The sequence below is a fragment of the Physcomitrium patens genome, chromosome 11, assembly GCF_059467195.1.
Source record: "Physcomitrium patens ecotype Gransden chromosome 11, ASM5946719v1, whole genome shotgun sequence".
NCBI lineage: Eukaryota > Viridiplantae > Streptophyta > Bryopsida > Funariales > Funariaceae > Physcomitrium > Physcomitrium patens.
Window position 1 is genome coordinate 4,045,459 of NC_143420.1, and position 70,595 is coordinate 4,116,053.

At 36.2% G+C, this 70,595-nt stretch overlaps 7 protein-coding genes and 1 long non-coding RNA gene across 16 annotated transcripts; 4 read left to right on the top strand and 4 right to left on the bottom strand.

The window, feature by feature from the left end:
- The first annotated feature begins 5,815 nt into the window (after positions 1–5,815).
- LOC112288438 (uncharacterized) lies at positions 5,816–8,089 on the top strand. Its single transcript, XM_024532599.3, has 2 exons — positions 5,816–6,439; positions 6,893–8,089. The coding sequence occupies exons 1-2, from the start codon at positions 5,816–5,818 to the stop codon at positions 7,457–7,459; spliced, it is 1,191 nt and encodes a 396-aa protein (XP_024388367.1). The 3' UTR covers positions 7,460–8,089.
- LOC141045913 (uncharacterized) lies at positions 7,668–9,245 on the bottom strand. Its single transcript, XR_012218490.2, has 3 exons — positions 9,107–9,245; positions 8,897–8,982; positions 7,668–8,592 (listed from the first exon to the last, which is right to left on the bottom strand). It is a non-coding gene; the product is annotated as an uncharacterized LOC141045913 (long non-coding RNA).
- A 150-nt stretch (positions 9,246–9,395) lies between these two features.
- LOC141045914 (uncharacterized) lies at positions 9,396–15,543 on the top strand. Of its 2 annotated transcripts, XM_090254143.1 has the most exons (3): positions 9,396–11,082; positions 11,343–13,020; positions 13,230–15,543. In XM_090254143.1, the coding sequence occupies exon 1, from the start codon at positions 9,963–9,965 to the stop codon at positions 10,638–10,640; it is 678 nt and encodes a 225-aa protein (XP_090110269.1). In that variant the 5' UTR covers positions 9,396–9,962; the 3' UTR covers positions 10,641–11,082; positions 11,343–13,020; positions 13,230–15,543. The 2 variants fall into 2 exon arrangements, with proteins under 2 accessions (XP_090110269.1, XP_090110268.1); XM_090254142.1 differs by having other exon boundaries at positions 11,343–15,543.
- LOC112288437 (chitin elicitor receptor kinase 1) lies at positions 11,374–18,058 on the bottom strand. 3 transcript variants are annotated; one of them, XM_024532596.3, is made up of 14 exons: positions 17,750–18,058; positions 16,129–16,720; positions 15,616–15,940; positions 15,199–15,229; positions 14,935–14,957; positions 14,619–14,756; positions 14,192–14,379; positions 13,744–13,833; positions 13,331–13,433; positions 12,841–12,992; positions 12,644–12,726; positions 12,198–12,363; positions 11,917–12,015; positions 11,374–11,702 (listed from the first exon to the last, which is right to left on the bottom strand). In XM_024532596.3, exons 2-14 carry the CDS (start codon positions 16,474–16,476, stop codon positions 11,529–11,531), a joined length of 1,920 nt encoding a protein of 639 aa, XP_024388364.1. In that variant the 5' UTR covers positions 16,477–16,720; positions 17,750–18,058; the 3' UTR covers positions 11,374–11,528. The 3 variants fall into 3 exon arrangements, with proteins under 3 accessions (XP_024388364.1, XP_090110266.1, XP_090110267.1); XM_090254140.1 differs by lacking the exon at positions 17,750–18,058 and adding an exon at positions 17,370–17,729; XM_090254141.1 differs by lacking the exon at positions 17,750–18,058 and adding an exon at positions 17,157–17,344.
- A 1,409-nt stretch (positions 18,059–19,467) lies between these two features.
- On the top strand, positions 19,468–24,003 carry LOC112288726 (ferrochelatase-2, chloroplastic). Of its 3 annotated transcripts, none has more exons than XM_090254144.1 (10): positions 19,468–19,986; positions 20,207–20,586; positions 20,889–21,078; positions 21,255–21,356; positions 21,515–21,618; positions 21,746–21,872; positions 21,981–22,133; positions 22,414–22,514; positions 22,594–22,855; positions 23,077–24,003. In XM_090254144.1, the coding sequence occupies exons 3-10, from the start codon at positions 20,983–20,985 to the stop codon at positions 23,299–23,301; spliced, it is 1,170 nt and encodes a 389-aa protein (XP_090110270.1). In that variant the 5' UTR covers positions 19,468–19,986; positions 20,207–20,586; positions 20,889–20,982; the 3' UTR covers positions 23,302–24,003. The 3 variants fall into 3 exon arrangements, with proteins under 3 accessions (XP_090110270.1, XP_090110272.1, XP_090110271.1); XM_090254146.1 differs by having other exon boundaries at positions 22,654–22,855; XM_090254145.1 differs by having other exon boundaries at positions 22,414–22,483; positions 22,617–22,855.
- Positions 24,004–25,879: 1,876 nt separating this feature from the next.
- LOC112288528 (F-box protein SKP2A) lies at positions 25,880–29,891 on the top strand. Of its 4 annotated transcripts, XM_090254147.1 has the most exons (7): positions 25,886–26,252; positions 26,876–27,154; positions 27,347–27,472; positions 27,847–28,249; positions 28,358–28,703; positions 28,860–29,001; positions 29,218–29,891. In XM_090254147.1, the coding sequence occupies exons 3-7, from the start codon at positions 27,436–27,438 to the stop codon at positions 29,754–29,756; spliced, it is 1,467 nt and encodes a 488-aa protein (XP_090110273.1). In that variant the 5' UTR covers positions 25,886–26,252; positions 26,876–27,154; positions 27,347–27,435; the 3' UTR covers positions 29,757–29,891. The 4 variants fall into 4 exon arrangements, with proteins under 4 accessions (XP_024388546.1, XP_090110273.1, XP_024388547.1 ...); XM_024532778.3 differs by lacking the exon at positions 26,876–27,154 and having other exon boundaries at positions 25,880–26,252; XM_024532776.3 differs by lacking the exon at positions 25,886–26,252 and having other exon boundaries at positions 26,253–27,154.
- A 304-nt stretch (positions 29,892–30,195) lies between these two features.
- Positions 30,196–32,333, bottom strand: LOC112288529 (zinc finger protein CONSTANS-LIKE 3). Its single transcript, XM_024532780.3, has 3 exons — positions 31,598–32,333; positions 31,028–31,317; positions 30,196–30,912 (listed from the first exon to the last, which is right to left on the bottom strand). The coding sequence occupies exons 1-3, from the start codon at positions 32,049–32,051 to the stop codon at positions 30,550–30,552; spliced, it is 1,107 nt and encodes a 368-aa protein (XP_024388548.1). The 5' UTR covers positions 32,052–32,333; the 3' UTR covers positions 30,196–30,549.
- Positions 32,334–56,268: 23,935 nt separating this feature from the next.
- On the bottom strand, positions 56,269–58,764 carry LOC112288928 (large ribosomal subunit protein uL18y). The gene is made up of 8 exons (XM_024533682.3): positions 58,704–58,764; positions 58,511–58,580; positions 58,250–58,341; positions 57,873–57,999; positions 57,670–57,749; positions 57,251–57,367; positions 56,881–57,015; positions 56,269–56,653 (listed from the first exon to the last, which is right to left on the bottom strand). Exons 1-8 carry the CDS (start codon positions 58,704–58,706, stop codon positions 56,396–56,398), a joined length of 882 nt encoding a protein of 293 aa, XP_024389450.1. The 5' UTR covers positions 58,707–58,764; the 3' UTR covers positions 56,269–56,395.
- Positions 58,765–70,595: the final 11,831 nt, after the last annotated feature.

The window sequence follows — 70,595 nt, forward strand, 5'->3', positions numbered from 1 at the left end:
GCTGATTGTCACATTTCATAGCAAAGTCAATTGCTTGACTCAATGTCTAAGGATCAGATAAATTAAGCATCAATTTCTTTACTTCATATTGTAATCCATAGAAAAATTGGCTGATGAGTGTTGCATCATCTCACTTGATATCTATCGCTAATTGTAAAAATTATGAAGCATATAATATCATTGATTAATTGTCTTATCGCAAGATACAAATTTTGTTGGTTGCAACATAGATTGCATCATGTTTTCCATACATAGATTGAAACTCTACTAAGAATGCTTCCAAATTATCTAATATTGGATCACGTCATTCAAGAAATGATGAAAACTATGATAAAGTAGAATCTGAAAGTAGTGTTTCAATAAATCTGACTTGTAATCCTTGAATTGGATAACTTTGAGGTTGTAGATCAATCACTAGTTGTACATGATTGATGAATCCTCAAAACTTAGAACTTGTGCCATCAAACTTCTCAAGCAATCCAATTTTTGGTTCCTTGAAACTTGAACAATGTTCCATTGTAGGAGCAATAGTATGGCTTGGTATAGTCCAATCATCTCTATATCTTCATTGCTTGATAATCTTATTGCTATTTATGGTGGTAGACTGAGTTGATACATTCCAAGCATTAACTCTCTCATTTACTCTTGCATTTGAGCCATTCCACTCTTCATTTCAGTAAGCTCTACCATACTAGCAGAATAAAAAGAAAGGTGTCTATTCTCACAGAATAAAATATTCAAGAATCAAGAAAAAAAAATCTAGAAATAATATCAGTTAAGAAGAAGGTAATCCACAGCTTCTAGTATTCTTATGCATTATCAAGAAAAAGGGGTAATCCACTTTTAATCAAGAAAGGACAAAGCTATAATATTGTATGTGCACTCTTGTCAATCTGTCAATGACACAAACAAGAAGATGATACATAAACTCGTGGAATCTATGTCAAAAAAAAAGTGACAAAATAGAAGAAAGTATGTATATTCAAGAAAGAATTGGAATGGCTATTGCCAAAGACTAAAAAACATAAGACTCTTGAAACTAGACTAAAAGCAAAAAAAAGAGTTGACAAGAGTGAATAAGGCCTTATTCTTGCCTCTATATATACTACTTAACTAAGAAATATGTGGCAATATGCTATAAGACGTCTAATATGCATCCAACTTGTAAGACACATGTGTAATTTGCAAGGCAAGTTTCCTAGGTGTGTAGCATATGTCCAACTTGTACTACAAGTGGTCAACATGTCGACACACGACGTCCTTGTTGGTTAATTTTTCAACCTACCAATCACCTATAGACATGTATAAAGGCAAAGTAGCATCTATGAAGCTTCTAAAAAGCTTTCCACAAGATAATATCATATTTATCTATTTTCACTTCTATCTATTCTTATTATCTAAATAGTTATCAGGATAAATATGTACATCCATGACTTGTTTTGCTTTTTAAATCTATTATAAAACAAGAAAAAACTTGATGCAAATAAGAATGATTTTGCATCTATTATAAAGAACCAAATTATATTGTTCAATATTATCTTAAAAAGAAGAAAAATCACTATATTAGGAGTATAATTTTAAAAGAAGACTATGTATCAAAAAAAGATTTGCTTAGTAATATTAGAAATAGTGCAATTGGAGTTTTGCATCATATCATCTTATGAAATTTCTATACTATCTTTAAATCCTTTGCACATATTTTAGTATATCTTTGTTCAAGACCTAAAAATTATAATGTACTTGTCTTTTGGTTTCTAAAATTTTCTATCTTTTTTTGTTATTATTAATTTTTTTTAATATTTCATAAGATATCATTAGTAAAAAAAAGTCAAATATATACATGTACAAGTTAAAAATCAAAAGATTTTTATATTTAGAAGATGTCACCTACAAAATTGTATAAGTAGAAGTAATTGTAAAATGTCATAAAAGTCTAGTAATATTTAATATTATAAAATCTTCAATAATTTTTTATTTTAGATTTATTGTGATTAGAAAGATATAAAATTTATATAGATTTTATATCTTCTAGTCTTAATTTCTTCTTTTCTTATTTAAGAACTTCAATATATATATATATATATATATATATATATATATATATATATATATATTATTCAAAAAGAATCATATTTCTAATTTTTAGAATTTAGAACATTTATATAAGTTGCGAAAGAAAAAGATTTGTTTTTTATTTATATATCACCAAGTATTCATTTAAATTAAGGTTTTAATAGAATTCTAAAGAAATACAAAAAATAAGAAGATGTATTTGAGAAAAAAAATATTAATATACTACTAATTTTTTTTGTAAAGAAAATAAATACATACATGCAAATGTGTATAAATTATTGTCCATTCAAAAAAAATTATTAATAATTTTTATCCTTTGCTTTATATTTTGGTATGTATTAAGAAAAAAAAAGATAGTAAAAAATTACATTTTAAAATAGTTATGGCCATTTTGAATATAATGTCATGCCTTTTGGATTTACAAATACTCCAATTGGTTTAAATTATTGATAAACAATGCAATTTATAAATTTCAAAAAATTTACTATTAAATAATGTAATAAATATTAAGAGTATGAATCTAGTCAAAACTCAAAAGTCAATACATTTTCATATTATTATAGAAAGAAGAAAGTAAAGGCTTCATTTGATAATATTACAAATGACTATTTTTAAAATAGATGTGCTAATTGTTAATTCTCTATTTTACAAAAAAGTTCTATAAGTTGTTTATTAATTTTTTCTTCTTTATTTATAACATCTATTTGTCAATAGCTAATTATTGGATTTCATAGAAATTTTTAATATAACATTAAAAAAAAATGAAAATAAAATCAATAAATTTTCAAGATTCTTATATAGCTCCTACATTTCTTCACTAATATCATATGTGCACCAATGTACAAGATAATCCAATTTATTTTGGTACCTCATTGAATCCAAGACTTCTACCACTTTTAATTCTCAGTTTTAATCTAATTTAGTAAGAATTGATAGTAATTTTTTTTAGTATGTTAATTTGCATAGAAAGCTTGAGAAGAGACATATAGAATATAGGATGAGTCTTCATTGATTGCAATAATTGTAATTATTATATAATTAGATTAATATATTTTTTAGATAATAAATGGAGTGAGCCTTTAATAATCCAACTTTTTACATAATCAACTAGTCTTCATATTACAATAGGATACACATTTTTTTATCACTAATTCTAAATGGAAATTTTTTTAAAAGAAAAGAAAAAATCATTTGTATTAGTTTTTTGTTATTTTTAAGCATCTTTAAACTATATCTTTCATTGTCATGGATCTTATAATTAATCTTAACTGTTAATTTTTTAAAAAATAAAGTATAATACAATGAAGTCTATCATCTACATTTATTTCTAATAAAATTGTACCTAATTCTATACTTGATATCTTTGTTTCAATAAAAAAAAAAAAAAAAAAAAAAAAAAAAAAAAAACTTTAAAATTATATATATATATATATATATAAAATAAGGATTAAAGTAGAAACCATTTTAGAACCTAAAAATGCCACTATTGCATCTTAGCTCCTCTTAAATTTGTCTTTACATGTTTATTGTCTAAGTAGATGAGCAACTTCAAAGAACTCCTTGATTAATATTAAATAAAAAAATATAAATTCTAAAAAACACAAAATATCATATATCATTTATGAAGTTGTTCAATTCATAATAGTTTGTACTTGTTAAAAAAAACCTTGCCCTATCACAATACAATTTCATTATATACAAAATAAATCTACATATATTAGTTTAGATTTGTTAATATTATTATAAATTTTATATAATCATATTTAGAATATTGAACTTTTTATCTTAATAATGCATTTCATCAACACTTTAGGATATCTTTTTATAGATCTATTAATAAACAAACTTCACATTCTATATATATATATATATATATATATATATATAAATATATATATTATCATGTATTTCATAAATCAAAATCATAATTACCTATCTATCTTACAATAAACAATCAAAAATAAAAAATCAAGCTTCCAAATACTTAAACAAGCCACATTACTAAAACACGCCTCAAATACTACCATTACTTGAATAAAGTATGAAACATATTAACATAAAATTACTCTTCCTACACAATACAAAATCCAATACACACACACATTCATATCCAAAGCTGACCGTTGACGTAGTGCATTCAAAATCAACGACGGGTTGACCAACGTCTCCGTCAAGTTACCGATCGTCGTTGTTGTCGTCAAAGAGTCCCCGATCTCGTGTAATAGAAAGCCCTCAGTTATATCACGTTCGACGTCGCTCATCATGCCACAGACAGAAATTAAACAACAATATAAGGAAAAATAAGTAGTAAATAATAGACAGAAGTTCCGAAAGCTTCATGCATGCGATGCCAGTAAAAACGACACACCCTGCTCGGGCGGCATCGAAGCCGAAGCGATGAAGGGCTTGGATTCAGGACAGTGTGGTCTGTGCCATTTTGTTGAGGTCGTGAGGGACTTCTTGAATGGCTGCGGTGAATGACAATCTGGCCAACAAGCCACACTACGCGCAACGAACTTGTTGATCAAGCAGTCTGGCCCGCAGCGATTGTTCCGACGAGCGCGCAAGTTGGGAATGGCAATCCGTCGCGAAGACCAAAAGGGAAAGGTCCCAGGCTAAAGTGGGACTTTGGAGGAAACCATCGCGGTGCGGGAGGGGGGACTCGTCAGCTGCGGCGCTGGGTTCGCGCCCGAGGCTCTTGCGAAGATGGCCAGATATTATTCCCATCCCCCATTGGTTCAAAGGTGTGGCCCGAACCGAATTCTCGGCCCCGTGGAACGCGGTACGCTCTGCCAAAGCTGTGGATATTTGCCGAACTAGTCTCGTGGCTAGAATTCGTCCTCGCTCGCGCATGTGGTGATCCGCGGCCACCGCCTTCGTCAGCCGTCGTCCCCCCCCCCCCCCCCCGAGTCCGTCCTCCGTTGGACCAGTCCTCGTTCGTCGCTGTCGATCCCCCATGGCCTCCAGTTCCCCTTGCACAACAACTGCAGCCTCCGCAAGTTGTTGGTGACCTGCGCCCCATCACCATCCCCCAAATTGCCACGACAATCACCTTCGTCTTTGTCATCAGCGACTCCTGCACCCTTGTTGCCACCTCCTCAAAGCGGTCCATGGTTGAATCTTAGAGTCCATTCAAACTGTAAAATTGCGCGGAGGTATACGTGGTGGGATGCTGGCTCACTCGCGGTTCGGTGCAGTCGTTTGTGACGAGAACAGTTCTTCAAAATAGAGTTTGGGTCGCATCCGTGTGTTGGTTAATCGTTTTATGAGCGGGACGCCAAGTGTTTGAGTGAGATCGGAGGCGGTTTTTGGTCTTGAAGTCGAGTCTAGGAATCAGTATAGTGGACTACAGGTATATTTCTAGAGCCACATTGGAGTCTGCAAAACTTCTTTCGTTACAGAGTGACCTAAGATCACCGGTGATTGGAGAGTTCCGTGCCGCTAGTTCATGCGGCGGTGCATGCTGATGGTATTGGATTGTATAGGCAGAGACGTTCTTGTGAGCACATTATACAGCCTTGAGCGTCTTGGGCGGGGCATTCAATTATTGAGACTGCGAATCGAGCAGGAGAGGTTTAAGTGTGGTTAAGAAAGTTGTATAAAAGGGCGTGGGATTCTTGGTCGAAGATCAAGGGAATATTTTTTAAGGTGATTTTTGAAGATAAAAGGTTTAGTAGGGAGACAGAAGAAGGGCGGAGCTATTTGAGCATGTGAGCGAAGAATCTTCGAACAGAAGTGACCGATGGCGAAGATGCATAGAGGATGCGAGTTGTGCGACAGTGTAGCATGTTTATATTGCTCAGCTGATGAAGCCTACATTTGTTGGACTTGCGATGCTAAGGTTCACGGCGCCAACTTCTTAGTGGCTAGACACACACGGTCGGTTCTCTGCGGAACATGTGGAATCTCAACCCCATGGCGGATATCTGGGGCGAACCCCACGCCTCTTACAGGATTTTGTACAGACTGCTCACAAGGAGAGTCCCAGGGCGAGTGCACCACGTACAAGGACGGAACCGTTTTGGATAGTCGAAGAGTAGCTTTGAGACTAATTCCCGGAGTAGTAGAGCGGTCAGACTCGGTCTGTGAAAGTGGCTGCTCCTCAAGTATCCGTAAGATCTGCGAGGGTGTAGAAGGTGTAGAGGGTACGCTTCCACCTTCACTTTGTGCGAGTAGCCTATCTCAGCTGAGCAGTGGAGATATGGGAAGTAACAGAAGTGATCAAGCGAGTCCGTCCTCAGGTATCTGCCAATCGCTGAAGAGGAAGCGGTCCTTCGAGTGCTGCTCAGGAGAGTCTTCTCCACAGAGCAAACAGATTGCTACTAGAACGACGGAGGATGTCAAGAGAACTGCTACTCATAGCCAGGTAATGAGTGAAACTTTCAAGTGTAAGATGGCGACCTCACTTGACTAGTTTGCGTTCCTCAGGAGTGATACAGTTGGAAAGTGTCAACCCCTCCTCTGTCTCTCTGTCTCTCTGTCTCTCCCCTAAGAGCTATAAATTAAGCGGACTGCTTTCTGTAAGTAGCAGAAGACTTAGCTCTGGCTATATTGCACTGTGGCTTACTGAAGTTTCGTCCGATCTGAAATGAACTAGTTTAGCAGTAAGACTGCAGAAGTCGACAGCGAGTGGTGAACCAATGGAGAGACTAGATCATCCTGATCAAAAGTCCTTGAAAATTTGGGCCTTTGTAAAGTGTTGTATCCGGTGTTTTGCAAAGGTTTTGCAGGTAAGGCATGCCGTTCCCAGTAGATGAAAATGTCACATACGACCACTGCCAACGCTCTGCTTCTCAATTTTTTGTGGTTGTTGTTGCAGTGCGAGTGCGACAGTGTTTCTTCCTCTTCTCTTGGTTGTCGAACTAGTCCTACTCACGCACATCAGGATCCCTTCTTTGAAACAAGAGACTGTATCAGATCTCAACCCCAAGCGTTCCGATCCAGCAGCAGAGCTCTCACCACTCTGTTAACATCTTCCACTAAGCGCCATCGAATGGAGGACCGCACACAGATGAGGCCTTCGTTTCCACGAAACCAGCAACAGGCGGTATTATCCACTTCCAGGTTAATGAGAATGCTTGCAAAATGGCATTGGGACCTGCACCTGAGCAGCCCTGGTACAGTTCCCCTTGCGTTGCGCATATTTCGCAAGGCAACCAGAACCATGGCTCTAGATGTTCTCTCAAGTTCAGGCGTGCGTGTCACTCTGGCCGCTTGCCTGCGGTTGGCTGCAGCATTCGACGAAGCCCAAATTACTGTTCCGAAAGCAAGTGAAGTTGCAGCTTGTGCTCGTGTATCCACAAGAAAGCTGGTGATGACAGAGATCCAGCTGCTGGCGATTCTGAGGTGGAGAAGATGTCCAATTTGGGCTGGTGTTCGCAGATAAAATACATCATACTTTCTGTATGTGTTGCCCGCATTCCCACGTTACACATGAAGCCACAAGTCTTTCAGTATCATCTTCACGAGTTTCCGCAAATTTATGAAAAGATAATTTATCTTTAGGACATAGGAGACCATGTCATCTCCTGTAGAAGCTTGAGCCTAATCTCTATTTCCCGTGATAGCTATCGTTCGTATAGCGAAAGTAGGAGTTCTGAAAAAGCTCCAGCTCTTGTGGCCAACCAAAAGATCAGGAACAAGATTAACAAGACTAAGTGCACTTACGGGGGTCTTGATGTTGTAGGCAATTTGGCAAACTGATCGTCAGTAGACGGCACTAATGAATTAGGGAGGTTTGCTAACGTAAGCTCCTCTAAAGGTTACGAATTTTTTATGTATGTAGGCGTAGAACAGCTTGATCTGGGCCCTATTCCTTGCGGACGTGCCCTTAGTGAGAGAAATTAGTTTTTAAATTTTTTTCAGGTTGCTAGGACTTAACTGGTCAGAGAACATACGGTATGCTCAGTTCAGGCCAGAGTACATAGGTAGCTTATAACGTTCGATGGGACCCCCTTTTATGATACATTGTAACCGCTATTCACATAGTTAATACATCCATCGAACATTTTCTTCAGCCGATATTTGTCGGAACTGGAAGTCGTTCCTTAAAACTTTGTGTTGATAACCTTCGATCGATGAATCTCTGAATCGGTTCTTGCTTGTAGAGTACTTGTATGTAAATCATTTACTCTCGTCTGCTGAATTGTAACCATTTATGGTCAGACCTCAATTGCAGTTACCTCTTCCAGCTTGGGTCTCTTAGATTGAGTGATCTTCAGAGTTGTAGAGAACAACGTCGGTGAAACTCGTTACTTCTAATATTGTGCAGTATGCTAAGAAATATGCTTTTACTTTAAATGCCTATCAAGCAACTAAATATGGATATTCCCACACATCATTCTGGTTTGACTTCAGAAGTGCACCCGAGGCTGAGAAATCTTTTGACTCAGTGTGAAACCATATTTACGATGCATGATGATGAGAGATGTGTGAAGGAAGCTTTTGTATGGTGGTGCAAATTCCACAATCCTTTGACATCTGCTTAGTAGCATGGGGCTATAACACAAAGAGAGTTGTCTGCACCTAAGAAAAACGGAATTGTGTTATTCCCCAATTTCTTAGTCATTGGATCTGCTTGTCTTGACATTTTGAAACTCCTTGCCTCACTGTAGTAGGAAGAAATAAGTAAAAGACCAAACCAAATTCTTGAATTAAACCAGAGGAAATAAAAGAAGCCGTGAGAAATTCAATTTATTCGTGTTTCGGTGCGTGTCCACGCTGCAGAATGTGGTTTTTAAGATAATGGGTCCTGACTTGCTTAACTGAACCCAACCTTTAAGTGGTACATTACTAAACTAGAGAGTTTGGGTGAAGAGTTCACCTCCTCCAATGCAATCGAAACTTATCACATCTGACTCTGCTTTCCCCGTAGTTTAGTCAGCTGGTGCAACTCTGCAGTTTCAAGTTCTGGCTCAGATTGGGTTAGAACTTCCTTCTCGCAAAATATATCGGTGAAATGTTACATAAACCTTGGCAAATGCACATCATCGATCATTTACAGCAGGTGGTTTAGGGTCAGGCTTTCACTTACCAAGTAACTTATCGTTAGGTCTGCAAAAACAGTTTCGCATCACTCTATTGTCTCTCCGAGGTCACTCTCTTGCCCTAACATCAGAACAACCCAAAGAAACGGTCCAGTAACATTGTGAGAACAAATATGCCATCAGAATGGCGTGATGCTGTTCAATTCTATACAAGGTGTATTTCTGTTTAATGGTACTCACATGTACCTTTCATAAAAGGGTGTGAAGGCGGAGAGGCATCAAATGACATGAAGAGACAATCATCCATTGGTAAATAGCCCTTGAGTCCCTCCTGCCAAACACGCTCATCCGGGACTCGGCGATGGAGTCTTTTGACTATGGATAAGAAGTAAGGTCATAATTGAGAATCGTCTTCGACTGTCACGTTCATCAGACCTTCCCATTGTTATTTGATACTTCAATGAACATGCGTGTTCTGCAAACCCTGATGGCTGGTAATCCTACGGTTTGAAGGCATCCCCTGCCGATCTTACAGATGTGTGCACATAGCTCAAGTATTGGAATTCGAGCTTCAAGCAAGTCACGATTACCACGTTGAATACTGGACGATCTGTTTGCGGAGATGGGAAACAATCTCTGCTGAATCAAAATTACGAGACTCCGCCACAGTCTTGTTTTCGTGGGATACAGCATGATATGCCAGGTCGATAATATGAACTCATCAAGAGGAATGCGACACAATTGTAAGGTCCGGGATTGTGTGTAATATCTCCATATGAGCTAGCCATAAATTGGTGAATGACCGCAGAAAGTGTCGATGCGACGCAGCAAATGATCCTGATGACGATGAGCTTCGCAACGGTTTAACGATGATTTAGACCAGCACTTCGACGAGTTTGATTGATGGCTCGTAATTCGTCCACGAAGTGCAGGGACCAAGGATCTCCAAATCCAAACTCCTACAAGGACAACAAGCACCTCCTGCGGAATAAATCAACCAATGAATCACCGAAGAAAGCAGCTTACGATTCAGGCCGCCCCCTACCTTTAGGCGTCTTTCCCGAAGCACAACAGGTGGGAGCAAAAGACAAGTTCGCGGGCTTCAATAAAAAAGTGAAAGAATCTCTCAGACATTCAATCGATTCGTATCCAATAGACCATCCATCTTCCCCGAGGTTTATGGATTATCCCTCAACACGCGCCGCTCCAGCCCCATCGCCGGCAGTCTCCGATGCACCCGACGGCAGCGCCGAGAAGGTGTTGACTGATGGATCACACAGCGACTCGGAGTTGCAGGAATCGATCTACTCGCAACAGAGGGTGCAGATCAAGAGGCTGATGATTGGGGTGTTCCTGGGATTCCTGATTTTTTCTCTGTTGTGGTGGTGGTGGTTCCCGAAATCCATTTGGAGAACACTCAGGTACCAAGATGAAGACGACGAGGTGAACGTGGAGAAAAGCCGGCGCAGGTTGAAACGCCAAATGTGTTGGTTCAACATGCCATGTCAATACGATTGCAAAGAAGATGAGTGGACATCTGGTGATCCGAGTCGCAAATATGCTAAGCTGCATTGGCCATAATCTCTCATTCGAAAGTTCGTTTAGTATACTAATTATCCACTTCTTGTGGAAGTAAACGACCGAACCCATTGAGCTCAGTGTAGGCATTTTGTTCAGGAAGAGTGCTAGAGTGCTCTCATCTTGCGAAATCTGCTAAGACAGGCTTCGGACGGAAGCTCTTTGGAGTCTTGGCTGTTCTGCAGCTTTCAATTCTGTGACCATAGGGAACTTAATATGCCATTACGAGATATCAGATATAGACATCCGTCTCGTGTGGAGAATTCAAAATGCTGGATCTGTGTTAAATGATCACTATCACATCAGCTCACATCATAATTACGTTTTCCCAAAAAAAAAGTAAAACATTACATGTATGAACACTTACATTCGGTGATAGTCTACAGTCAAATGAGGGGATTACAGGCGTGCTATCTATCAATTGATGTTCGACCCATGTAGAGAGGTAAGTCTGTAAACATTGTCTGGAAGATCAGGCAAATTATAATCTATTAATTACCAAAACAAATATTACTACCTGCTTAACTGGAAGCTTTGTATGGTTATAAAGCAGAGAAATTGTCAATGTTAGTTGATAGGGTTGGTAGTGGTAGGTACATTGAGAATCAGATCATTAAGTTGCTCTAATGCATAAATTTTTGAATGTTGAAGCACAAATAACTCAGAAATTAATGATTTGGAAAGAATGGTTGTCTGTATGAACAGCGGAAATAGCTCAAAGCAGAATGCAATGAAGTGTTCCAAATCTCGAAAAGATGTTTGATATTAAGATTACAGACAGACTGAAAGGTATGATTGACGACGATGATAGCGAAACAGTCTGTATTTGCTAAAGATACTTTCACCTCAAGTATACATACCCCGCTTCCAAAGAAACTTCAAAACATTAAATTATAATTGGTCATTACCCGATGGCGGCTGTGACTGGCTACTAGCTCGGCTGAAATAACCAACATCCCACTCTTGTGTAACCGATGCTAATGTCATCAATTGCACTACAGCAAACCTCATGGTTGGCCTCATGTCAGGCGATTGATGAGTACACCGTCTCGCCAGTTGTGCCATCTGAATAGGAAGCAAACATTCTTTTGTTAACTAAAAACATCAAGACTCAAAACAGGAATCGTTTCGTTAGAAGTAGGACACGAGCAGTGGCAACGCGTGATGGAACGTCAACACGAAAAATCATCATGTTGAGCAGAGGATTGATCATAATTTGCGACAAGTAAACGCCTCTATTCCATTTAGTTTCAGAAAGTGAAGCTTTAAGATCACTTACCTTCCAAACAGCGTCTAATGAATACTCGCCGTTGAGAGCAGGGTCAATACATTTGGGGAGCAATGTTTTGCCATCTGGATCGTTGAGTACTGGCTCAAACTGCATCAGCCATTAAGAAGAAATAATTTGTAGTTTATCAGAATATGGCACTTTATATGCTCCTACTTGATGGACACAACATAGCAGACAGAAACTAAGTGACGACTCGTAAAGCTGCACTTGTCTACTTGAACAATGGATCCACAATTACATAAAAGAATTTCAAGAGAGAAATTACGTACGAAAGATGTGAGCGTTCTGCTTTCTCGATTTTGAGCTGGAGATTGCTGGTCATTTTCTGACGGAAGTGCAGACGATATAGCTACTCTCCCAGAGATAATCTCAAACAAAACGACTCCAAACGCATACACATCCAACTTCGGGGACACTTCGCCATAAAGTGCGTATCTGAAAACCAGTATGAAGCTTAGTCCTAGTACTAATGTTAAGGTAAGAGTAACATCATTGAGCACATCAATTACTGGATGGATATCCCACAAAATCAAACCTTACAATAGCACTTGCATGAGTAGCTGGTGGCAACTTTTACTGCTTCACTCATTAGAAGAATTTAAGTCTGCGGACATAAACCTGTAAATGAAGCAGCCCAAAAACTCCATTTCCAAATTTTTAAAATTAAAATTAAAATAGATGATTTCCCAAGGAACCCGTGACAGAAAAGACATACTCCGGTGGCATGTAGCCGAACGTGCCAACAATACCAGTACCAGTTCCCTCCTCTGCCAGCTTGGCCAAACCAAAATCTGCCACCTGCAAAGAATAGGCACCACTAGACTATGTTTAAAATGGAAGACTTCAGCTACATGGAGAACATACAAACTTAGATATTTAAGATCAATGAGTATTAAGAGAACTTGGTCAGACCTTGGCACGGAAATTATCATCTAGGAGGATATTGGCCGACTTGATATCACGGTGTATATATGTTGGTTTGGTGTGCTCATGAATGTATTCCAAACCACGAGCCGAATCTAGACATATCTGAACTCTTTGTAACCATGAAAGTGGCGGCTTATCTACCCGAACAAAAGACAACAAAATTTAGTAAGTAACGTGCAATCACTAAGATACTACATGTACTTAAGATAAAAACTGAAGACTTGAATGGCTTGCATTACTACCAGCACTTGAATCTTAATAAGACCCTAAAATAGAGATTAACACAAACTACTAACATAGTCCAAAATAGAAAATTCACAATGAGAAAGAAAACAACAAACTTTCATTTCATCAATTGCGATCACTAATTGCAGGATTTATCTAAAAACCTCGTATTTGGATTGACTTAAAAGTCAGTACTCCTAGACATTTGCTTCAAAGACAAAAACCGGCCACACTTGAACCCCCTGCTTACCATCAGATTTTCTGCGACGAAGATGATGATCAAGAGTTCCATTCTCAATGTACTCGTACACAAGGAATAAACTATTTGTGGTACAATAACCAATTAGTTGTACCTGAACGAACATCCAGATGCCAAAGTTGCACTCCATCATACATCTCATGATGGCAAAATATGGACGTGATTTTCTCTAAGATCCCCATACTTGTAAAGATACCAGTACATGGAAGAATTGGAACCAATCAATCAAATATTAAGATATATGGCATTCAGCTCACTAAGGCAGGTTACGGTAGAAATGAATGCTCAATAACGATCTTCGAATGTAATGAAAATAACTGCGGGACAGGGGAATGTCAAATGTGACCCCATTGAAGCATATCATTCATACAGAACGTGAGGATAACAGAGAGTGAATCACTTACCAAATTTGTATGATGAACATTGGTTAGAACTTGCAACTCTGCCAGGAACTCCTTGGTGCATTGCAAGGTCATCTTCTTGATGGCTAGCTTCTGCACATTTTTGATACACAAGAATAATAGCACAACAAAACTTCTCCTGAATTTTCAAATTCTGAGCACTACAAAATCAGATTGACAATTCGAAGGATGAGTTAAGTGACAACCTTTTACTTGTTACTACACAACCTATGAAATTTGTAGACCAAAAAATAAATAAGTAAATAAATAAAAATCAAATAGTAGAACCCTAGCTTGTAGTTCAATAAAGTGAACATGTACCACAAAAATCATATGCGAACAAGAGAGTAAATGAAATTAATCCGAGAACAAAATGTAATATTAACTATTTAAATAAAATAACTACATACAGACGGGTTCCTTTCTACCAGGATATGTGATAGATAATAACCTGATCACGGATGACACCATAGTAAACAGAGGCAAACCCGCCTTGACCAATCTTCTTAGCCAAGCTGAAATTATCAGTGGCTGCAGCTAACTCTTCATACGTGAACTCAACTGACTTGGGAACTGGCAGCATGGTTGAACCAGACCTTGAAGGCTTACTTCCTGCCATACTTGAAGAGGATAGTAGACCTGCATATTTGAAAACGCAACTACAAAGGTATATCAGATAACACTTGAAAACACTGAAGTATCTTAAGCAGTCATGATTCAAAATTAAATAGTTTGGAGTCCTTCCAGATGATAATGTCTCAAACTTGTCAGACCACTACATTTGATACCAAATTAAGCAGCAGCTACTTTGAAACAAAAGATAAGCTGATTCATTGATGGATAGAAGAAAGAAAACGCTGCAAGTGTCCATTCAATACCTGACTGCTGCATCGTAGGTTCCTTTGCTAACTTCCGTCTACGGAAATGTTTGAATCCAAATATTAATGCAAACAATAACAAAACGGCAAGTACAATCCCTCCAACTACAACCCCCACAATGATGCCAACATTTGATCCTGAGAACCAAAAAAGATGAGTCCCGATCAGCATAAGAAAGGCTAACCTTAGTGGAAACTTTACGAAAGGAAAAGCACACAAGAATCACTAAAATCATTGTCTTAATTCTTTTCAATTCATTTCATTTCAATGCATCTAATGACAAACAACAGAAATCTCGGTCCCTTGGACGCTTACTGCTTGAGCCACCACCACTGGAGCTGCACACCACCAGGCATCAACGACTGTAAATTTAGGACCAGACCATGTAGATTATTAGTGATTTACACTATGTAAAACAGCCTGTAGGAGCAGTGACATGCTACAGGTATGTCAACTAAGGAAAGCATCACATTAGCTGCAGCAGTGGGCTTAGGAGTGTAAAACATTGAGAAGAGACCAACTGCACCATAACGCGCACCAAAAAATAAATTACTCCAGTGAACTGTGCCTAAGACATACCCAGAAAAAGGGGGAAACGATCCATTCGCAGCTGCAAAGAGAAACAGAAATAGAAACCTAATTAATTACACATGTGAGCCAAGTTATATGTGACCACTAAACAACAAACCATGGTTTAGGAATTGCTCAAATACACATAAATTTACTTTGAGATAGGAACAGTTTTCATTATATAGAAAAACCATACGAGGAACGGTTACACTTACGCGAGCATAACTCCAATCATTTAAATTTCGAAGCAGTCCAAAAAATTTAAGAAAACCAAATGAGACGGATGACACCTAGATTAGTTTCAGATGTGTCAATCCCAAAAGTACAAATAATACACTGACTCATGGTTCAGATTCGACATTATTGAGTACTTTACGGAAGGAATAGGTAACACATTACAACCATCTAAGTAGAATGCAGACCTACCTTTCGATGGTATAAAAATAATCGAATCGGGCGAGAGATTTCTAGTGTCAGAATTGAATTTTGATATGACATCCGCGTCCACACTAAAATTTGTTGAAAGACTAGTAAGCTGGTCGTCGGCTTGCACCACATATGTGCTAAAGAGACCATATTTAGGGTCCACATTCGGATCACCACAATAGCATCTCACAGGAATAGTAAGACTTTGGCCTGAATAAATAGAGCTGAGGTCGCCCGAATTCGAGGCAGATCTGACAGCCCCTACCGTCGTCAGCTTCTGGTAGGTGACATCCACAACCTTCTCCGCAGTATCGTTAGTTGTGACCTGCAATACACAATTCTCGTAAGAGCCTTCCTAAATGGAACAGTTAACCCAAAGGCTGGGTTCCAGCGCATTACGTGTTCATAATGTTGGCAACAACGACTGACTCCGCAGCATCAAAACATAAGATGAACAGGACAAGGGACATTGCGAAGATGCAGACACAAATGTGCGGTAAATTATTCGCTTACCGTGTAAGAAAATCGGTGAACGAGTTCGCCATTCAAACACAAGCAGTCAAAGGGAAGATAAATATTCGTCCCAGCTTGGATTGAATTGGCGTCCACAAGTTGAGGATTATAGGCCAGCACTTCAGAATTGTTTGTCTGGAACCGCCCTTGCAATTTCTCAAGATCATCACCTTGTTTCAGTCTATAATATGCTAGGGCTTTACATCCATTGGGAGGAATGCAATCGGCATCAACAATGAGAACCCCAGTCTCTCTTTGAGTAACACCAGAGAGCCACAATACTAACAATATAAGCCAATACTTATAAGTCCGACAAAGCTCGCTCTTCATTTTCATTTGGAATTTCATTTTTGCGGGAACCCACTCAAATATTTTCACAACAACTCCGCATATAACTTAGAAACAACCCACTGTAGGTAAATACTTAAACATCCTTCGACATTGATGTGAAGCTTAAGATGCAAGCTTTTCTCCGATTCTGCCGTTCCTTTGCCTCCAATTCGGTGAATGTGGAGACTCGGGTTCAGCGCACAGCAAAGAGACCTTGAGCTCCGTCTTACGCTCCAGGAATGAAGGAACTTAACAAAATTCACTGCAGCAAAGGTATAAACGTGAGTATGAGATAAGTTGGAGTAACCAACAAACTGCCTCATGACGTCCATTTCTTCATGATTTACAGGTCTCCTCTTTCATATATCTAATTTTTAGCACGTAGCAATTGGACGATGTTCGGCAGCATGAAGAACGTGGAGAGGATTTGAAACAAAAAAGATTCAGTGTCATAAAACAAAAAGAAATTACGACTGCGTCAAGAGCAAGGGATTTGCCCAACACAAAGGCTCCAATTTCTATCAAAACAATTATACCGCTCCTTACTATTATCTAGCAGAGCTAGACTCTGCACAGACAAGCCTAAAGAAAGTGACGCTGGAACTTGAGTAGCCCAAAATACGCAACCAGCACTTCCTTCCGCACCCAACAGCAGAAAAAGATCGATAGTAAGCACCTTGGAGACCTACCCCTCTTACCTTAACCTGGTCCCTCGCAAGAGACTGAAACTAAATCCGTCCATCCCTTACAACCTCTCCACCAGCAAACAGTCCATGGAAAAGTAAGGGGAATCACTTCTATTCCATTGAAATTTACCCACCCCAAAATTCAGCATTCGAACCGGGGTACCAAATCAATCAGGAAACAGGCGAGTGCAAACAACAGACATAAAATTTGCAATTTACACTTACAGCTGTAATAGAATTCAGAGAAGCCCAATTCTAATTTTTCGAACGTACTAGATAGCGTATTAATTTCCTAGTGTAGACAGGAGCGAAACATGAGTTTCTGTAAACTGGAGAACAAAAGATGCAGACTGCTCCTGTTCGGCGGTCTAAGACTTCCACCCAGCTCCTAAACGTCATCACACAGCCAGAAACCTCTAAAACGATTTTCATACCGCCCTCACAGCCCTAAACATAGCTCACCGAACTCCAAAAATCCTGCTAAAAACGCCATGCGAATCTCTTCAGCCCCATACACATCTAAAAATATATAGCCATAAATATATCCATAAGCACATATTTACACCCTGCATGTCCCGATGTCTCTCCACTCCGACCACACTTACATCTGTGTACCACTGAGCTTGAAAAACCTGTACCCATGTCAGCATGCCATCGTCTTCCCTCATCTCAAATCCTTCACACCTCCCAGATCGCCATCCGCAATGCACTCCCCCAATTGTAGTCTGAATTGCAGTCAAAGTTGGCACGGCTCTCGGTGCCATGGGTGCATTGACGAAGCAAACCACCACGCGTCTCTAGGAGGCGGCGAACACCGAGGCGCAACACGGTTACGATAGTGGGGGGGGGGGGGGGGAAGAGTCAGAGAAAAGATGGCACTCTGTGTGTAAACGAGCTCGAACACAGATGTCACACAGGAAGCCTTTCTCAGAAGCCAGTTTGTGGCACGTTGGGGCGTCGTAGGGGGTGCTCCCCTGCCATTCTGCCGCCGCGGCCTTCGCCCCCATGTCCGTTCTGCCCCTATAGCCGCTCTTAGAACTAACTCGCCCTCCTTTTTAAGAGAAACCTTTGATCATCCAATCATTGGATACTTGTCACACCCACCTTATTTATCACATTTTCTGAACAATTTCTGAAGATTTTTTTGTTGTTTTGTTTTTCTTGCTCAATTGTCTTTCCTGCAATGCCCCCATATTGAATCAGAATATTTGGCTTGACTTGCCTCGGAAACAATAGTTTGTAAAATGGTGAGACATTGAGTTATCCCTCTAGAGCTCACTCTTGATAAGAACACTACTAGAAAGGTACATTTGTCTTCAGCATTAAAATGCACTTTTTATAATGTGAAAATTTAATTACAAGTTGAAACAAAGGTCAAAACCATTAAATGCTATGCAGTTAAAGATCATTTTATTCAACAATATGGGTGAGCAAAATTAAGCTTTTGAAATGCAATGTGTGTGTTTTTTTTCCCAAAGAACATGGGCAATGGAATCCTTCACAAGATTCCAAACTTTTAAACAAGTATTGCTCTATCAACACTATTTACAACATGGCAAGTGAAAGGTTTATATGCATCTTTGGTGTATATATGTATATGTATATGTATTTATACACATACACACACAAACAATGAAGGAGTACAATAGCCACAAACACCATTTAAGTGAATAAGTAAATGTGGTAGCCGCTGTTTGCACTTGGAATGATGAAATTGAATCCATGTAATCAATGTTATCCACATAAAGGAAAAATGGTTAATATTACAAATTACAAAAATTAGAAAGCAATCCTTGCATTCAAGAGGATTGTACTGACCATGAAGAATTTAAAGGTTGGTGCGGTTAGAAATGGGTGTTGCTATCACAGCAACAATGGTAAGAATCCACATAAATAATGTTTTATAGTAAAAGTCCTTGTTAATATTTAAATATGAATCCAACTGCTTCAACTTCTACAGTGCATACAAAATTGGTGCTTGAGATTTGATTTGAAATGAACCTAGACAATAATGCATTTACATTTACACATTTGAAATGCTCATTTTTGAAAATTAACGGGAAAATTGACAGAAAAGAAAGTTTAAAGATTCAGAACCTTTCAAAAGTTGTCAAAATGTTGATTTCCATTTTCATTATTAAATACCTTCATCCCCGTCCGTATGAAAAACATAAAGCACAGCGTAAAATACGAGGCGTCGACGTTGCAAATTAGGACGATCGGGTGGGAAGGCAGTGTGAAAGAGGAGAAGTCCACACGACAGTTCCGATCCGGAACATGCGTCGGGCAATTGTGAGGAGAGTTTCTGCAACACGCGGGCTTTGCAATTCGCTCCCGAGCCACTGCTGGCCAAGACCTCGTGATCCTCTCGTCAATGAATCCCTCGCGCCACTCGTATTTTTTTCCAACGTGTTACGGCGGATTCGGCGTGGGTGCTGCCAACTGGGCTGCACTTGGGAATCCTGTTTCGTGGGCATCTCAAGGAAATTCAGGGAAGTTGTGCTGTGATTTTGCTTCTTTTCTAGCATCTGTGATTGATCTCTGGTAGGTGTCTGGATGAACTGCAGATGCCAAGCTGTGAGTTGAATTTTGACACAATGGATCGAGGCTGCTTGTGGGTGGTGGATTGTTTGCGGCAACTGAAGCGAAAGGAACTCATTGTGAGGTCTATTGTAGTAGTAGTAGTAGTAGTAGTAGTAGGTCTGGAACTTAGTTGTATTAAAGTTTGAGCTTAGCTTTTAGTTTGAGTCGAGACTCAGCCCAAAGGTTCGAGGCGCTGGACGGAATGGCGTCTACTATGTCATTGCAACCGTTAGTCCTCTCGTCGTGTTCGAGGTCGCAGGTCAGTTGCTCAGTTGAGAATTCGCGCCGAAGTGGTCCAATTTCCGAATTTCCTTGAAATGCAATCTCCTCAGTTTGTCTATCGGACTGAAGATTGTAGCTAGTAACTACTTTTTTTTTTTTTTTTTTTTAGTTTGCTAACTCCCAGGATTTATTTTTATTTTTGGTTTTTGCACATTCCAATGTCTTCGAAGGTTTGACCCAGAATTCCTGACTTGCAGGCGCTGGTGAGAGCTGCTCTTTTTTGCTCTCACCTCTATGTGTTTATTTTCAAGACGTCTCAATAGTCACATACTTAAGCAAGGAAGCTGTAGGAAGCGACTTTATCGGATTTCCTGACATTAATGAAGCGCCATGGAAGTCAAGTACGAGTAATTCACGGAAATGCTGTGCAGTCAGAGCTAGCGACTCCGCTGTCATAAGAGATGTTGTAGCATCAGTAAACGAGGAGGTGGAAGTGATAGCACCAGAGGATTTACAGATTGCCAACAGTAAACAAAAAGAGGATCCAGAAAGAGTAGGAGTGCTGCTGCTGAATGTTGGTGGACCAGACACACTTGAAGATGTGCAGCCTTTTCTATACAACCTGTTTGCAGACCCGGTAACACTACAATGAACCCCTGCAAAAATAGTAGGAATGATTCATTACGGCTGTTCTACAGTTCGATCAGAATTACTCTCCAGTTGTTATCCTGTAATACATTAATGCACGGGCATACGCTTCAAACTAGGCTTGGTACCTCATAATTATCTCGTCTAGGCTGCCTTCAATCTCCATTTTTATTTATTTATTTATTTATTTTGATCAATTCACTACCGTGGGACAACCTCATTCACCGTAACGAAAGTTTAGTGCTTGAGAACGAGGATCATATGTGTGGAACTGAGTCTTTGTGATTGCAGGATATCATTAGGCTCCCGCGCTTGTTTAGCTTCTTACAAAGACCATTAGCTACCTTCATATCTACTTTGCGAGCTCCCAAAAGTGCTGTGGGGTATGCTGCCATTGGAGGAGGGTCACCTTTGCGGCAAATTACAAATGAGCAGGATGTTGCTTTTGCGGCTGAATCCCATACCCGCTGATTACTTGATGGTTGTATCACGCTTCTGTTCCAGTTGCTTTTGCAAAGTAAATGAGTCTCTTGTTAAAGTACTCCTAGCACATTGTGTTATTGGTTTTGTCCTATAGTACACTAGATCTTAAGGTGGGATGCCGATGTCATTGTGAGAATCCTCTGATGGGTGTGTGATATGTCTTATGTGGACTAGGCTGAGGCTCTTACAGCTGCGCTTCAGAGTAAGGATTTACCAGCTAGAGTTTACGTAGGAATGAGATACTGGCATCCTTTTACAGAAGATGCCATAAATCAGGTATAAATCCATATAACCTGTTTACAAGTAACTGGTTATTATGCTTAAAGTTCAAGTAAATACTATAGACAATATGGGACTGTTAAAGCTATTCAGTGTGTTTGGGATTTTGTTGGTTGGGCGCTTGTTCCTTATGAGGTTTGGAATGGAGTGTGCAGATCAAGAAGGATGGAATTACGCGTCTTGTGGTCCTCCCCTTATATCCTCAATTTTCAATATCAACCAGTGGTTATAGCCTCCGTCTTCTTGAGAGCATTTTCATGTATTAAGAACATTCATGTATTCAATACCTGAAGATGGGCCATTCTTGCTGGTTTTGTTTATGGGAATCGCAAATATTAGTATTATGTATTGGTATTTAACTCTTTCGTTCTTATTATGACTGGTAGGGAGGACGAATATCTCGCTAACATGCAGCATACAGTTATTCCATCATGGTACAACCGCGATGGATACTTGCAGTCAATGGCAACGCTTATTGAGAAAGAATTAGTGAAAATTGAGAAGCCTGAAGAGGTGGATTTCATCTTATATGCACTCTAACCGTCCGCACTATGTTAAAATTTATGCTGCGTAAGAGCGGGGCTTGAAATTTGTGAACCCTAATGTTTTGTGTTGTGTCAGGTTCACATTTTTTTCAGTGCTCATGGCGTACCTGTGGCTTACGTGGAAGAAGCAGGAGATCCGTATAAGGCTGAAATGGAAGAATGTGTGCAACTTATTATGGCTGCAGTCAAGGGGCGAGGTATCCGCTGCCCACACACACTTGCGTATCAGGTAAGCTGTACGACTTCATTTAGGATTGGAAGTTCTATTGGAATGGGTAACCAGATTGATACGCTTACGATACCAATTGTATTCCAGAGTGTACAGAGTAAAATTAATTTGTGTCCGTTTGGTCATTCACGTATTTGTTATTGTGAGTAGGTAGCTTAATTAGGAAATGGTAATGAACCTTAGCTTTATGAAGTTATTTTTGTGCCTTTTTAATCAATTTCTTGAATCTAATTAGTTACGACCTGACTGTTTCTTGCTATGTTTTTGGTATTGTGAGCAGAGTCGTGTAGGACCAGTTGAGTGGCTCAAACCGTATACTGATGTTACAATCAAGGAGCTTGGGAAAAGAGGTGTGAAGAGTCTCTTGGCCGTACCTGTCAGGTTTGTTTCTTGCTCCTGTCAGTTTTAGATGTAGCATTGGGTTGTCATATATTTCGAACTGTATACATCTGTATTTTAGACGGTTTCATTATGAAAATGCAGACTTGCTTCGTGGACCGAATAATTGTAAAGGGTGCAGCTTTGTTTGTGAGCACATCGAGACCCTGGAGGAAATCGACATGGAGTACAGAGAGTTGGCCCTTGAATCTGGCATTAAGAACTGGGGTCGTGTACCTGAACTGGGTTGTGAACCCGGTTTCATCAGCGACTTAGCAGATGCTATTATTGAAGCTCTCCCTTACGTGGGTGCAATGAATGTTTCAAGCCTAGAAGCTCGTCAGGTATGAGACATTCTTCAACGATGCTTTATTTCCGTTTCGCTTCTGCTTGTTATGCGGGTCCTTTTTACCAACCTTTGATTAGTTTCAAGTATTGGGCGATTCTTCTTTAGTGACGAAAAACCACTTAAGCACTGAGGCTGAGCAACATCTGGGTGTTTCAGCACTGTCTCAAGTATGTTAAGATGCACTCTTGTCTAAGGAGCATGCCGTTTCTTGTGCAGTCGCTTGTGCCGTTGGGTAGTGTGGAGCAGCTGCTTGTCACATATGATACTCTTCGTCGAGGGTTACCAGCACCGGTGGCAATGGGGGAGTGGGGATGGACCAAAAGTGTGGAGACGTGGAATGGGCGTGCTGCTTTGGTGACCGTGGTGACTCTGCTTATTCTGGAAGTCACTAGCGGAGAAGGCGTTCTTCACCAATTGGGCATACTACCTCTATTTCACTAAATTTTGTATGATAACTGAAGCGGGCATCTTGCTGAACAACATACCTCATAAAACTGGAGTTGAAGAGGAGTGGAGTCTCATCAATACCAACAAATTCCACGGCTACGTATCTCGGTTGCTCTGCAAATGCAACTATTGCTCAGTGTGAAGACTTTGGTACTAACTTTAGACACGATTATTTTATCTGATCATTCTTGTACCTCTGCAGGAGTCCATCAAATACGGAGGTAATTTTGAAAAGGTTGACATACCAGAGTGGAGGAATCTTAGCGGTTAACTCAAGAACCAAAGATCCTCTTCATCTCATTTGATGAAATTTGCTTTGTGTTGCCTCAACGTGTGGAGTGTCTCTTAGTCGACCTGTACATGTCATTGTAGAGAGGTAACAATCGGCAATCCTCATTACAACATTCATATGCCATAGGAACTGTCTGGCAAAGTTGCTGGATATCATTGATGAATAAACATGAAAAAAAAGCATCTATTTGAAAGGCGTAGCTTGGCGACGTTCTTTGAGAATTCTACTGTTCTTTAGTGATTACTGCTAGTCGCAGCAACGCTGTTTAAGGTACGGGTGCTAGTAAAAAGAGTTGTCCTCGCTGCAGGGAGCTGCTTTTGTATGAATAGTAAGACTCTCTGGCCTGTAAGTCCTTGAACGCATTAACTCTGTTGCTAACGTTAGTTGTGCAAATATTCTCATCATATTATTCTCGTTGTCAAAAATTCGTTCTGGAAGTTGTGTGCTCTATTCAGCTTGATGCAAATTTTAACTGTCTCTGGATACATTAACAGCCAGCTGGGCGTAAATCAGATTAAAAATTGACCTCGACTTCCGGGTTCGGGTCTTCTCACTTATTCGATAACCAAATGCCACCAACACCGTCACTAAACGACTCCATAAATCTCTAGATTATCCACAAACGTACCCCCATCGTAATTCAAGTTTTACGGAAGCCAAGTTGCTGGAGTATTCTCCAGTGACATCAACCTTGGTGAAATCATTAGAAATTCTTGGGAAGGTGTTCGGCTCTTAAATACTTGGCAGGATCTGATTGATTGAGCCTCCAACGCGTGCGGGTAGGTGGATGCCTCTGGTCAAAGGTTGCAGAGGACTGAGGATGTCATCAAAAACTTACCCACCTCATATCCTGCTGCCTTGGGATGCCATCCAAAAACAGGTAGTCACGACAAAAAGCCAACACTGTTCAACGCGTAGAGGACATCTTATCAGTCTAGTAACTCTTTACATACATACTTACATATATACTTATACTGTTCAAATTTCTTTCCTGACTTGACAAGTTGATTTCGGGTTCAGTGGTTTTGTTGAGAATGTCTCTACTTTCAGGCGGCAATTTGCCACTTCTGTTCAACGAAGTTGCCGCCCTCCCCCATTCCCCGGGATGTAGATAAATACTTTCATCGAAATTAAGCAAAAAATGGATTAGATGAGGAAGCAAGGATTAGTTGCAGTTTTTTTACAGTGTTGAATGGACAAAAAATAAACTAACATTGACCTTCCCTTCCCCTGAAATGACTGCTACGATTTTGATTTTTTAATTAATAAAATTTACTTTTTGAGGGAGTGCAGTTTTGCTAAAATCCACTCAAGGAAATGCCGAAGTACTTGCCAATGTGTGGCCATTGCCTGGAGATTTGAGCTTCACTGTGGCAATCATTCAAACGGCCTGCACCGTAGGTGAGTTCTCCTTGACAGACTTCCTCTGACCCAATGCTTGTGCACTCTAAAAACTGAGGGCCATGGCTTTCTCTGGGTTCATGCTGCCAGGAAAGCCATCTCTCAAAAATTTCTCAAATTGCCCAACAATATCATGAAATTTAGCTTTCAGCTGTTTTGAAAAGAATGAAAATTTAAACAGAAGTTGTACACACACGAACTCTTTCAACAAAACACTAATTAAAGCTCTAAAAATGACACAATCCATAATTTTAGCCAAAAGATGCAAGTTACAATGAAAGATAAGAAAAGAGACGAAATAGTGTACTTGATATTCACAAACTAGTTCTGACTTTTGCCATTTAATCAGCAAGTATAGCAAATTGAACTCTCTTGGACCTTGATCCAGAGACAATTGGGACTCTGAAAGTTCAAACTAAATTTATTTTTTTATTTTAAAAAAATGAACAAAGAATATTTGGTAAAGCTATACCATATACACAAGAAGTGGGCTACAAGGCTGAGATCACAAATGCCTTGTTGAAGATTTTAGTTGGACTGCCCACCACTAATTAGACGCTTGGAAATTTGGGAGAGATGAATGATATATCTCACACTCTCATTCATCCACCCACCCTGATGCATGAACGCACGCGGAGAGAAAACGATGATGGATGAGCTACATACTGACGACTCAAACCGACTTCATCCATCCTCAAGAATCGGGGAACTAATCCGAGATTAAGGACCGCGATTAGTTCTAATTCCTTCAGGTAAACAAAGGGCAGCTGGCGAAGCTCCAACCAAGACGAGAGCCTCGGTCGGTCGGTCGGTTGGTCGGTCGATCGCTCGCTCGTCAGGTTGTGCCCTCGTCCCCAGCCCATCTTCTTCTTCCTCATCATCGTCTTTGCGGATCCTCGACTCCATCGTCTGCCTCATTATTGAATTGATTGGATCGAGCTCCAGTTGGATTGCCACTGGCACGAAGCGACTGAGGGTGTTTAGATAGGGGGAGGGGGTGCTTTTTGGGTTGCGCTGAACAGATTGCTGCCGAGTCTAGCACGGGAGCGGATGTGTTCGGCGACACGACACCCTCCGATGCTCCATCCGTCCTGCGGTTTTCAATCCATCTGCGTAACCCGAAGACTGGTCCTTTCCACGACCCCGCATGTCCGCATGACTTGTTCGACGTTTCCAGAAACGATTCGGAATCGTTCGTGCGTGCGGAGGGGGGCTTAATTGGAAGTTTTGATGCCTCGAGGAGACGTCACATGTAAGCTATTTGTGCGTGTTTTTACTATATTTGGGTTAGTTTTGGAGGCTGTGTGTTGAGTGCGAGTGACGGGGATGTTGTGATCGACTCTGTCGGTTTTTATTTAGTTGTGGGATGAGTGGGATTCTGTGAAAGCCGCAGCTGTCTTGAAGGGTTTTCGGGGATATCAAGTGACGTGTGGGAGAGACAAGGAAAGGGAAGTGCGTTTGTTTGAGTTTGAGGGATGGGTTGACACATTTATGGTGTTACTTGGGTAGTGTCACAATCTGGTTTTTGTTGGGAGGTTTAGGTGTTGGGCATGCTTGAGGCTAGTTGTTGTATTTTAGGGGATCTGTCGGTTGAGGTCATGTCTGCCTTCTAGATGAGTTTGTGTAATGCTTAAACGTGTCGGGTTCCTAGAATCGGGTAGTGGCTCTCCGCTTGAGACGATTTTTCTTGCGCGTAGAATTCTTGTAAAGCGTCTGCAGGCTCTTGAAGTTTTGGGTGCAGCGGTCTCTTACTAGTGCGTTAGTTCACTTGCTCCCCTTAGTGCCGGAGATGTTTTACAGACTTTCCTCTTCAAACCTAATTTGTAAAGTTCTCATCGTGAGGGTTCCGCGTAACCCCCAATCTTCGGTCTGCAGAGTGAAATCCCATGTTAGATGGCTTTCATGTCTTCAAGGGTTTACATGTTCTGCGTCGCTGTCGGGAGATATCAAGTGGCAATCTTCTTGGTTGTAACTTGTGGCGCGTCACACTTCGGGCTATCTCCACTCAATTCACAGCGTAGGAGCTGAGTGATTACACGTCGAAGATATCGGTTGCTTTCTTAGATGTTTTTATATGAGGTGTTGTATCGGCGGCATACGTTCGCTTCTGCCGTTTGCCTGTGACAACGGCATTTCAGTCGAGGTTCTTAATAGGTAAAGCTCATGCATTTTCTTCGGAGGGGATTGTTATTGATAGGGTTGAATCCCCACTCTGAAACACGTACAGAAATGTCGTCTTTGGGAAGTTGGAGATACTTTTATTTATTTATTTATTTATTTATTTTCTCTCTCTGGTAAGAGTATGTTCTTATTATTGCTAGCGTGTTTGGCATAAAATGCTTGCAGTGTTAAAGCTGGCTGAATTGAGAAGTAAGGGGACTGCAGTGATATAACTCGATTCAATCTTGATATCGTCATATTGTGAAGGCCAAACAATGGATTCTGATTCCGATTCTGTTGATTCTAGAGAAGGTGACTCGCGCAGACCCCTTCTGCTTTCCCTTTCCATTTTCACGGTTACATTTCAATTAACTTCCTTTCTCCTAAGCTGAGAGAAGATTTTAGTGTGAGGCTCTTTTGCGACATTTGGTCCTTCCAAAACACAATACCTGCGTCCTCGCAAGCTATTTTTCTCACTACTCCAAACTTTTAAAAACACTGCAGTGCACCACGTGCTTGTTTAGCGCCCTGAGAGCCTGCAGAGATCTCCTCTGTTCTGAAAGGTTGGCTTCTGATAATGCTCTCATTAGGAGCACAAAAACTTCTGTCACTTAGGAGTTAGGTCTAGTTCCTGCTCAAGTTATTTCCTTGTTTCACCCGCATTAACATGTATTCTTGGTTGATAGGTCAACTACTGGACATGCGTGCAATATTCGACTATGGGTCAGATCGAAGAAATATTGAAAATCGACATCCTTCAAATTTGGTATTATGTGAGAAGTTGGAAAGACCCCCACACGACTCATCTCTCCTGTCGCAATTTTTCTGGGGTCCAGAGGATGAAGAGATGGAATCACGGCCTCCAGAAAAGAAAAGGTGTAGGCGGAGATGGATGCGGGGTTCAGGAAACTCTGGTGTGGAGCAAACAACGTCTGAAAACTCTAATACCAATTGGCATGATCTTCCGATGGAGTTGTTGGTTCGAATTCTTTCATTAGTCGACAACCGGACTGTGGTAACAGCTTCAGGCGTGTGCCGCGGCTGGCGAGACTCTGTTGGCCAGGGTATCCACGAGCTTTCGTTCTCTTGGTGGGTTTTGATACCTATAATATGATCTTGGTTGTGTGTGAAATGAGTCTGGCTCTATCAATCAAAATGATGAGATAACCTAATTTTAAGAGTTTTTGTATCGAACAGGTGTGGCATCCGTGTGAGCAACTTGGTGCAATCGGTAGCTCCTAGATTTCCACGCCTTCGAAGCTGTAGGCTCAAGCGGTGTTCCTATTTGGATGATGCTGCAATTCAGATAGCTTCAACACACTGGCATGGTCTGAAAGCCCTAGAACTCAGTTACGGCATTAAGCTGTCCGATGCTGCAATGTACGCTTTAGCAAATGGATGTCCAATGTTAGAGAAACTGGATTTGAGTGGTTGCAAGGGCATTACAGAGGCTGGGCTTCTGGCTCTCGTGCAGCGTTGCAACAATTTACGTCATCTTAATCTCTGGGGGTGTTACGATGCCGGTACTGATAAAGTATTGCAGGTACATAAGCCTATTGAATCAACCCACATTAGCGTCTCAAGCACATATGATGCATTTTAGCGAAGACAGGAACTGCAACTGGATGCTATAATTGTTGTCGCATGTTCATATGCTTGTCTTGAGTTCTGCCTAAAGTATCTGTGCTGGTACTTGCAGGCGCTGGCAATGCACTGCAAAGGACTTCAGTCGCTTAACTTGGGATTGTGTGAATATGTTACTGATAAAGGGATTGTAGCTTTTGCACGTGGATGCCCAGACTTGCGCGTAATTGACTTATGTGGCTGCAAGCTTATAACAGGTATGATCGCAAATCTTTCATCACGTTTGTTGTGAAGGTGGGTGACAGATTGCAGTAGTCGAGATTGGGAAACACGGACACAGACATTTTAGCAAGTACTTGCTCTGGTGCTCACCTTGGCACGAACCTCATCTCTTTGTGGGGATGCATATGGTAATGCATGCCGTGCTCTGGAAATTTGCAAGCTCTCAAGACCTCTATTTCTTTTTACTGCAGATCAGAGTGTTGTTTTTCTGTCAGACAAGTGCCTTCACCTGTGCGCGCTGGGACTTTCAACTTGCAAAAACCTGACCGACCTTGCTATGTATACGCTGATCAAAACCAAAGCGGCAACCACATCGCAGCACACCACAGGCAAACGCAAGAGGTTTTCAGGGAAAAGTGTTGGAATGACTAGTGACTTCCGGGTGCCCAGACATAGGATATGCGCCACAAGCAGCTGCAGCAGCAGCGGCAGCACATGTAGTGATGCCAGCAAGCTGCCTATCAAGAGGGAAGGCCTGGACACGCTACTTGAGGAGAACCCAAATCAACATGGGTTGGTTTGTCTTAACGTTAGTCATTGCGATTCCTTGTCAGCGCAAGCTGTGCAAGCTGTGTGCGACGCCTTTCCAGACCTTCACACATGCGCTGAGTTGCAGTCACTGGTTACCAGCGGGTGCTTGAACCTCACATCGGTTGATTGTATTTGCGCTGTTGAGGCGAGGATGGAAAGGTCCAAGAAGGAGCGCCGGGTGTTGTTCGCGTTAGGGTAGCCCATCTGGTTGTCGCTTGTCGTTGTCCATGCCTTTTGGCAAGACAGCGCCTGTGAATATTGGACATATTATAAATTGATGTAACATTCATTATTGTGAAATGGCAATTTCTGCTGCGGCAGATGATTCCATCCATCCATATTTGATAATGTCCGGTTTTTTCACATTTGATCGTGTACTGCTCGTAAGTTAGAACAGTGAAATCTCCTTCTTGGACATGGACATCGTTCTCGTCCTTGTCATGAGTCTTCAAACGGCGAAATATCCAATTGGACATATCAGATGTGTCTTTCAGCTGACTCATATATCTAAGCTGGAAAGTGTTTCGTGAGAACATATTCCAAACTGGCTGTTTCCTCATTGCAGACCTCGCTTTTTCTGTCTAATGTTTGACATCCTCTGGTCCTTATGACCATTGTTGTCGGTAGAAATTGGTAAGTGTCTGTCACAACCAGCTCATGCTGTACATAAATTATACTTCCAAAGTATCCACCACTTCCAGAGTTCAGGAGAGAGCGAGAGAGAGAGAGAGAGAGAGAGAGAGAGAAAACAGAGAAAAGAGCACTACCAGCACTCATGCTCTGGTCTGCTTACTGCTGTGAGTATGTAATTGAAGCCCTAAGTGGGGAAAAAAATTGGTATGACTTAGTGCCTCTGACTATATTTTTTTTACATTGGGTGTCGAAAACTTTAATTCTACACTATTTTTACAGAAGGTCCTTCGTAGTACATCAAATAAAAATTCGACGTGAAGCATTGGAATTGACCAAGACTGTGTTGATCATTCAAATATTCAACAAGAAGAAGGAACCACCCCAAAACCTGAATCTGCGGTGCAACTACTAAACATCTGCTCCACATCAGAGTCCGTTCTCTTGGTGAACCTGCCTTTGATTCTCGGCCGACTCTCGGCGTAAGCTTTCCTTGAAGCGTACCGGATGGTCTTCTCAAACTTGCGCTTCTGCCTCTTCTCTTTGTATCTCATCACTCGAGCTTCCCGATCCACTGTGTCAATGGGCTTGCTCGCCTGATGCGGCACAAGCGCACCTGACAAATCTTGGGAATCTTGTGAATCCAGGGCTTTTGAGTAGGGTGTCGAGATGTCGCTTAGACTGGAGTCCGGGACGACGGCAGCATCCACAGATGAACATGACATCTGTAGGGAGAAAAATCCGTGTCCTCAAATTAGCTTACAGTTCCAATCCTAGCCCACGGCATAGGAGAACGAACAAAAGAAGAGACAAGAAGGCATCATGCAAACAAATTCTTACGCTATGTGTGAGAGTAGAAGTGCCATAGCTGCAGCCGCTCTTCTGCGAGGCACGGAAATTGATTGCAGAAGAAGGCGCCGTTGAGTTGGCCAGTGATGGACTGTCATCAGGGCCCTCAGGAATGTGCACGGGCACCATACTGTCCGGTTGAAATCCTGTACCATTACCGCCGTCCAAGACTAAGAAAGGGTCAACATCCGAGTAAATATCCGCTGCCTGCTCAACTTTTAGCTTCTTGAGCTTGGGACTGAACGGTCGTTCACGGAAGGGAAACGCCGGTGCTTCATCAGCTGCCACATAAACGAGACTCAGAATGAGGTTCTGGCCATACCCAGCCTCGCAGAGAAAGCACATAGCCACTTCAAGGATCCAAAAATCTGAAAGTAAAGCAATGGCTGTGCCAAAATTCCTAAGTTGTTCCCCAAGCATCTCTTAATTCTAAAACTTTAACCAAGTTTTACGATGGTCCATAAGGCTTGTTGTGCCTCCTTCAACAAGCCTATGACACCTGCACTGTTCCGTTGCCCTCTCTGAAAACTACCCCGAGTGCACACAGAACTCGACTTCTACCTGCAGCGATGCCTCTTAGGATGGCACTTGACAGGGTCTTAGGATGCGGAAGAAGCCACGAAACAGCCTCGGCCACGGCCGGGTCCTCGTCTCCCTTCAGCAGATTGTTGTTGCACTCATTCTTGGGCGCTAGCACACTGAAATGCGTCCCTCTAAACTGGCTCACGCAATCAAATAGAGGTTGCACAGGTACTCTCTCGTGACGCTGGGCCAGCGGGTTGGCAGAATGGATGTCCGTGTCACAGGAAACGCACAGCGACGCCGCATCCGCCTTGCAGGTCACTACGGCTGCCGCGACTTCGCAGACCTCGCACATCCATAAACGCTCGTGACGCGACGCGAGCTTGTTCGCTCCATGCACCTTCCCGTCGCAGCCCAAACACAAATACGCCGCGTCCGCTCGGCAGTACACCACCGCACTGGAAGCCTGGCATGCATCGCATGACTTCGGCATACTCTCCCGAGGGCTCAGCACAAGACCCCTGCCTCCTCTACACGTCAGGACCAACCCCCGCCCTCCCCTCCTTCAAGCCAAAACTTCAATACGCGGGGCGTTTCACCCCCCACCTTGGCTACCAAAACACTTGCAACTGCAGAATCAATCCTCTCAATCGAGGAAACGAACCGAAAAACATTCACAAAGCTCACCTCGCACAGATCCAAACTTCTCCCCCAACACTCTCAAAACTCACCAAAACTCTCCAAACCTTACGAAACCGAGCTTGTTCCGTCCAAAATTTTCCACACTAACTAAAAATTCCGTCGCACGAAGGCGTATAAAACGGAATGGAGCGAGGTGAGGAAGGCTCTCTCTACAGGCAATTTGCATCAGGGCAAGCTCCAGAAAGTTTTGTGGACCTGCCCGAACTTGTCCCTTGTCCCACTCATTGAGGCGGGCAGCGAGATAATTGCCCGAGCCACTTGACGCCATGTCCCACGAGACGGGATATGGTACTATATTGTGACAGTGTCCCCTTGTGTCGACCCCTTCTAACACGTACCTTTTTCTCAGGGTTGTGTGCCTATGGCCATGCGCCACTCGTCTCAGCGCCTCCCGCTTCTGGAAGCCTCGGCTAATCAGCTCCTGGATAAAGATTGCCTCTCACGGAGGAGGACTTGACCGTTTTCCGCGCACGGTGTGAATGGGGTTTTGTACTTTTGGATGAGAACTCTGAGAACCAACGTGGATTGGTACATGGGAACATGAATTTGAGAATTAAATAATTTCTTTCTACCCATACTTTGTAACAATGAAAGAAAAAAAATAGGATGAATACAATAATTATTTTATTAGTTTTAGCAGATGATGATTTTTTCCCCACTTAAATTCTGCACAAATTTGCAATCAAGTAATATAATGAAGATGTCCTAGTGAATTATTTAATAATAAACATAATAAATATATTTTTGCAACTCACTATGATGTATTCTTTGATATATGTATTTTAATTTGTTGATTATTGATTTTTTGATTATTCTTTTATCCAATTAAGTCTTTTGGTATTTTAGATATCTTAGTTGCATTTATCAAACATCCTTAAATTTTATGTACACTTTCTTAGTTATATGAAATCTTTCTAATAATAAATAAAATGGTATTTTTCCTAACTGAGACCATGATTAGTAAAGCACTACTCTTATACCAAAATAAAAACCGAAGTAATGTATAAAAGTTCCTCTTTTATACATTATAAATAAGGTTTTCTTCTTACTTTGTATATAAATTTACCACAAATCATAAAAATGAAATAATATTTTTATACAACCTGTATAAGGACCTTATACAATTAAGCGGGAGGCGCTTAATTAAGCGGGAGACGCTGCCAGACTCTATTTTATCGAGGACCGGTTACACGGGATTGCTGCGTCTTTAATAGAGTCTGGCAGCGCGAGATGCAGTGATTGGGAGGGTTGAAATTCTACTTGGATACGTGGCGGCGTGATGCTTTAGAGCTTTGTGCTCCGTGACCGTTGAACTGAAAGGGTTTCGCGATTGGGGAGTTATATGTTGAGTCTTATAACCATGTTGCGGAAATCACACTTTCTCGATCGTTAGTTTCGGAGCTCCCCGTTTTTGAGCACCCGGTGACACCTCTTACGCAGACTCTGTGATGGTTCTGCACGGCCAGCGAAATGGAATGCTCACCCTAGATGCCATGCGTTTTATTGCAAACCATGGTGCTCTGAATGACCTTCCCTTCACGGTAGTTTATGATATATTGTCGCTGATGAAATAATTTGCTGACAAATCATTTGATTGAAACACTCAAAACTTTGGCAATTTAACTTGAACAAAACCAAAAAAGTAGAGTTCATAGATAACTGTACTTAGAGGTTGGATAAATTCATGATTCAAAGCTTAATTAGATAGTCTCTGAAGATTCCATAATTTTTCGGGATGTTTTATTGTAATGGTGTCAGAAACAGAATTTACACTCGAACCATATGATATGCACTCATCTACAAAAGATATTTCTCTCGACAAAATATATTTTTCTTTCTCCTGCCCACTCTCATCACATACTTGCATTCCCGTCAAGTTTTGAACAGTATTAGAGAGTGAAAGATTTGAGACACTGGGACTTGACTCAGGATGGAAGAGTGGCGTTTCTTTCGGTTGAAAGCTATTTCGATTTCCCTCTCAAGGCAAAGAGCAATTCGGATCTCAATACGATTCTCATTCATCATTTGCACCATACTCCACTATCTTCGTCATTGCTATATTGCAAACAGATTTTTCATCCTGAATTAAATTGCGACTGTAATTCTATTGAGAAAATACCTCTAGTCAGCATGAATTGTATGAGTATCTCCGAAAAGCCAAGAGTTGAACCAGCTTGAATGTTTGCTAAGATGAACTAGCCACCAGATTCTATCCATGCTTTAGATAAGCAATGTATCGTGTACAGGACGGAATACAAATAGTCAGATGGACCCATTCTAAGTAAATGGGTTTATCTGGATAACATCTGCATAATGCCTAAGCAGCCTTGAGAACCTTGGTATACTGATTCTCCCTCTCAAACACTAGGTCAAAAGCTTGCTCATCGGAACTCAAGGAAGCCCCCAGTAAAGATAATGGCTTATGAGGTGTCTTTCAATCTGAAATTAGACCTTAGAAGCAGTAGGTGGTCCCATATTGTTACATGTTTCACTTCGCCTTCCATTTTTAGTGCAAATATTACGTTAAGGTAAAATCTATCAACCGTCGTTGTCAAGGGACCAGATCTGTTTCTGTATTTGCCGAGAAATGTGTAACTAATCAAAGATGCAACTCGCACTGTCGATGCCCAAGATACAAAGCTTTGCAGCATATCATTCAAGTGGGTGGTTTGTCTTTCGTGGCCATGATACATAGAGGCATTTTAGATATTCCTTGATCTCATCCGCAGACTACCAACCATCTTCAACGGAAACAGCAACAGTTGCAGGGTCATGGCCCATATACACATATTTGAAGAGGTACTTCACACCACAAATATTATTGCATACCTCAACATTAATATGTGTATTGTACTTGGTCAAAAAATGTAGATTATGCTGTGTTAGCCAAAGATTATCAAGCTCTACATCACCAAAAGTAATTGTAGCTCCAGTATCTTGTCATTGATAAGAAGAATATCCATTGTCATCACAAATTGTCTCAAAGTCCTATGGATATTGCTTTAAACACATGCCATCTTTTATGCATGGTGAATTAAAAACATTGTTTTATAAGGGCTATGCATCATAGACATAGATATTATTGTGTATCCTAATACATTTACATTCTTATTAAGAAGCTTTCTACTAATGAGCTTGTCAATTTATTTATTTATTTATTTATTTTTGAGTGTAATTGGTCTTTCGGTGCAAAGAATACCAACATGTGTGTATGTGATAGGCCTTGCTTTTGGAACTCAATTATATGAATTCATACCTTGTGACGACTCAAAATATGGTGTTTTTGGATATCACTATTCAATTCTTTTAGCTTAATATGAAACATGTGAGCAACCAAATTGAGACAACTTTGTCCAAGCAAAAGTACATTCCTAATCCTTAGCTATTGTGGATTGCATGTGAATGTCATAAATACATCTCAACAACCTCTTTATCAAAAAATGACCATAACATCTTGATAGTTTTCTGCAATTTGGTGGGATTAATTAATAAAAAATCATATGTTTCTTAATAGTAATAACACTGGTCTTTCTTATTACAATTGTATCCTAAAGACCTTGATAGATGGAAACTTATAACTTCTTCTCATTGCATCAAATATAATTCATTTATTTTTTCTTAACAATCTTATAGGCATGAAAAAAATATTTTTTATAAAGTCTTTTTCTTTATAGCAATGCAATACTACTATTGTCTATGTAGTACAATTGATAGCCTTAAAACTATGCAAATGAGACATATGTTTGCTTCTATATATATATATATATATATATATTTCTTTTTTCTAATTTATCTTTGTTTAAAAAAAATTTATTTTATTTTTCAAAAGAATATTTTGATGCTATTTTTCTTTACCATAAGAAAAGAAAAATAGATACTATAGTGCCATATATCTTATATGTACTTAAAAATTTGCTACAAAATTCTATGCTTGAGCTCTAAAACTATATTCTTTTAATGAACATTGTCAAAGCCATCTTCTACCATAAAATCAACTACTTTGCTTGATGTTGGTCTTTTGTGGTACTATCCATCTTATATACATGTGCCAAATATGCAAACTTTGATTATTGGTGCATTTTTATTTTTCATAGTCAATTTGTCATGCATCTTCTTATAAACATGTATGTACGGGTTTGTCTTATAATGTCAAGGTCAAGAACTCGATGAAAGCTAAAGAGTAAATGAGACTTTTCTCAAGAAGAAATAGGACAAAATAGAAATATGTATATTAAGAAAGAAACTGGAATGACTATTGCCAAAATACAAGAAAACTAGAGACCCTTGAAACTAGACTAGAAGTAAGAAAGGAGTTGACAAGAGTGAAGAAGCCTTCACTCTTGTCGCTATATATACTATCTAACTAGGGGCTACGTGGCAACGTTCTATAGGACCTCCAATATGTGTTGACTTTGTAGGACACATGCCTTGACTTACAAGACAAGTTTTTCTACGTGTGGGCCACATAGTTAGCTTGATCTTCAAGCTAACAACATGTGTGGCACATGGCCAACTTGTTGACCACGTTTCTAATCCAAAAAGTCAATTAAAGACACCTATGAAGTCAAAGCAACGTCTAGGAAGTTTCTAGGAAGCTTCTATATTAAATATTATACAATTAACTTACTTTTATCTACTTTTACTTACTTCTACTTATTTCTATATGTAATTATTAGCTTACATGATTATGGCCGTGACATTACCCCCCCTTCTAGAGACGAGTTCCACGAGGAGCGGTCATCATATGTTGAGGAAATCTATGATGCGACGAATTATATTCGCCACATACTCTGATCTCTGTTCTCTTCGAAGATGATTGATAGGGCCTCTCAACCATCGGTAGTGTCCCATATCAGGGCGGGAAGACCACCCAGTTATTTGATCATTATTGAGGTCTTCATAACTTCCTTCGAATAGAATATTCAGAACACCATCACGAGTTGTTCCTACCTCTAGCAAAATCACCAAACATCGAGAGTCCCTTCCCAAATCGTGATACCAAATGCGTTGTATCTCACCATCTGTTCGAGGAAGAACATGTCGTTCTTGAAGATCTTCATTTCGATTGCGTCGTCTTGAAGGTTGTGACAATCGTAATGTCTCATCCGGCAGGTCAGCAAACGAAGGTTCTTGAGTTGAATCCGCTGGTTGTTGGCTCTCCATCTAATTAGCGTCACAAATGTAAAGAAGTTACAAACAAGGATAGGAAATTGAATGTTATCTTGCCTCAATCTTGTCTCTTTTATAAGAGAGATTTTCATCTTGGTTTTGATGGATGTCGTTGATGAAAAACTTTGACTTTAGCTAATGCATTTGCTAGATTCCTGGATGGCTCCCATGTGCGTTCACTAATATCATATCCGCGCCAATGAACAAGATATTCCAACTTATTTCGGCGCCGCCTTGAGTCTAATATCTCTTCCACCTCAAATTCTTCATTATTATCTACTTCTATAGGAGGCGGTGGCATTTGTCTTCTTCCTTGTATATCCACTGTCTTATATGGTTCAAGAAGAGACACGTGGAATACAGGATGGATCTTCATTGACTCCGGTAGATGTAACCGATATGCAACTGGGTTGATCTGTTCAGAAACAGAAAAGGGGCCAAGCCTACGATAGTCCAACTTGTCACAAGGTCGAGTAGTCTTGATATTGCGACGAAGTAGCCATACCTTATCACCCACGTTGATTTGTGGTTGCTCCTTACGATATACATCTGCGTTTATCTTTTGTCGTTCTTGAGCTTCCTTCAATTGTGTCTTCATTATTGCATGTAACTTTGACAATCGATTTGCCATATCTTCTGCTGTAGGATTATCAACTTTTGAAAAATCAAAAGTATCAAGTCGTGGATGATAGCCATAATTGGCAAAGAAAGGTGTTTGTTGCGTGGAAGAATGTACCGTATTATTATAAGCAAACTCTGCCAATGGCAGAAGGGTTGTCCAATCATCTTGTTGGTAGTTGATAGTACACCTTAAATATTGCTCCAAGACTTGGTTTACGCGCTCTGTTTGTCCATCAGTTTGAGGATGGAAAGCCGAAGATAGCTTTATGTCCACTTTTAAAATATTGAAAAGGATCCTCCAAAATCTTGACACAAATTGAGTTCCCCTATCCGATATGATATCTTTAGGTAATCCATGATAGCGATAGATATTATCAATGAAAAGCTTAGCTGTTTCTTCACCTGTGATAGATTTTGTACATGGCACAAAATGTGCCATCTTGGTGAAACGATCTACTATCACAAATATAGAATCATAAGATCTTGAGCTTGGAAGATCTGTGATGAAATCCATAGAAACAGAAGACCATGGTTGTTCTGGTATAGGTAATGGCTGAAGAAGTCCGTAAGGTCGATGACGAGGAATTTTTGATCTTGAACAAATATCACATGATTGTACAAAGTCTTTGACTGACTTCCACATTTGTGGCCACCAAAAATCGCTTGATATGAGTTCCAAAGTCTTATTATATCCAAAGTGCCCTGCTGCTGGAAAGTCATGACGTGCTTGAAGAACACGTAAACGTGCTTCTCCTTCTGGAACATATAGGCATCTGGACTGGATTTGCTTGAGAAAAGTTGAATCAACAGTCAATGTTGATTTCATTGCTCGGAGATGAAATTGCTCCGGTTTCAAGAGGACCATTCTTTGTTGCTCAAAAGCTGCATCTCCTTCTTTTGGTGCAAAATAAGAACGTCTAGATAGGGCATCGGATAAACCTTGTTGTTTTCCTGGCCGATAAGTGATAATGAACTCGAATCTTGACAAAGACATACTCCAACGAGCTTGACGACGATTCAACACGCGTGTTGACATGAAATACTCGAGGTTCTTGTGATCTGTATACACAGTGACTGGACTAGAAGCGCCTTCTAGATAATGACGCCATTCTTGAAAGGAATCCACGATCGCAAGAAGTTCTTTATCGTGGATCTCATAATTGATCTCGGCTGCTGAGAATTTTCTTGAATGAAAAGCTATCGGATGGAGTTTGTCATGTGTTCCCATTTGTGATAAAACTGCACCCAAGGCAAAATCTGATGCATCTGTTTCCATAAAAAATGCCTTGGAAAAGTCAACACGATATAAGACTGGTGCAGAGACAAACGATGTCTTCAAGGCTTCAAATGCTGCTTTCGCTTCTTGATTCCATTGAAATTTATCTTTACTAGTCAAGCGTGTAAGTGGAGCTGCAACTCGTGAGAAATCTTTGATGAAGATCCGATAGTAATTGGCAAATCCCAAGAAACATTGGACATCTCTTACCGTCCTTGGAATCTTCCAATCCACGATTGTTTGGACTTTCTTAGAATCCATCATGAGACCATCATTTGAAATGATGTATCCTAAAAAGTCAACTTGAGTAGTGTGAAATACACACTTTTCCATCTTGGCGTACAATCCTGCGTCTCTAAGTTTTTGTAATACTTGACGAACATGTATTTCATGTTCTTTGACGTTCTTAGAATAGATCAGGATATCGTCTAGATAGCAGACGACAAAATTGTCTAAGAATTCACGAAATACATCATTCATGAGATGTTGAAAAGCAGTTGGTGCATTCGTGAGTCCAAAGGGCATGACATTATATTCGAAATGTCCATACCTGGTTCGAAACGCAGTCTTCCATTCATCTCCTTCTTTGATCCATACTAGATTATATGCTCCTCTTAGATCTATTTTTGTATAGATCTTAGCTTGATTCAACTGGTCAAGGAGTCCTGATATCAAAGGTAATGGATACCTGTTCTTGATTGTGATCTTGTTGAGTCCTCGATGATCAACACACATTCGTAAAGATCCATCTTTTTTCTTTACGAATAGAATTGGAGCTCATGCTGGAGATTTTGAATGGCGTATGAAATTCTTCGCTAAATTCTCGTCAATATATGTCTTGAGTTCAGCCATCTCATCTTGCGATAAACTGTAAATTGGTCCAAATGGTGGCTGAGTTCCTTCCTTGAGGTCGATTGAACAATCATATGGACGATGCTCAGGAAGAATATGTGCATTTTTTTTTCTCAAAAACGTCTTGATACTCCTGATATTGACTTGGAATGCCACTTGAATTCTTTACGTTTTCAGAAATAGGTGCAGCATAAATAGCAAAAGTTGATCCTTCTTTTGCTGCGTGTATAAATGCTTTTGCACCTATCAGTACGGGTTTTACTGTACTAGACTTATAATTTTTTACTTGGTTCGTAGAACTATTAATAACGCTTTTGGAAAAGTCAAGTTTACGCGAATTCCAATCTATTTGAGGGTTATATTTTTCTAGCCAGGATAAACCTAAAATAACTGGATTGGACGGAGATTTAATTATGTTAAAAGCTATGTAGCTATCATGACCGTCTATTGTTACTTTTATAGGATGAGTTTCATGAGTGACATCTCCAGAAGACAAGGGACGACCATCTATGACTTCTACATGTACTGGTTTAGGTTTCTGTACAAAGGGTATTTTACGACTTTTAACAAATTGTTCATCTAAAAAACATGCTGAGGCTCCCGAATCTAATAAAGCAGAGGCTTTGTAATTCTTAGGTCCTAAATATAAGTCTATTATAAAACAAGGAGAGGGTTCTGAGGAGAGGATAGGACCTTCATTAGGAATTGTACAAGGTTCCAGCTGCACGGTCCCTATTGTAGCTGGACGAATCCGTTTTCCGACATGTTGTCTTCTTTGACCGTCGTACCCCTCTTTTTATAGTTGCGTCGTTTCTTTGGACAATGTTGAGCAGTGTGCTTAGGTTCTCCGCAATATAAACATAATCCTTCTCGACGACGACGAATCTTTTCTTGCTCAGTTAGAGGTTTAAAACGTACCGCGTCAATTTGCATGTCTTCTACTTCCGAATGTACGTTTGGCAAAGATGTTGATGTTGCCATTGAGTAATAACGTTGAGGTTCCCGTGAATGATTCTCAGATCGAAATTCAAAAAGTCGATTATCACATTTTACCGCAAAATCGATTGCTTGACTCAAAGTTTGAGGATCAGGTAAGTTGAGCATCAATTTCTTTACTTCGTATTGCAATCCATAAAGAAATTGACTGATGAGTGCAGCATCATCCCACTTGATGTCAATTGCAAGTTGTCGAAATTGTGAAGCATATACTGTTACTGAGCGATTTTCTTGTCGCAGAATTCGGATCTTATTTGTTGCAACACGAGTTGCATCGTGTTCACCATACATAGATCGAAACTCCGCCAAAAAAGCTTCCAAATTGTCCAATATTGGATTTTGTTGTTCAAAAAAAGACGAAAACCACGATAATGCAGAACCAGAAAGTAGAGTGCCAATAAACCTGACTTGTGATCCTGGAGTTGGATAGCTTTGCGGTTGAAGTTCAATTGCCAATTGTACTTGATTGATGAACCCTCGAAACTTTGATCTCGTACCATCAAATTTCTCAGGTAAGACAATTCTTGGTTCTCTAGTGCTTATAGGGTGTTGTACAATTGGAGAAGGAACGTGATTTGTTGTAGATGTTGAAGCAGCTCCGATCATCTCTATATCTCCACTTTCTGCTATTCTTGTTCTTTCCTGTGTTGGTGAATTGAGTTGATGCATCGCAAGCATTAACTCCCTCATTTGCTCTTGCATTTGTGCCATTGCACTCTTCATTTCAATAAGCTCTGCCATAATGGCACTAAGAAGAAAAATTTGTTTGATATTGCTCAAGACAAAAGAAAAGAAAGACTTGATAACAAAGAAGATACTAAGAACAATATCAGTTTAGAAGTGGGTAATCCGCAAACTTCTAATACGCTTATGTCTTGTCAAGAGAAAGGGGTAATCCACTCTTACTCAAGAAAAAACAAAGCTCTGATATTGTAAGTGTACTCTTGTCAATCTGTCAAGGTCAAGAACTCGATGAAAGCTAAAGAGTAAGTGAGACTTTTCTCAAGAAGAAATAGGACAAAATAGAAATATGTATATTAAGAAAGAAACTGGAATGGCTATTGCCAAAATACAAGAAAACTAGAGACCCTTGAAACTAGACTAGAAGCAAGAAAGGAGTTGACAAGAGTGAAGAAGCCTTCACTCTTGTCTCTATATATACTATCTAACTAGGGGCTACGTGGCGACGTTCTATAGGACCTCCAATATGTGTTGACTTTGTAGGACACATGCCTTGACTTACAAGGCAAGTTTTTCTACGTGTGGGCCACATAGTTAGCTTGATCTTCAAGCTAACAACATGTGTGGCACATGGCCAACTTGTTGACCACGTTTCTAATCCAAAAAGTCAATTAAAGACACCTATGAAGTCAAAGCAGCGTCTAAGAAGTTTCTAGGAAGCTTCTATATTAAATATTATACAATTAACTTATTTTTATCTACTTTTACTTACTTCTACCTATTTCTATATGTAATTATTAGCTTACATGATTATAGCCGTGACATATAAAGTATCATATCATTAAGTATAAGCTTTAGAGCTTATCAATTTTGGAGCTTTTTTTTGTGTCATTAACATACAATTGTGCATATTGTGGCTACATCTTTTTAAGCAATAAAGACCCTATTTGATGGTGAAGAGCACTATAAATTCAAAATAAACAAAAATTGCCATTATTATTTAGAAACTTATTGGCATTAGCACTTAAAGATACAAATGCTATTATTGAGTAGTATTTTGAAATAGCATCACAAAACATGAAAGATATCCAATCTATTTTTTAAATATAATTTTCAATTCAAGTTATATTCTAAGAAGTGTTGATAGTATTATCTTTCTACTTTCATAACATATGAAGAATAGTGGATTATTTTACAAAGACATAAATTTTTTTTCTTTAATATACTCTTTGAATACAACCAACTTGTTTTGTGATAGGCTATAGATTGGTCGAAATGGTGGTTGATTTCCTTCTTAAAGATCAATAAAATAATCATAAGAATAATGCTTTAGAAGAATATTTATATTCTTTTTCTCAATAATATCTTAATAATCTTGATATTTGCTTAGAATGCCACTTGAAATCTTTTCTCTATTAAAAATAAGTATAGCATATATAGCAAAAGTTGATCTTATTTTGTAGCTTGTATGAAAGCTGTTGTATTTATCAATAAGGATTTGGACATATTGAACTTATGGATTTTTATTTCATTAGCAAAAACTTGGACTAAATTATAGAAAAAATCAATGTTATGAAAAATAGTCTATTAGAAGAAAATATTTTTGTAGCTACAACAATCCTAAAATAATTAAATTAAAAAAAAATCTAATCATATTAAAAATTAATAAACTATTATAACCACTAATTGCTACATATAAAAGTACACTTTCATGGGTAACATCTCTGAAAGATAAAAAATGACTATCTATTACTTCTATATGGACAAGTTTGGTTTTTTTTATTTAAGGACATTTTTTATTTTTTAACAAAGTCTTCATCTATAAAATAGGATGAAACTCTTGAATCTAATAAGATTAAGACTTTGTGATTTTTTGGTCCTAAACAAATTTCTATTGTAAAACAAGATGAAGGATCTAAGGAGAGAATAAAACCTTTACTAGATAATGCATAAGATTCTAGCCACATGATCCCTATTATAGTTGAAAAAATTGGTTTTTTGATACATTGTCTTCTTTGACAATCATGTTTTTTATTTTGTGGTTGTGTTGTTTTTTGGATAATGTTGAGTAATGTGCTTAGATTATTTATAATATAGACACAAAAATTCTTGCCAATATTAAGTTTTTTTTTACTCAATAAAAGATTTGAAACATACCATGTTAATTTACATAGGTTCCAATCTTGATGAATAAGCTACTATAAACTTAGGAGTAGTCACTATGACTTGATTTGTACGACTTTAACCAAATCTTTGATCTTGATGTCTTTCAAAGAATTAATTTTTTGCATTATAATGGCTTATATAATTTATTGCTTAAGCCATTATGGATAAAAAAAAGCATTGAAAAGAATGAAGAAGGCTTCACTCTTGCATATATATATATATATATATATATATATATATATATATATATATATATATATATTATCTAATTAGAAGCTATGTAGTGACATTCTATAAAACCTTCGATATGTGTCTAATTTATAAGATACGTATCTTAACTTATAAGGTAACTTTTTTATATGTGTGCCATATTATTAGCTTGTACCACAAGCTACCAATACGTGCGACATGTGGCTAACTTTTTGCCTAGGTTTCTAACCTATTAATTACATATAGATACATATAAAGATGAAGCCACATGTATGAAGCTTCTAAAAAAAATTTCTACAAGACATTATCAAACTACATATTCTTATCTATTAATAATATTTAAGAAAATATTAAAATAAATACATATATCTATGATAGTAGTTTGCCATGATTGAGACTCAAGAAGTGATGCTATTCATTCAACTTAATATATAAAATGGGCCAAATATGTAGCCTGCATTATCCACTTGATAGAATATGTTTAATCTAGATGAGCTTCCAGATTTGATCTTCTAAGACATTGGACAAAATTGGTTATTTTTTACTTGATGTTAGAACCTATGGTAGTTCAAAAGAAGGAGATTCAATAATTTTTTTCATGTTTCTTAATTGTGGTCCATCCGTCAAGCTCTTCTTATTGTAGAGTGGAAAAAGTCAAATGAAATTGTTGGTGATAAATTGTCCATATTGCCCACAACTTCTATGGCTAGGGCTTCCAAAGAAGAGGAAAAGTTGTATTTTTTTATGTTGATTGTCAAGGGGTTGATCAATTCTAAAAAGACTTATGCCTTCCTTAAATATTCTACTCATTGCATGTCTGCTTTGATTGTTGGCAGGTGTTGTTTTTGTTGGTTGTTAGATCTTTATTTTAATGAGTTCTTTTGAGTATACTACATAATATTGTAGTCCAGTTAGATTAAAGAGTATGAGAGTTTTTGTGGATTAAACTTAGAAATAGGAGTTTAGAAGATCAATGAGGATCTTTAAGATATTTATCAATCTACTAATTGAATTGATATACTATTTTGTTCAATAATATCTAGCTTATCTTTTAATAATTTTTCAAAGTTTGAAATCAATTTAACAATGAAATTAAGAGATCATGACTTTAGAATATTAACATCAAGATTGGATGACAAGGCTAGCTGACACCTAAGCAAAATTTAGGAATTATTATCTATTTAATAAGTGTATTTTTTTTTAAAAAAAATTATACTTATTACTAAATTAGTTTTAGAAAAATATAAAAAATTTGAATTAAAATCAATAATTTAATTTTTAATTATTGAATTTTTAATTTATAATAGAATTTATTTAAGATTTAGGATTCGATTAGGTTTTGTTTAGGATTGATTCAAAATTTTGGTTAAGATTTAGAATTTTATTAAGAATTGATCTAAAATTGGTTACATTTGGTTATGATTATTAAGAATTATTTAAAATTTATTTAAGATTCTATTAGACTTGATAGAATTATTATTGTATTTCTACTTATCTTCCACAATTAAGTATCTAATACATTCTCAAGTAAGAATACATGTAATATGACACTAGTTCAAACCACCGTTCTTATAGCAACTTTTATTACATGGAGGGCCTAATAAAAGAAGTAGGACTATCTTCAATAAAAATATAATATAGGTTTAAAAAGCAAGAAGAAAGATTTCCTTCTATACTCTTTTTCATAGATTGTAGAAAATCTAAGGATATATTCAATCAAAGTATCAATAATGGATTAGAATCTTGGTTTCAAGCTATAGTCCACATAAGAAATATATAGGTTCAATACTAATCTTTGATTGACTATAAATTGGTCAAAAAAAACGATATAATGATGGTCAAATTGTATGCAAGTACTATGCATTGAAGTATATTATTAAATAAAGTAAAATAAGAAAGTATAATATATATATATATATATATATATATATATATATATAGTCAAAACCATAAAATTATAAATTCTTCTTATGATGCAATAAAATTATATTGAATTAGTTTGAAATATTTTTAAAAAATATTAAAGTAGTTTAAAATAGATAAGATTTCAAATAGTTTTGTCCTTACTTTTATTAATACCAAAAAATAAGAAAACCATAAAGAAGATTTTTAAAGATTATAATAATTGTACACCATGTGCTTAAATTATAGGATGCTTCTATAATTTGGATAAAAATAGGTTTAAAAAATAAATCAACTCCTTAAATTTTATTTCTAAAGACAATCTTAAATTTAATTCTTATTTTAAAAATTATTAAATTTTTGCAAAGAAGATATTATCTACTTAGTTTGTTTGGAATTTTTCTTTAATCACATTTATTTACTTCTATTTAATTCTACTTATATAATACTATGAGTATCTTTGATATAAATAAAAATAATAATTTTTAATTATATGATAAAAACTTAATAATAAAAATAATTAAAACTATGTTTTTTTAAAAAATCAATATGTGTAAATTTTATCATATTATTTGAGTGTGTAATAACTTGGTTATTAAAAATATTTTAAAATATATAAAAAAATCTACTTAAAACCCAAATATACCTTAACTAATAGCAAAAATAAATCATTTTTTTGTATCTATACATACATTTACATATATATATATATATATATATATATATATATATATTGTTTTAAAATTTTTAAGATTTTTATTATTTTTTATATTATGATATAGATTTATAGTCTTTCATATTTATTTTATTATATTCTATCATAAAAAAATATGTTTTAAAGGTATAAAATATATTTATAAATTTAATTTTTTTAACAGTTCATTGTAGAATTTTATATTTTTAGTGATTATTTTTATTAAGACAACTAAATGAAAATAATCAAAATGTTAAAGAATTATAATTTGGCTTAATTTTTAAGATTTTAAAATAATAGAAATTTCAAGATTATATTAGCAATTTACAATTTCTCTAAAAATATTATAATCTTAAATTATAACTTTGAATTTTTTATAAGTTTTATAACTTTTAATCCTCAATATAATGGCAATGTTAGAATAGCAGATTAAAGGTCTTCTTAAAGAATTAAAAAACGAAGCAGTGTGGAATATTTCAAAATAATGATTATAGGGTACATAAAGAGTTAATGTTTGTTCAAAAATATATTTTATTTGCAATTGAAAAAAATATATCCCTCAAAGACGTTTTTAGCTAGATGAAATTATAAACCAATAATGATTGGTGAAAAAAGTACAAACAATGTTATTTATCTATCTTCATTAACAAAGTACAAAACAATGTTATTCATATTTATCCTTTCCAGAAAAATCTAAATAAATTCAAATACTTAATTAAAATAATAATGAACAAGATAGGACTTAGAACTAAAATCTAGTTTCTCTCTCTATATATGTATATATTGTTTTTTGTTTTTCCTTCTTGTTGTAGAATTGGTTCTATTTATTAGAATTATTTTTATTCTATCTCCATTAAATTTTTTTGTAAAATAGAAATATTTTATAAATTTATAAATATCTATATATAGATATTTTGAAAATACTTTTGAACTGAAAATTTGAATGTATTTATAAATAATTTTACATGTTTATATTTGTTTCAGTTTCTTAAATATTTATTCTTTATCTAAGATTAAACTTTGAAAAAGGTTGTAGTAATAGGTTATGTATTTCTCACATTAACAAGTCTAAATCTTTTTAACCTAAAGTGTAGAAATATTTTTCATAGTTATTCACATACTAGGTGTTGAAACATCTTTGTGTAATCAAAAAGGTGTATTAAAATATTATTTTATACCAATATTTAAACTTATCTTCCTAAAACAATTTAATTATTCAAATATTTTAAAATAAATTTAAATTATTTTAATCAAAAATAAAAAAAAATTCCTTATTTATATATGAAAAAAATGTTGATTATCTTACTTCTACAAAAAAGAAATGGTCCAACTACAAATTTAGAATTTTTAGTTAATAAAAAAAATGTTGATTGCACTTACTGAAGTCATTTTAAATAATATTTTTATTTAAAAATCAACTATATTTTAATTAAAAAATCAACAAGGCGGTGGTAATTTTTTATATTGAAAAGAGTCTATGTTCCTTCTAATTGTAAAAATAAATTATAAATTTCTTCTTAACTATATTTATGTATTTAAGTATATTATCAAGTATTTATGCACACTAATCATGAAATAATAAATTTTAAGAATCATCTAAAGTATATTAATAGTAAGAAATATATATATTATTGATATAATTTATTAATAATTAAGAAGAGTAACATTCACACATAATTATTTTTACTTTTGTGGCTCAAAAGTATGCTAAATTTATTAAAAATAAAATATTAATATTTATAATATTCTTTAGAAATTATAAAAAAATAATAGATTTTATTATATTCTTAATTATTTAAAAGAGTTTATATTTGCATATAAAAGATTCTTAAGAATATAAAATTGTACTTTTTTATTTTGCATATAAAATTATAATTTTATATTATAAGCTTTAATATTTTCTTGATATATGTAAAATACAAATTAATTTATTATGTAACTAAGTAACTTATTTTTTGTCATTAACTTATTTCTTCTTACATCTCATCTACAAATCTCATGTAAAAATTTTGACAATCTAAGTATTTTTTATTTTTTTTGAAAGAACTAAATGTAATTGGTGCTTTCCATAATATTTATTATAATTTATAGTAAATATTGTAGCTAATAATATTTGAAATGTAGTGGAGAAAAAATGTTTATCTTCTCTTCTTTTCTTGATATATAAGAGACAACCACATCAATACATATAAAAGAAGTTTTTTTTCCTTCTATACACTCTTGTGTATGTGTATGTGCACATTACTTCCAACTACTCTTGTATCTCTTCAAGCATTCTTAACACATTATCAGCACAACTGCTCTTGTGTGCTAGTCTTAGTTCTTTAAAACTTATGTGCACCTTATCTTTCACCTTTTGCTCATTTTTCTTTTTTCTTTTTTCTTTTCTTTTCATTTCTATATTGCATTGCTTTATACTTTGCACCCTACCTATTGCATTCGGCATTCTACATGCCTTCACAACCTTACCATTGAGCTGCCACACCTTCTCGCTAAGTTATTATGCTCTATTGCCAATTGTCACACCTCGTTGAGTTTCTGTGCCTTGCCATCAAGTGTCGCACTTCTCCTATCTACGGCTGTTGTCGGCCACTATTGTTGCCATCTATTTTTGTTATTGTACACTACCATAGATCCTTATTTTTATGAAAAAAATAAAAAAATAAAAAAAATAAATTCTAAATTTTTAATATTTTTGATTTAAAAATCAACTTTATCATTTTATTTAGCCTAATATTTCAGGGTGAATTTTATTCAAATTTCTTGGTTTAGTCTTGTATTTTTTCTAATTATATATATTTATAATAAATACTTCAACCTTTTCAATTGCTTCTATTATGGTTCCAACTATCAGTATTATATCCCAACATTTTTGAGCTCTTCTATTTCCACCATTGGCTGCTGAAAGAAATAATTATTTATTATAGATAAAAATAATTAAAATAAATTTATTTACAAAACAACTCTCGAATATAATTTTGTTTGAAGAATCTCCTATTATAAACACTTCTATTTTTCTTGCTTTCTATTGGAAAGCCCATCTTTTCTTTTGTCATTACCTTATACTTGCATTACAATATCCATATTTAAAAATAGAATATCGAGCCAAGCGTTGGAAGAATTTTGAATCCAAGTTTGATTACTAAAAGACCATTTTCTTTCTACATGCATATCATGATAAGACACATTTATGTGTCTTAGATTCTCCAAATTTAAATTCTTTCAACAATGAAATGTATTGTATTATGTTACAACTATGGTTGTATGGACAAAGCATCTTTAAAAAAGAAATGATTGAAAAAATCTCTCTTTATATTTCTTCTTGCATCTACTGTGCTTGCACAACAATATAGGAATACAAAATTTTAGAATCATCTTAATCTCATATCCTATCTACTTCTTGTAAAGAAAAAAAATGAGCTATTCTTACAAAATACAAAAGCTTATTTTGTTAGAACCATGGTTCAAAAATTTCACATACTTAATATTTTAAAGTCTAAAAAATAATTATACAAACATAGAAAAGGTGTTCATAAGTACCAAGGCAATTATAGTTATGATCATTTTTATCTATATGAAGAGAATAAATATTTTATTATTAATTACAATAGAAAAAAAAAAAAAAAATCTTACATGTGTTCTTACCATAAATGTGGGATGATTGAACATTTAGTACATATGTGCCATACTTCTAAATATTTTCTTAAAATATTCTAAGAAAATAAAAAACTTTAAATTGAAGCTTGTAAAATTTATATCATAGATGGGTCCATAGATTCAATTGGTGTTGATGATTTAGAGGCTTATATGAATTACAAAACCTCTAATGATGAATCAAATGATACATTCATTGATTTTGCAACAACACATGCTATCTTTTGGAATAGATAATTTTTTATTAAAAAATCTTTAACTTGGAAAATTAAAAATTTTATAACCATGGCTAAATCAAATGCATTTTGTTTCCAAGAGAGAACAACAATGGTAAAATTACCTACAAGTTCTATCATAAAATATAAATATATAATTTTTACACTCTCACCACCTTGGAGTCTGATCAACTGCTACAATATGCATGCCAATGGTTATTACCTCTTAATTGCTATTTTAAATAGGTGAGAGGTTTTGATTCTTGTATAAAATCATAAAATTATTAAAAAAGCCTCTATTGTGATAAATAATTTATATCAAATTATAATCTAGTCTCCTATTATATTTAATTTTATATCATCTATCACAAAGAGTCACATTTTTCTCTAGCATAAAGGATTGAAATATCTAAGATTTACATTATTTTGGAAGATAATTCCATGTATAACTCAACATAATTTAAGATCTATAAATACAAATTCTATGAAATTATGTCATACATTTATGCAAGGCAAGATGATTGCTCAACCTTCAATTTAGAAACTCCTACAAGAATTACCACCAATACTTAAAAAGTTGCATGGTGATATCTATGGTCCTATTAATCCAATATCTACAACATTTCATTATTTTTTTTATCTTTGTTGATGCATCAAGCAAACAATCACATCTTTCATTATTATCAACCTAAAATATGGTATTTACAAATCTTGTATCTATGCTTATTCATTTTTAGGCACATTTTTCTAATTATCCTATTAAAAAATTGCATATGGATAATGTAAAAGAATTTGCATCAAAGTCTTTTAAAGACTATTGTACTGCAACAAGGACTAAATTGACATATTGTGTTTCATATGAACATACTCAAAATGGACTTATAGAATCATTTATAAAGCATATAAAATTCATTACCTGACCATTCTTTCATTAAGCAAATTTATTTGCATTTATGTGGGATCATGTAATTTTTCATGCTACAAAATTAATATACCTCTGTTCTTCTTCTCTTAAAATTATTATATCACATGAGCTCATTTCAAGTCATATTCCTCTTATATCTCACCTACAAATGTTTGATTGCTATGCTTGGATTCCAATACCAAAACCTCAGTAGTGTACTATTGAAATTTATTGATAAGAAAGCATATATGTTGATTTTGATTCACCAAACATTATTCATATTATTGATCCATCAACTAGTATAGTATTATGTGCATGTTTTTAAAATTTTCATTTTAAACAGAATATATTCTCATGTCTTCAAAAAAGAATATCTAATCAACAAAAAAATAGAATATTTGTAATTGGAATACAAAAAATATTTACAATGAATCCTGATCTTAGAACATCTTTGACTAGAACTGAAGTTGTCAAGATGTATCTAAAACAGATCATAGACAAAATATCTAATGGCTTCAATGATATACGTGGGATTACAAGAGTTTTCATTAATGAGGCTTATAATATACTTCCTCAAATTGTAATACTACTAAATAATATGCTTTATGTTATAACATCAAAAATTAAAAAGACTCATGGACCAGATAAGCAACTACAAAAGAAAAAAGCTATAACAATTGTTAATTCTGATATTTTTTTTATAGAAGTTCCTAATAAATCTACAAGACCATCAATTAATTTTGATATGTCTATACAAATTAAATCTTCACCTCATGCAATAAAAAAACTTGAAATTAGGAAGAATAATTTAAGTTGAATATATAATTATCTATTCTATATTGTACTACAAATAATATTTTGGAATAGACCATTTATTATAATAGATGAATCATTTGCATGCATGATTGCAAAAGCTCTTTTTTACAAGAAAGAGGATCCTGAACCTCCAACGATTGAGGAAGCAATGCATTGCTCTAACTATTTAAAATAAAAAATTGTCATTGAGAAAGAATATGCCTCTTCATATAAAAAAATATATATATTTGGTCTAATTGTGGACATTCTTACATCTTGTTCTGTGAGATATAAGATAGTATTAATATGCAAGTAAGATGCTAAGAGTCAAATAACCTGCTATAAAGCTTGTCTTATTGCTCAAAGATTTATCCAAAGATTTAGCATTGATTATAAATCTACATATTCTTTAATCATGGATTTAATTACATTTTGATATATTATTAGAATGGCAATTCATGCCATCCTTAAGACGTATCTCATAGATGTAGTAATTACATATCTGTATGATTCTTTTGATGTAGTTATTTATATGAAAGTTCTACCTCATTTAGAAACAAAAACTCTAAATGGACTTGCTCTAAGTCAATATTGGGATATAAAATTACACAATATCATGTAAGGTCCAAAACAATCTGAATGCATGTAGTATCAACACCTCTAAGATTATTTAATTACAAATAAGTTTTTAAGTGCTCTATTAATTCCTTGTTTAATTATCAAACAAGATGAAATTGATTTTGTAATCATTGTTGCATATGTTAATGATCTTAATCTAGTAGATACTAGATCTGCATGGATTGCAGCTCTTAACCTACATATCTATGAGTTTGAGATGAAAATGCTAGGAAAAACAACCTTTTACATTAGTCTTCAAATTGTACGTTTCAAAGATAGTAGCATTTTTTTTCTACCGACTAACGTATATTAGATAAATCTTGCGGAGATTCAATATGATTGATGCTTATTCATTTTCAATACCAATGATTGGACATAGTGATGATAGTGATAATCCATACTGTCCATACAAAGAAGAGGAAGAAATATTAAGAGATCAATATCCATACCTTGTAGTGGCTAGAGCACTTTTATATTTAGCCACATCTACATGACCAGATATTGCATTTGCAATTAGTATTTTTATAAGATATAGTTCATGTCGAATACTATGACATTAGAATGGCATCAAACATTTTTAACGTTGTTCAAATAGCACTGAAGACTTGGGATTATATTACACACAATCTATAGATTAAAAATTGGTTGAATATTGTGATGTAAGATATAAATATAATATTGCAACAATTAAATGTCAAACATGCTATGTATTCTTAAGACTTGAAGCTACAATATCATGGAAATTAGTGAAACAAAATATAACTACAACTTCATCAAACTATACAAAAATTATTGCCTTACATGAAGCATTGCAAGAATGTATTTGGTTGCGATCAATTGATAAACTCATTCAAACAACCTATGGACTTTCATATGATGATTCTCCAACTATCTTATATGACAATAATAGCACTTATGTTATACAGATGTAAGTTGGTTTTATTAAAGGCAATAAGACAAAGCATATTGATCCAAAGTATTTTAATTATACCCATGATTTGATTATTGATCAAGCACTTATGATGAAGAAAATTGAATCTACAAATAATCTTGTTGATCTCCTCATCAAAGCTCTCCCTTTGTATAACCATTGCCAACTTACTTATGGCATTGGCATGCAGTGACTTATTTTTCTTGAATAAGAAAGTTAATGAATACTTTAAATAATTAAGAAAAATGATGTTGTACTCTTTTTCTTTCATTTATGGTTTTGCCCCTAAATACAATAAGGTCTTCTCAGATAAGGTATTAATGAGGCAGCAACTATTGATCTTACAAGATTACAAAAAAGTATAGATCATAATTCTTTACAAATTTCATGTTATGTAAATATTGTGATGAGCAAGGAGGAGTGTTAAGAGCATTAAATGTAGCGAGGAGTCTCTATAATATTTATTATAGTTTACAGTAAATACCATAGCTACAATGTTTGGAATGTAGTGGAGAGAAATTGTTTAACTTCTCCCCTTGTCTTTGTATAAATGAGACAACTACATCAATACATAGAGAAAAAGTTCTCTTTCCTTCTATATACTCTCTTGTGAGTGTGTATTCGTGTGTACATTACTTCTAGCTACTCTTGTATCTACACATTCTCAACAATTTTGAAAAAAGTCATATAATAAAATTGTCTCAAGTCACTTTCATTTTTATAAATCTATAACTTCTTATTTAGACTCTTGTTGACATAACTTTTGTTTTTATATATTTTGTTTTGTTTTTAAATGTTTGTTTGCTAAAATAATACAAACTCAAAATATTTCTTTGAAATATCATTTGTATTCTTAATCTCACAGGTATTTTTTTATAGAAATTTTATATATATATATATATATATATATATATATATATATGTATGTATGTATATCATGGAATTTATGTTTGAATTATAAAAATTAAACTAGACAATAAGATTGTCTAAGCACTAATTTAAGATTTAGAATTAATTCATGATATTTAGTACCATAATATCTTATTAATATTTGAGTTTTTTTCATTTCATAACATAATACACAAGACTCTTCATCAATAATTTCAACAAATGTACATTAATATTACTTTCTACAACAGAAATTTCTACTTATGAAATGCAACAAACTTTGAATGTAGCAAAACAAGTTAGCAAAATTATTATTTTGTCAGCTCGTTATAATGTCCTATTATTTATAAGTCACAAGAAATAACAAAAAGTGCATTTTTTAGGATTTAAAATTTTGTGATATATACGTGCATATACATTTACACCCATAATAATTAGGCTTCAAGCTACTCAAAAACACCATACCAATTGACAACAAGCATTAATTAAAGAATTATAGGCACAGAACAAAGTTTAATTCATGCGTTTTTAGTAAATATGTGCTTTATAGTTTGTCTCTCAGTTTATATTGTAGAGAAGAACCTCACATTTTCCTATTTTTCGCATCAAAGAAGGTTCAATGAATCAAAAACACGTTTGTATTATTTTCAAGAACTTTTTTTTCTCATAGTGTGCTACATTGCATAATTTTCAGAGATCTGCTCTGATTTTCTGCTGCAGATGATAAATCTAATTGCTTTTGTGATTAAACAAATTTCACCGTTGAACATGCACTGAGTATCCGCCCTACATTGATTCTCTTCTCATTACTGTCTCTGTGCTGATTGTGTCCATCACTAAATTAGTTAGTTGCACAATCCTAATTCTCTATTAAATTTTGAGCGTAATTTTTCTTCAGTAGAAGGTCCAATTGGGTCTACAGTTTATCAAGGAGGCAACCATTGAGTCCGTCTCACACCCTTTCGTTCAAAGTCATTTAAGATTTGGTTTCCATCACAGCACTCGATGGTATGGAAGATGGTCTAATAACTGAAGCCAGCTTCATCGGGCGATGACTCATGCAGCTATTAGGTATCGGGACGAACTTCCAGAGATTGTTTAGTTTGCCCATGTAGTTACTCCAGGCCCTTCGATAGACTCAACTTTAGAGACTTGAAGGATAGAGGCAATCCATGCCTTAATCGTAAACCATTGTTTTAGTTACATCAGCAAATCATCCATATATTATCGTTACTGAATTGATTCCCTGCGGCAATCGAGTACCAGACAGACTTGGACCGATGCAGCGTAATCAAGAATGTCAGATGTACTTGAAATCCTGCATTCAACCCTAAACCTTGAAACTGAGGACAGACTGGTGTGTAGCTAAGAAGACAGCAAGCGTAGACAAAAAAATGCGTCTAGGAAAGACGGAAATGCAAGTCAGTACCAGAGACTTGACCAAATGCGAACCTTAAATACCCGAATGCATACAAATTAGCAGGCCAGATGGGCAAGCTGGGACAAGACCCTTCCTACTGCATGCTGATCTGTAATCACAATGGCAAGCGTACAATTCTAAGTCTATTCCTCATCCTCGCCGTTGATGGCGTTGAGACGTTTAACCAGGGCAGCCTGTCGCTCATCGTAGGTCAACTTCTGAATCTTCCACTTCCTCTTCTCAGCAGGAGCCTTCTTCTCAGTCTTCTGTTGAGTAGGGTCAGCGCGGATAGCAGCGTGCACACTTGTGTACATTTCTGCAAGATTTTCAGCTTCGACGCCAGCCTTGATAAATCCACTGAAGTGAGATTGGTACTTCTCAGGTTCGTCCTCCTTCAGAAGCTGGAACACGTACCAAAGGCATAAAAGCTTGGTGAGAACCAATTGAAATGATAATTTGCCCACTTAAACAGACAGCACTCAAATACAACCAACATAAGTCGATAGAAGCTGACAGCAGGATTGCAGAAGAATTCTAAAAGAATCTAATATGAAGATAAATTAAAACGAAGACTGTTAACATGAGGTGTCCTAATTTCAGCGACTGCAGTTAAGATAGGTTTGCATACCTTCATGTAGTCTGCGACGTGTCCACCCAAAATGTACTTGCGGTGAATCTCGGCATTCAGAGACTTATCCTCCTTGTTGTAACCTGCAAAGCGCTTCTCGCTGTGGGGAACGTCTAATCCACCGTCCAAAGCACCCTAAAGATATGACAGAAAACCAGGATATAAATATGAATGGACTTGACCGACCACTGAGAACCTCACCGAGATGAACATTTTCGTTTCCATTTGATGATAATAGTAAAATGAAAAATCACTCCATGGAACTATGCTCTGATGAAATTTTTGGATTGCAACTAATCTAGGTAAATACATATCTTGGTTCTTACACATGATACGATGAGAAAAAAGCATAGGTGATCGAGCGTGATACCTTGAGAGCACCAAAAACCCTGTTACCAGTGGTGGTCCTCACCAAACCCACATCCAGAAGTGCTCTGAAAGGCCTCTTTCCCTCGCCCTCTTCAACATTGTAATCCTCACCTGTCGCCTACAAACAAAAAAACGCAAGGCGAATTCGTTAGGTGGTCTTCAGAGAAGAATACAGATAGAGCTACACAGCGAAGTATCTCCCATCGCTGAAAAGAACCTAGCCTTCAGCCTCACATGCTCTGTATACCCTTCTTTGTCGCATCGAGACTTCCACTATAAACCAGAGTACCTAGGGAGTGAAGTGATTACAATTAGTGGGCGAAGTCAAGGAGCAGTGCCCATCCATTCATGTGAAATGAGACCTACTATTTCAATGAAAACAAAAAGGGTGGGAGAATGTAGTCAGTGAGAAGAAAGCACCTGCTCATTGCCGACGTACTCATCATCCAGGTCGTAATTCTTCAGGTGACGGCGGGCCAAGAGAAGGCCAGTGCAGTAGGCTGTGCAGAAACATAAGAAAAAATCGTCAACATCAATAAATTTCGGGTAAAGAAAGCATCCTGAGAAGAAAGAAAAATGACTTGATAGGTCAATACTGAATTAGAGAAAGTCCTGGAACTAACCAGCGGCGTAGTTGGTAAGTCCTCCCTTGAGTCCATACCGAGGCAGCTCATGAGCATATGCGGAAGTAAGCACAATATCACCAGCAAGAGTAGCATAGGTGATTTGGGCAACAATGTCCTTATTGGTCTGAAACGAGTCAAGGTGTACTTGCAAAAAATCCTACGTCTACAGAAGATATCCATATACACTAACCCTACAGAGCTTATCTTAGAAAAAATTTCCAACGCCATACCTCCACTGGCGATAATACCAAAAGAGTTCATTGAGAATGTAACCTGAAGTTGTCACCCCCAACAAGAAATTAAAAGAGTGAAACTACATCTTTTAACTTCTGTCCAGTAGCGTTGCACTCTAAAATGTAGAGTCAGAAGGATACGAAACGAACGACGAAACGGTACTTCGGGGTGTTGTACTTGTTCTTGTCCTGAGTGGTCAAACGGATCCTCGCCCGGTAATCGGTTTTACCAGCTGCATAATCCATGCACACAATCTCAGATCCGCAACAAGAAATACCAGCAGAAAACCTAAAACGAGAAACCCCAGCGATACAACCCTCTGTACCAACGACACACAGAAAAGATTCAAGATCAAGGATCTTCGACAGTGAGGGTGACAAATGCCACAAAAAAATCCGCACCTCTCCTTCGTTTGTACTTGACCTGAAACCTCTTGAAGTAGGCCTTAGTCTTGTTAGGCTTGATGAAAGCCTGATTTGAACAAAACCCAACAAAAGAAGAGCACAATGTAAGTCGAAAATGGTACCAAACATACAAGAATTGCTTGCAAGGGTAGCGGCTCGACGTGAGAACGCGGCGAAGCAGGGCACGTACCATAGCTGGGCGAGCTCACAGGCAGCAATGACAGAGCGAGAACGGCGACCTGCAGAGAGGCGCATCAGAGAGAGGGCCAGAAGAGGGAGCAACGAAACCCTTACAGCAATCGGGCCTTGGGGGCTCCGATGGCCCAGGCTGCCCTCCGCCGTCCGATCCCCGAAGCCCTAAGCCCCCTGTTCTCGTGCGTTGTTCCCATAGTCCCCCGTGTTCGCAATGATCCGCTTGACGGTTCATTCATTGGGAACGCTCGGACGTTTTGGAGCGTTGAGGTGGAGGCCTCCCAACTCATTCGACTACCACTATAAATATACTTATATTTATATATATGCACATAACAATATAACCATTTATGTCTCTTTAGAATAATTAGAAAAAAATATTTTTTATTTACTACAGCTACTTAAGTAACTAAGTTAAAAGAAATTTAAAATAAATTACATTTATGGTAGTTTTTTTGTCTTCATTCTTTTTAGAATATTGAATCTTGATCATATTTGAAGAAGTATATTGTGAAATAGATATATAGTAGAAATACATACTATTGAGCACAAAAAAGTGTTCATATTTTCATGTGCATTCCCATGTGTTCCAAGTTTCTATAGGTTCATGTTAGATTTCTAAGTGCTTTCAGGTTTTTATGAATTTTTATGAATTTTCATAAAATTTCCAAATTCCCTTAGTGTCACGGACAAGAACTCGATGAAAAAACAATTCAAACAAGTGAGCATTCACTCAAAGAGAGGTAACAAAATATATAAGTATATATATTATAAGAGAAATTGGAATGGCTATTGCCAAAAGACAAGAAAACTAGAGACCCTTGAAACTAGACTAGAAGTAAGAAAGGAGTTGACAAGAGTGAAGAAGCCTTCACTCTTGTCTCTATATATACTATCTAACTAGGGGCTACGTGGCGACGTTCTATAGGACCTCCAATGTATGTTGACTTTGTAGGACACATGCCTTGACTTACAAGGCAAGTTTTTCTATGTGTGGGCCACATAGTTAGCTTGATCTTCAAGCTAACAACATGTGTAGCACATGGCCAACTTGTTGACCACGTTTCTAATTCAAAAAGTCAATTAAAGACACCTATGAAGTCAAAGCAGCATCTAGGAAGTTTCTAGGAAGCTTTCATATTAAATATTATAGAATTAACTTACTTTTATCTACTTTTACTTACTTCTACCTATTTCTATATGTAATTATTAGCTTACATGATTATGGCCGTGACATTACCCCCCTTTCTAGAGACGAGTTCCACGAGGAGCGGTCATCATATGTTGAGGAAATCTATGATGCGACGAATTGTATTCGCCACATATTTTGATCTCTGTTCTCTTCGAAGATGATTGATAGGGCCTCTCAACCATCAGTAGTGTCCCATACCAGGGCGGGAAGACCACCCAGTTATTTGATCATTGTTGAGGCCTTCGTAACTTCCTTCGAATAGAATATTTAGAATACCATCAGGAGTTGTTCCTACCTCTAGCAAAATTACCAAACATCGGGATTCCCTTTCCAAATCGTGATACCAAACGCGTTGTATCTCACCATCTATTCGAGGAAGAACATGTCGTTCTTGAAGATCTTCATCTCGATTGCATCGTCTTGAAGGTTGAGACAATCGTAATGTCTCGTCCAGCAAGTCAGCAAATGAAGGCTCTTGAGTTGAATCAGCTGGTTGTTGGTTCTCCATCTCCTGAGCACCACTACTACAACGAAGCTACGAACAAGAATTGAAAGTAGAATGTTATCTTGCCTAAATGTTGTTTCTTTTATAAAGAAGGTTTTCATCTTGATTTTGATGGATATCGTCGATGAAAAGCCTCCACTGCCTTTGCTACATTTGTAAGATTCTTCATTGGCTCCCATGTGTGTTCACTAATACCATATCCGCGCCAATGGACAAGATATTCTATTTTATTTCGGCGCCGCCTTGAATCTAAGACTTCTTCTACTTCAAACTCTTCAGTATTGTCCACTTCTACAGGAGGAGGTGGAGCTTGTCGTCTTCTTAGTATGTCCACTGTCTTGTATGGTTCAAGAAGAGACACGTGGAATACTGGATGGATTTTCATTGTCTTCGGTAGATGTAAACGATATGCAACTGGATTGATTTGTGCAGAAATAGAAAATGGTCCCAGCCTTCAATAGTCCAACTAGTTGCAAGGACGAGTGGTCTTAATATTACGACGAAGTAGCCATACCTTATCACCTATGTTGAGTTGTGGTTGCTGCTTACGATATACATCTGCGTTTATCTTTTGTCGTTCTTGAGCTTCCTTCAATTGCGCCTTCATTATTGCATGTAACTCTGACAACCGATTTGCCATATCTTTTGCTACAGGATTATCAACTTTTGAAAAATCAAAAGCATCAAGTCGTGGATGATAGCCATAATTGGCAAAGAAAGGTGTTTGTTGCGTGGAGGAATGTACCGTATTATTATAAGCAAACTCTGCCAATGGCAGAAGGATTGTCCAATCATCTTATTGGTAGTTGATGGTACACCTTAAATACTGCTCCAAGACTTGGTTTACATGCTCTATTTGTCCATCAGTTTGAGGATGGAAAGCCAAAGATAGCTTTATGTCCACTTTTAAAATCTTGAAAAGGGTCCTCCAAAATCTCGACACAAATTGAGTTTCCCTATCCGATATGACATCTTTAGGTAATCCATGATAGCGATAGATGTTATCAATGAAAAGCTTAGCTGTTTCTTCACCTGTGATAGATTTTATACATGGCACAAAATGTGCCATCTTGGTGAAACGATCTACTATCACAAATATAGAATCATAAGATCTTGAGCTTGGAAGATCTGTGATGAAATCCATAGAAACAGAAGACCATAGTTGTTCTGGTATAGGTAATGGCTGAAGAAGTCCGTAAGGTCGATGACGAGGAGTTTTTGATCTTGAACAAATATTACATGATTGTACAAAGTCTTTGACTGACTTCCACATTTGAGGCCACCAAAACTCTCTTGATATGAGTTCTAAAGTCTTATTATATCCAAAGTGTCCTGCTGCTGGAAAATCATGACGTGCTTGAAGAACACGTAAACGTGCTTCTCCTTCTGGAACATATAGGCGTCCTTCAAAATATAATAGATTATTCTTGAACTCGAACTTAGAAGAATCATGAGACTTGGAAGAATTATTCTCAATATCATGAACAAGAGGGTCTAAGGACATACTGGACTGGATTTGCTTGAGAAAAGTTGAATCAACAGTCAATGTTGATTTCATTGCTCGGAGATGAAATTGCTCCGGTTTCAAGAGGACCGTTCTTTGTTGCTCAAAAGCTGCATCTCTTTCTTTTGGTGCCAGATAAGAACGTCTAGACAAGGCATCGGACAAACCTTGTTGTTTTCCTGGCCGATAAGTGATAATGAACTCGAATCTTGACAAAGACATACTCCAACAAGCTTGACGATGATTCAACACGCGTGTTGACATGAAATACTTGAGGTTCTTGTGATCTGTATACACATTGACTGGACTAGAAGCACCTTCTAGATAATGATGCCATTCTTGAAAGGAATCCACGATTGCAAGCAGTTCTTTATCGTGGATCTCATAATTGATCTCGGCTGCTGAGAATTTTCTTGAATAAAAAGCTATCGGATGAAGTTTGTCATCTATTCCCATTTGTGACAAAACTACACCCAAGGCAAAATCCGATGCATCTGTTTCCATAAAAAATGCCTTGGAAAAGTCAACATGATATAAGACTGGTGCAGAGACAAACGATGTCTTCAAGGCTTCAAATGCTGCTTCCGCTTCTTGATTCCATTGGAATTTGTCTTTATTGGTCAAGCGTGTAAGTAGAGCTACAACTCGTGAAAAGCCTTTGATGAAGATCCGATAGTAATTGGCAAATCCCAAGAAACATTGGACATCTCTTACTGTCCTTGGAATCTTCCAATCCATGATTGTCTGGACTTTCTTAGAATCCATCATGAGACCATCATTTGAAATGATGTATCCTAAAAAGTCAACTTGAGTAGTGTGAAATACACACTTTTCCATCTTGGCGTACAATCTTGCATCTCTAAGTTTTTGTAATACTTAATAAACATATATTTCATGCTCTTCGACGTTCTTAGAATAGATCAGAATATCGTCTAGGTAGCAGACGACAAAATTGTCTAAGAATTCACGAAATACATCATTCATGAGATGTTGAAAAGTAACCGGTGCATTCGTGAGTCCAAAAGGCATGACATTATATTCAAAATGTCCGTACCTGGTTCGAAACGCAGTCTTCCATTCATCTCCTTCCTTGATTCGTACTAGATTATATGCTCCTCTTAGATCTATTTTTGTATAAATCTTAGCTTGATTCAACTGGTCAAGGAGTCCTGATATCAAAGGTAATTGATACCTGTTCTTGATTGTGATCTTGTTGAGTCCTCGATAGTCAACACACATTCGCAAAGATCCATCTTTTTTCTTTATGAATAGAATTGGAGCTCCTGCTGGAAATTTTGAATGGCGTATGAAATTCTTCGCTAAATTCTCATCAATATATGTCTTGAGTTCAGCCAACTCATCTTGCGATAAACTGTAAATTGGTCCAAATGGTGGCTGAGTTCCTTCCTTGAGGTCGATTGAACAATCATATGGGCGATGCTCAGGAAGAATATCTGCATTCTTTTTCTCAAAAACGTCTTGATAATCCTGATATTGACTTGGAATGCCACTTGAAGTCTTTACGCTTTCAGAAATAGGTGTAGCATAAATATCAAAAGTTGATCCTTCTTTTGCTGCATGTATAAATGCTTTTGCACCTATAAGTACGGATTTTACTATACTAGACTTATAACTTTTTACTTGGTTGGTAGAACTATTAATAATGCTTTGGGAAAAATCAAGTTTACGAAAATTCCAATCTATTCGAGGATTATATTTTTCTAGCCAGGATAAACCTAAAATAATTGGATTGGATGGGGATTTAATTATGTTAAAAGCTATGTAGCTAACATGACCGTTTATTGTTACTTTTATAGGGCAAGTTTCATGAGTGACATCTCCAGAAGACAAAGGATGGCCATCAATGACTTCTACATGTACGGGTTTAGTTTTCTGTACAAAAGGTATTTTATGACTTTTAACAAATTGTTCATCTAAAAAACATGCTGAGGCTCCCGAATCTAATAAAGCAAAGGCTTTGTAATTCTTAGGTCCTAAATATAATTCTATTATAAAACAAGAAGAGGGTTCTGAGGAGAGGATAGGACCTTCATTAGGAATTGTACAAGGTTCCAGCTGCACGGTCCCTATTGTAGCTGGACGAATCCGTTTTCCGACATGTTGTCTTCTTTGACCGTCGTACCCCTCATTTTATAATTACATTGTTTCTTTGGACAATGTTGAGCAATGTGGTTAGGTTCTCCGCAGTATAAACATAATCGTTCTTGACGACGACGAATCTTTTCTTGCTCAGTTAGGGGTTTAAAACATACCGCGTCAATTTGCATGTCTTCTACTTTCGAATGTACGTTTGGCAAAGATGCTGATGTTGCCATTGAGTAATAACGTTGAGGTTCCCGTGTACGACTCTCGGATCGAAATTCAAAAAGTCAATTGTCACATTTTACTGCAAAATTGATTGCTTGACTCAAAGTTTGAGGATCAGGTAAGTTGAGCATCAATTTCTTTACTTTGTATTGCAATCCATAAAGAAATTGACTGATGAGTGCAGCATCATTCTACTTGTTGTCAATTACAAGTTGTCAAAATTGTGAAGCATACATTGTTACTGAGCGGTTTTCTTGTCGTAGAATTCGGATCTTGTTTGTTGCGACATGAGTTGCATCGTGTTCACCATACATAGATCGAAACTCTGCCAAAAAAGCTTCCAAATTGTCCAATATTGGATTTCGTTGTTCAAGAAAAGACGAAAACTACGATAATACAGAACCAGAAAGTAGAGTGCCAATAAACCTGACTTGTGATCCTAGAGTTGGATAGCTTTGCGGTTGAAGTTCAATTGCCCATTGTACTTGATTGATGAACCCTCGAAACTTTGATCTTGTACCATCAAATTTCTCGGGTAAAGCAATTCTTGGTTCTCTAGTGCTTACAAGGTGTTGTACAATTAGAGAAGGAATGTGATTTAGTGCAGATGTTGAAGCAGCTCCGATCATCTCTATATCTCTACTTTTTGCTATTCTTGTTCTTTCCTGTGTTGGTGAATTGAGTTGATGCATCGCAAGTATTAACTCCCTCAATTGTTCTTGCATTTGTGCCATTGCACTCTTTATTTCAACAAGCTCTGCCATAATGATACTAAGAAAAAAAATTTGTCTGATATTGCTCAAGACAAAAGAAAAAGAAAAGACTTGATAACAAAGAAGATACTAAGAGCAATATCAGTTTAGAAGTGAGTAATCCGTAAACTTCTAATACGCTTATGTCTTGTCAAGAGAAAGGGGTAATCCACTCTTACTTAAGAAAAAACAAAGCTCTGATATTGTAAGTGTACTCTTGTCAATCTGTCAAGGACAAGAACTCGATGAAAAAATAATTCAAACAAGTGAGCATTCACTCAAAGAAAGGTAACAAAATATGTATAAATAAGTATATATATTGAAAGAGAAACTGGAATGGCTATTGCCAAAAGACAAGAAAACTAGAGACCCTTGAAACTAGACTAGAAGCAAGAAAGGAGTTGACAAGAGTGAAGAAGCCTTCACTCTTGTCTCTATATATACTATCTAACTAGGGGCTACGTGGCGATGTTCTATTGGACCTCCAATGTGTGTTGACTTTGTAGGACACATGCCTTGACTTACAAGGCAAGTTTTTCTACGTGTGGGCCACATAGTTAGCTTGATCTTCAAGCTAACAATATGTGTGGCACATGGCCAACTTGTTGACCACGTTTCTAATCCAAAAAGTCAATTAAAGACACCTATGAAGTCAAAGCAGTGTCTAGGAAGTTTCTAGGAAGCTTCTATATTAAATATTATAGAATTAACTTACTTTTATCTACTTTTACTTACTTCTACCTATTTCTATATGTAATTATTAGCTTACATGATTATGGCCGTGACACTTAGATTCTTGTGAGTTTATATTTTTTTCTTAAGTTTTTATAGGTTCTTTTATAATTCCTTTGTATCCTCAAGTTTTCATTGTTTCTTGTAAGTTTCATGAATTCCTTATGTTTCCATGGGTCCCTATACATTCATATAGGTCCTTAAGTATTCCCCAAGTTCCACTCAATTGCTATGTATTCTTCATCTCTCCATTACATGATATCATATACTTGAGGTAGAAGATTATCAATTCTAAACCTAAATTTTTCAAAGCTTGAGTTGCAATCTATCAACCAAGTTTAGGATATAAAGAGATTTCTTAGAATTGGAAGATATATACTTGGAAAAATTGAAAATATTATGAAGCTGTAAGTTATGATAGAAGCTTAATAGAAGCTTTTTATATCAATAGAATATAAAATATTAATATATCAAAGATGTATTTGTAAAAAATTCGTAGAGCAATACATAATAATATTATATATAGAAAGGTTATTAGCAATCACATCATAAAAATTGCTTGGAATTATAGTCAAATAAAAAGACAAAGTTTGGCACAATTGGAGATTGAGGCAAGATTATTAAATTGGATTTTGCATGAAGCATAGAACATTAGTGAACTTATACAAAGTATACAACTTCTTATTTGTTGGTGATATGGTTTTAAGATTGTGGTTGAAGTTGGGTAGGTAGAAAATGTTGGAAGGCGATGTCAAAATAGATGTTGATTGAAGTGAATTGGTAGTAGACATGTGAATGTTGGATGAGGATATCAAGACTTTGCTTGAATGGAGATAGATGCAATTGCTAAGAAAGCAACATTATATGAAAGATAAATTATAAAGATTATTTTTTAAAAAAGTAAAAAATAATAATTGGAATAAAAGTAAGATTATGTGGTGATAAAAATGGTTCGATGTATTAAAGATTTGGACATCATTTGTGGTCTCATATTATTGAAATGGTTGTAATTATCCATATTTAGCTTAGTTAGTTGCATATAATTACTTGAAAAAAATTAATCTTTTGATATCCTATAATCTTTGAAGTGAAGTTACATAAGTTTTTCAAGCTTAAAAAGGTGGCTTCTTGACTCTTAATATGTACATATTGTCAAATTCAAGAGATCTTCAACTTGAAAACATCCACAGTCTATAATTCATCAACTTTAATATACATATTATATTATACATTATAATTTGATAACATCAATGTAGATGTAGTAGCATGAAAATGATTCTACTTAAATAAATTCTCTTAAAAGCATGTCTAACATAGTATATAATGTGGATGCATAATAAAGTATTTTGTTTCCTTTATCAATCATATCACAATAAATCTAAATAGTTAGTAACTTATATAGCCTTAGTTTTAGAGTAGCACAACCTTATAAAATATCTTCTAACCTAAAAGAATTTCTTTTGACCAATATTATTGACAATCTTATCAATCAAGTTTAGAGTTTAGGGTTTAGGGTTTAGAAGTAGTATTTTTTGTAATAATCATACTGAAAAGTGACATAATATGTAAAAATAAAATAAAATGTTATAAGAATTTGGATTTGAGATTTTAAAGAATTGTTCTTCTCTTTACAAGCTTTTCAAAAAGCTCTCATTTGCTCTAAGAAGAAGTACTATGTATTATTAGTGTTTTTTTGGAAAAAATAAAAGAACCAACTATTCTTCAGGTTTTTTATAGAAGATTTTTTTAAAGTGTATTTCAAATTTGGATTTGAGATTTTGAGAAGTTCTTTCTGTCTTCGTAAGTTTTTTAGAAAGCTTTCACTTGTTTCAAGAAGAGTTACTATGAAGTAGTGGTGCCTTTTGAAAAAAAGAGAGAGCTTGCTATTCTCAAGGATTTTTCTTTAGAGGTTTTTTCAAAGTATATTTTTAATTTGAATTTGAAATTTTTGAGAAGTTATTTGTTTCTTTTTTAACTTTTTAGATTTCTTTTACTTTCTCCAAGAAGAGTTAGTATAAAGATGAAGTGCATTTTTGAATAAAGAAAGAGCTAGCCACTCCTTAGGATTTTTCTATGGAATTTTTCTTTTAGGATTTCTTCATAGTAAGTATAGTATTTTTTTTTTGAGATTTTGAAATAAAGTTTTTTTCTTTGTTAAATTTTTATAGAGCCATTACTTATTCTAAGAAAATTTAATATAAAGATGTTGTATATTTTTAAATAAAGAGAGAGCCAACCACTCTTTAAGATTTTTTAATAGAATTTTAGTTTAAGTTTTTTCTTTAGAAGTTTTTTTATAGTATATTTTGAATTTTGAGTTGATATTTTGAAGACTTATTCTTTTCTTTACAATATTTTTAAAAAACTCTTACTTGCTTTGAAAAGAGTTAGTACGAAATTGTAATACATTTTTAAATAAGAAAAAGTCAATTACCTTGTGTTAATATGAACAATGGCTTTTTTTGCTCATAAAATATATTATAGAGAATTTTAAAAAATAAGATTTGATATATATATATAGGCTAAGTAGTTCTCCAAAGAGTCATTATAAGCTCAAATCTAATGAAGTATGGAGCTATTGCAACTAATTTATATTAGGGCAATTGGTTACATCTGTCATATTGAAAATATGTATTGCCTATACAACAATTTAATCTCATTACTTTATAATCTTCTATATTAGTTTTGTTATACAATAAAGATTTTATTTTGTACAAAAGACACTAATAAAAAAGACAAAGCTTAATTTGAGTAAGAATGAAGAGAATGAAGAATAAAAATAAGAAGGAGTATAATTAGTCAATAAGACTAAAAAAGTGAGCAAGAGTGGGACAAAATCATATTAAAAATGTATTTTTAAGAAAAAAAGAGAATAAACCTTATGCAACAAATAGTTTTTTTGCACATAATTGTTGTTGAGAAAATCTTTGAGGTTTCAATTACTTGATTTTTAGAAATTCTTGTGATTCCAGCTACTTCTTCATCTTTTATGATCCCTAAATTTTAATAATTTTCTTGTCAATAGCCAATTAAAATGTATTTTTTTATCTTTATTTTATATTCAAATTCTTTTATAGAATGGATTCAAAAATTTAAAACTCACATATGTCATAATATTACTTTTTATCATCATTGATTATTCTTGTTGTTTGTCTTTGCAGCTCAAGTAATATTGATAGTAGCAAGACTTTGTTGCCACAATCTATTCTTATTGTAAGTTGTTGTTGAATTTATTTTAAAAAAAAAAATTACAGATTCAAAGCATAGTTAGTTTCTAAAAAATCAATTAAACAAACAACATATAGACAACTATCAACAAAGAAACCAATCATATATGGATCATCAAAGAAATAATAAACATAAATTATGTACTTGAGGTTTAAAATACAACTTTTTATAATCATTACCATCTTTAGTAATCATAAATAACATCAGCATTAAATAAACAAATAGACATAAACACCATATATATACTCAATAAAGAGCAAATAAATAATGTAACTTCTTTATTTCTCCCATTATAAATAGACTTTATACTTTGTTATGAGCAATGTCTATATCAATGCAATATCTATCAATATTCTACTTATTACATGCAAAACCTTAGCTATTAAATGCTAAATAAAAGATATAACATAATGACAAGTATAATCATGTATTAGCATCCACTTTATTTATAAATAATTAATGTGGTACATTAAATTGCCACAAATAATATTACAATCCATGACTATTGACTTACAACAATATCAAGATAAATACATAATACAAAACAAAGAAATTGTCAATCCTTATTCTATCTCACATATATAGATATACAAATAGAAACCAAATCTATGAGCTATAATTTATGAAGAGTTATTTTTAATTTCTTTTGTTATAAAAGAGGCCAAATGAACTAGACTATATTTTTCTTGAATATCAAGAAAAATACTTAATAGAAATAGTACAAACATCAAGGACATGAATCTCAAAGAAAAAAAATCCTCAATATACTCTTGTGTCACTGAAAGGGACTAAAAAGTCATTTGAAGATGATATAATATCAAACTAGAATGACTATTGCTAAAAACAAAAAGACTAGAAAGTCTTGAAATAAGACCAAGGAATAGAAAGGAATTGATAAGAGTGAAGAAGGCTTCATTCTTGCCTCCATATCTACTCTTAACTAACAACTATGTGATAATGTCATATAGGACTTTCAAAACGTGTTGACTTTACAAGACATGTATCTTAATTTGTAAGACAAGTTTTCTATATGTACGCCACATAATTAGCTTGTTTTGCGAGCTATCAACACATGATTAACTTGTTGACCAAGTTTCTAACCTATCAATCAACTACAAATAAATATAAATATATATATATATATATATATATAAAGTCAAAATAGCATCTATGAAGCTTCTAAAAAGCTGTTCTAAAATATATTATAAAATTAATCTATTTTTATCTACTTTTACCTACTTCTACCTAATTATATAAGTATTTATTAGAATATGTATATATATCCATGACATTATTTCCCTTCTAAGAACGAGTTCTACAAGAAGTTGTCATCATGTGTTAATGAAATCTAAGATGCATCAAATTATATTTGCCACATATTGTAATCTTTGTTCTCTTTGAAAATAGTTGATAGGTCTTTTCAACCATCAATAATATCTCATATCAAGGCAAAAAGACTACCCTGTTATTTGATCATTATTAAGGCCTTCATAACTTTCTTTGAATAAAATATTTGGAACACCATTAGAAGTTGTTCCTACCTCTAATAAAATCACTAAACATCATGACTCTCTTTGAAGGTTGTGATATCAAATATATTATAACTTGTCATCTATTTGAGGAATGACATGATGTTCTTAAGGATCTTC

Coding starts and splice junctions, on each gene's coding strand:
- LOC112288438 (XM_024532599.3), top strand. CDS start 5,816: ATGGCGAAGATGCATAGAGGATGCGAGTTGTGCGACAGTGTAGCATGT. Junction 6,440..6,892: donor GAACTGCTACTCATAGCCAG/GTAATGAGTGAA, acceptor TTGTTGTTGCAG/TGCGAGTGCGACAGTGTTTC.
- LOC141045914 (XM_090254142.1), top strand. CDS start 9,963: ATGGCTCGTAATTCGTCCACGAAGTGCAGGGACCAAGGATCTCCAAAT.
- LOC112288437 (XM_024532596.3), bottom strand. CDS start 16,476: ATGAAATTCCAAATGAAAATGAAGAGCGAGCTTTGTCGGACTTATAAG. Junction 15,941..16,128: donor TTCACCGATTTTCTTACACG/GTAAGCGAATAA, acceptor TGTGTATTGCAG/GTCACAACTAACGATACTGC. Junction 14,380..14,618: donor ACCTACGATGCAGCAGTCAG/GTATTGAATGGA, acceptor TCAAATATGCAG/GTCTACTATCCTCTTCAAGT.
- LOC112288726 (XM_090254144.1), top strand. CDS start 20,983: ATGCTGCCATTGGAGGAGGGTCACCTTTGCGGCAAATTACAAATGAGC. Junction 22,134..22,413: donor CACACACACTTGCGTATCAG/GTAAGCTGTACG, acceptor TATTGTGAGCAG/AGTCGTGTAGGACCAGTTGA. Junction 22,856..23,076: donor CAAGCCTAGAAGCTCGTCAG/GTATGAGACATT, acceptor TTTCTTGTGCAG/TCGCTTGTGCCGTTGGGTAG.
- LOC112288528 (XM_024532778.3), top strand. CDS start 27,436: ATGGATTCTGATTCCGATTCTGTTGATTCTAGAGAAG. Junction 27,473..27,846: donor TTCTGTTGATTCTAGAGAAG/GTGACTCGCGCA, acceptor CTTGGTTGATAG/GTCAACTACTGGACATGCGT. Junction 28,250..28,357: donor CACGAGCTTTCGTTCTCTTG/GTGGGTTTTGAT, acceptor TGTATCGAACAG/GTGTGGCATCCGTGTGAGCA.
- LOC112288529 (XM_024532780.3), bottom strand. CDS start 32,051: ATGCCGAAGTCATGCGATGCATGCCAGGCTTCCAGTGCGGTGGTGTAC. Junction 31,318..31,597: donor CCTAAGAGGCATCGCTGCAG/GTAGAAGTCGAG, acceptor TTTATGTGGCAG/CTGATGAAGCACCGGCGTTT. Junction 30,913..31,027: donor CTTCTACTCTCACACATAGC/GTAAGAATTTGT, acceptor TTCTCCCTACAG/ATGTCATGTTCATCTGTGGA.
- LOC112288928 (XM_024533682.3), bottom strand. Junction 58,000..58,249: donor ACCGTTTCGTCGTTCGTTTC/GTATCCTTCTGA, acceptor GACTCGTTTCAG/ACCAATAAGGACATTGTTGC. Junction 57,750..57,872: donor ACTTACCAACTACGCCGCTG/GTTAGTTCCAGG, acceptor GTTTCTGCACAG/CCTACTGCACTGGCCTTCTC.